Consider the following 72,089-nt stretch of genomic DNA (forward strand, 5'->3'; position numbering starts at 1 on the left):
TTTGAAAATCTAGCACCGAGCTCCTATTTTTTGGCTATTTTTGTTATTTTTCTTGTTATTTTTTTATTTCATGTTAATTCTTGGATTTTATACTTCTTTCCTTTGTAATTTCATATTTTAATTTTTTTTTCTAGTTGAGGTAGAGTTTTTACTTATTTAAGTGTAAACCTCCTCAGATTTTATTATTGTTAATTTAGAAAAAATAAAATTCATAAACTTAAAATTCATATTTGCAGTCGCTCATTAAAATTCTTGGTTATTTTATTTTATTTTTTATTATTTGTTATTATCTTTATCTTACGCATGCATCAGTAACTCTCCAGTCACATATTATAGCAGCACGAATTATATTAAGATTTCTTTCATCTAAAATTCGTACTATAGACTACTAGTGTACACAAATATTCAACATACTATATGTTACATTACTAATTACTTTAAAGACATCATCATGATATTTTTAGCACGTTACATGGACCATCCAAGAGAAACTCACTATTAACCTTACAAGTGAAAATTAAGGGGAAAAAAAGAAAAAAGAGAAGGAAGAGGAAATACGAGAATACGAGATAATACAACAAACTGGAAAACATCCTAATAATTAGAAATCAATTTCTACGCAGGCGAGTCTTCAAATTTTGACCTCTGTTCACAAAGTAATTCTTCACCAGCCATTCATACTTCCTTGTGTTCATAGCGCATCCAAGAATCACTCCAATTACCAACCCGGTTGCATAACCTATCACCACCACCTTCCAACCAAATTCAAGTGGATATCCCGAGCCCTCATCTTCTTCAGGTGCTGGCAGCGAGTCCTCGACATTTCCACAGTTTTTTGATAAAGGCTTTCCACACAATCCTGGATTCGCATCAAATGAAGTGTTGTCAAATGTCTCGAATTGGTTTCCCCTTGGTATTGGACCTGATAGAAGATTGTGAGACACATTAAAGACCGCGAGGAAGGTGAGCTGTGCAAGTTGGACAGGAATCTCTCCCGAGAGTTTGTTCTGAGAAAGGTCCAAAGCTTCAAGCCCTTTCAAGTTGGACAAGGATGGAGGGATGCGACCAGTGAGAAAGTTGTTGGAGAGATTGAGCATATGAAGTTCTTTGAGATCTCCAAGGGCATCTGGAATTCCTCCTTCAAAACGATTGCTTGAGAGATCAATAGCTGTGAGAAATTCTTGGATCTTCTCATATTTTGTCACCACACCTTTATTGGTCATTGTCATTGAGTAGTCAAAATGATATGTCATTACATACCCTGGTAATTGAAAACTTGCGTCTACTTGCATGTACAACGGGTGTTCTTTATAGATAGTTTTCATGGCAGTCCAATTTCGAGAGTATTCAATTGGCAACTTACCCAAAAAACAATTACCGGATAGATCAACAATCTGCAACCTCTGGAATTCAAAGTCAGCTTTAGGTTTCCCAATCACGCCATGGAGCCTATTGGATCTCAAAATCAGAACCCTCAACTCTGGCAAAATACCCAACCATGAAGGGAAGACATCATTTATCTTGTTTTGTTCGATATTGAGAATCTCTAGCTTGGGACAATTGGCTAATGATTTTGGTATCTTCCCTTCCAATTGGTTTTGACTGAAATCGATTGCCCTCAATGCGCAGTCACTTGAGAAAGCTTCAGGAATGTCACCGCTGAAGCTGTTGTTGTGTAGATCGAGTACTGAAGCAGAGTTACTTATGTTTCCTAAACATTGCGGAAGCTTGCCACTCAAATTGTTGTTTTGACAATTGGAGGATAACAAGAGATGTCAGATTGCAGATTGCTGGTGGAATTTCTCCATTTAAACGGTTGTCTGAGACTTCATAAATAATGGTGGAATGTGGTGGGATTGGAAGGGCTCCATCAAGCTTGTTGAAAGAAAGTCTCAGACATCGTAGATTATTCCATGGAAGAATATCAACGGATTGCTCAAAACCTGTTAGTAGGTTGCCTCTGAGATCTAAACTCCAAAGAGTTTCGGTGCCCAAGTTCATAAACCATGTTGGTATGTGCCCCTCAATTTTGTTTCCACCGAGTTCTACATACTCCAAGTGATTTTGACCATGTAAGAAACTTGGAAACTCGCCTGATAAATTGCATCCACTCAAACTTAAAATTTGAATGTTTTGCAGAGCAGCACTATCATTGTGGTTGCCAATCACAGACAAATTATTGTCAGATAATTGGAAGGAAACAAGGCTTCTTGACTTAAGAAGGCCAAATTCTACAGTGCCACTGAATAAATTTTTTCCTAGGTTAAGGGTTTCAAGATTGGGAAGCCTAAAAATAGAATCTGAAATTGGACCGTGCAGTTTGTTGGCACCAAGGCCCAGTAAGATTAATTGGGTTTGGTTTCCTATCCAAGATGGAAGTTGACCAGTTAATTCATTCACATTAAGGCTTAACTGGGTGAGCTGAGTCAAGTTTCCAAGACAGGATGGAATCTCACCGTATGAATTGGTTCGCTTAAATCCTACAAAAGTGAGTTTGGTTAGATTACAAAGCCAATGCAAGGTTCCAGAACTGAAATTATTAGAAGAAAGCGACAGGTAAGTAAGTTGAAGAAGGTTGACAAAAGTAAAAGGGATTTTCCCAGAGAAATTGTTATGAGAAAGGTCTAGATAGTTCAGTTTCGTAAGGTTACCAAGTGAAGATGGTATCACCCCTGAAAAATTACTTTCAGCCACATCAAGCTCTGTCAAAGATTTGAGGTTTCCTATGGATTCCGGTAGCTGACCAGAGAAATTCGTCCCTGCAAGCAACAATATTTCAAGCTGGCTGCCCGACTGAAATTCCGGCAAATATCCAGTGAGATATGGATTATACCGGATACTAAGAAAGCGAAGGTTGGGTAACTGGAATATACCCATGGGGAACTCTAAGATCTCAGCTGGAATTTGACCCGAGAAGCCAGACATTGAGAGATCTAGATCAAACAGCCTTGAGAGATTTCCAATCTCAGAAGGGATTTCAGAGTTGTTGAAGTCGTTGTTACAAGAAGAAATTGGCTAAGGAAGTAAAGGAGGGAAAAACAGTTACAAGGCCATTAGAAATGCCGTTGCAACCAATACGCACCGTTTTATTAAACATACAGTATGCATGTTTACTTTTCCTTTAACGCACCGTTTTTATGCCTATATTAAGGGCAGCTGTAACAAACTAAAGCTACACGTGAATTAGTATGAACAATAATCTGTTTCTCATCTCTCTCTCAATCTTCAAATAATTCTTCTCCAACCTCTCATTCTGTTGAAACCTTCCTCGCCAGAATACATCAACCAGTGCTAAGGTTCTATCATACGTTCTCACCCTCATCAAGTGGTATCAGAGCTCTTATCTTCGGACCTCTAAAACAATGACTCATGACACTAGGTCTCAAGATATTAAGAAACTAGAAGGGGTGATAGCCACAGCCAACAAGGAACAAGGCATGTGGAACGACAAGGTGGCCAAACTGCTAGAACAACAGGGGCAACAACAATTGTCTAGCGACTCACGCCTTCTGCGTTTGGAAGAGCTTATCTCAGGTATTTCACTTCAGCAACATACACTACTACAGAAATTACAGATACCTGCAGGCGAGATCAACTCTAATCAGGAGCATCCACGCAGCAGTCAAGAAGGAGCTTATTTCAGAAATGAATGGCCACAAGGAGGACATTCCAAGTTCCATAAACCTAGGCGCGATTTTCCATCCTTTGACGGAGAAGACGTCCACAAATGGCTATACAAATGTAACCAGTATTTTGAGATAGAAGAAGTTCCAGAAACGGAGAAGCTCAAACTGGCTTCTTATTACTTGGATGGTATGGCACTATATTGGCATCAAAACTTCATGCGCAGCAATGGTGGGCAGATAGTAACCTGGAAAGAATATGTGGAAGGGTTATGTGGAAGATTTGGGGGTCATAAGGAGCCTTTGGAGGAGTTAAAGGATTTAAAACAGGATGGCGATCTAGAGTCTTACATCAGAGAATTCGATATGCTGTGGAATAGAGCTGAGATTGATGAAAGGTATGCCTTGATTTTCTTCCTTGGAGGACTGGAGACAGAAATAAAAAATCTGGTAAAAATGTTTGAACCGAAATCCCTTAAACAAGCCTACAATCTGTCACGACTACAAGAGAACACACACCTTTACAAAAAATCCCATAAACAAGCTAGCAAACCACCAAATTCCTCTCTGGGCAATAATCAGACATCCAATCAGCAACAATCGCCTTACAAACCTACTAAATTCCTTGAACCAGGTCCCCAACACTCTACCCTACCTGGGCTACTGCCCACTCCTCAAACACATAGTGGAAGTCAACCACCAAGAAGGCCTACCAGAACTTTTAGGAGCACAGAAATGGAAGACCGAAGAGCAAAGGGCTTATGTTTTTGGTGTGATGACAAGTTTACACCAGGGCACAAATGTAGAACAAAAAGACTCTATTCCATATGCTTAATAGGAGATGATGAGGGTGATGCAGAAATGGCAGGAGAACCAGGGCAAGGATCAGAGGGCATGGAAGATAATGATCCACACATCTCCATGAATGCACTGGAAGGAGTTCCTGGCTGTTATACTCTGAAGGTAACAGGCAGGGTAGACAGATTATCCATCTTCGTATTAATAGATTCAGGTAGCACCCATAATTTCATGAATATTTGGGTTGCTAACAAACTGCAGTGCATCCTAACCCCTATCAACCCAGTAACTGTCAAAGCTGCCAATGGGGGAAGAATGTTATGTTCTTCTATTTGCAAAAATTTTAGGTGGAAGATGCAGGGAATACACTGTGAGGCTGATGTGTTTATAATGGAATTGGAAGCATGTGACATGGTTCTGGGAGTCCAATGGTTAGCCACTTTGGGTAATATCGTATGCAACTATAAGGACATGTGGATGAGTTTTGAATGGCAAGGGCAACAAACCACCTTAAGGGGGGAGGAACCAGTGAGGCTACAATCTCTCCATTTCGGACAGATGAGTGGATTATTGAGCAATAATACTAGTATTGCAGGTCTCAATCTTTGCAGCTTATTGTTGATTCAAGACACTCCGAGTGCTGAGACATCCATCACTGGAAAACATCTTAATGACAAGGAAGAGGCAGCTCTGAAACAGCTACTTCACCTCTATCAGGACATCTTTGTTCCTGTGACAGGTTTACCACCTAGTCGTCCTCATGACCACACCATTCCTTTAAAAGAAGGCGCCCAGCCTGTTAACCTTCGCCCATACAGGTACTCTAGCCTACAAAAAGATACAGTGGAGGGTCTCATTGCAGAAATGGTGGCAACAGGAACTGTCCAACAAAGCCACAACCCATTTGCTTCACCCGTGGTGTTGGTTAAGAAGAAGGATCTTTCATGGAGACTTTGTATTGATTACAGGGCTCTTAATAGGTTGACAATAAAAAATAAATTCCCTATTCCCCTGATTGATGAGCTACTTGAAGAACTGACAGGAGCATCGGTGTTCTCAAAGATTGATCTACGCTCCGGGTATCATCAGATTCGCATGAACTCAGGAGATGTCCATAAGACAGCCTTCAGGACACACAATGGCCACTACGAATTCTTAGTGATGCCCTTCGGCCTCACAAATGCACCGGCCACATTCCAATGTCTGATGAATGAGGTGTTTCGCACTTACTTAAGGAAATTTGTTCTTGTGTTTTTTGACGATATTCTGATTTACAGTAGGTCTTACAAGGACCATCATACACACTTGCAAACTGTCTTTGAAGTGCTCAGAACACACCACTTGGTAGCTAAGGAGAACAAATGTGTTTTTGGAGATGACAGAGTGGAATACCTCGGCCATATTATTTCTAAAGCTGGAGTAGCCACCGATCCAGAAAAGCTCAAAGCCATCAAGAACTGGCCACTGCCTCAGAACATCAAACAGCTGCGAGGATTCCTTGGGCTCACGGGGTATTATAGAAAGTTTGTAAAAGGTTACGGCATTATTTGTCGACCTCTTACCAGACTCCTAAAGAAGGATGCAGTGGGCTGGGATCAAGAGGCCACGAAGGCTTTTGAAACTCTTAAGCAAGAAATGATGCAACCTCCAGTCCTGGCACTACCTGACTTAAGCAAACTTTTTATTGTGGAAACTGACGCTTCAGGTGCAGGTATTGGCGCAGTATTAATGCAAGAGGGACACCCAATTGCGTTTATTAGCAAGGCTTTAGGGCCAAGGCAGCAATCATTATCAACTTACGAGAGGGAAATGTTAGCAATCATCATGGCAGTGCACAAATGGAAGCAGTATCTATGGGGCAGGTCCTTCAAAATCAGAACCGACCATGTCAGCTTGAAATACTTACTAGATCAAAAATTATCCTTTCCCTCTCAGCAATTGTGGCTCACCAAGCTACTGGGGTTTGACTACGAAATTGAATTTCGTAGTGGTAAAGAAAACGTGGCAGCTGATGCTCTTTCTAGAGTTTCTAGCAGTGAGCTTCACGCCCTTACTCTATCCACAATTGACACTCCTGTACTGGAAGACATCAAGCAATCGTGGCAAGAAGATAGCAGGATTCAAACTATCATCCAAGACCTAGTGAGAGATCAAGCTACACATCCTCACTATAAATGGAGCAACAACAACCTCTTCAGGAAAGGCAAACTGGTGGTGGGACACAATCCAAAACTCCAGCACCAACTCATCACCATGTACCATGACACTTCCTTAGGGGGACATTCGGGTTCAACAGTCACGACTGCAAGGGTAGCTAGCATGTTCTACTGGAAAAAACAACAAAAACAAATCAGGCAGTATGTTAGGGAGTGTCCTACATGTCAACGCTACAAATCAGAAAATGTGGCGAGTCCAGGGCTGTTACAACCTCTGCCAGTACCGATAGCTCCCTTCACCGATATCAGTATGGACTTCATAACATGCCTCCCTAAATCAGAAGGCAAGGAAGTCATCTTTGTGGTAGTGGATCGGTTCAGCAAGTATGCCCACTTTATGGCATTATCCCATCCTTATTCAGCTACTACAGTGGCGAAAATCTTCATGGATTCGGTCTACAAACTGCATGGAATGCCAGCCACCATTGTAAGTGATCGAGACACAGTTTTTCTTAGCAAATTTTGGAAGGAGCTCTTTGCCTTACAAGGTGTCAACCTACACTATTCCACCGCATACCATCCCCAGTCGGATGGCCAAACTGAAGTGGTAAATCGATGTATTGAAGGCTACCTTCGGTGCATGACAGGTGACAATCCTTCTCAATGGTGCAAGTGGTTAGCATTGTGTGAATGGTGGTATAACACCAACTTCCATACAGCTACGAAAACTACTCCCTACAGCATACTATATGGGTTCTCCCCACCCATACACATCCCCTACTTCCCAAAAGACTCACCCCTGGAAGCAGTAGACCATTACCTTACAACCAGGGAACAATTGTTGCAGACAGTCAAGCTCAACTTAATCAAAGCTCAGGACCGAATGAGGCACCTGGCCAATAAAAAGAGAAGTGATCGGGTACTGCAAGTTGGCGATTTAGTCTATTTAAAAATGCAAACTTACAAACAGAGATCCATGAGCCATTCACATCACAAACTAGCTGCTAAATACTATGGTCCCTACACTATCATCCAGAAGATAGGAGAAGTCGCATACAAACTGGACCTGCCCTCTTCATCCACTATACACCCTGTTTTTCACGTCTCTCTTTTGAAAAGAACTAGGGGTAACCGGATGGTGCACCACAGCTTACCAGACAATCCAAGAGAGCCTCTGCTACAACCTCAAATCATCATGGATCGCAGAATGGTAAAACAAGGGGCTCGAGCGGCTACACAAGTTTTAATTCACTGGAAAGGATTATCACCCGCAGAAGCAACATGGGAGTTCATAGACGAGGTCCAGTTGAGGTTTCCAACTTTTAACCTTGAGGACAAGGTTGTTCTGAAGGAAGGAGACTTGTTACAAGAAGAAATTGGCTAAGGAAGTAAAGGAGGGAAAAACAGTTACAAGGCCATTAGAAATGCCGTTACAACCAATACGCACCGTTTTATTAAACATACAGTATGCATGTTTACTTTTCCTTTAACGCACCGTTTTTATGCCTATATTAAGGGCAGCTGTAACAAACTAAAGCTACACGTGAATTAGTATGAACAATAATCTGTTTCTCATCTCTCTCTCAATCTTCAAATAATTCTTCTCCAACCTCTCATTCTGTTGAAACCTTCCTCGCCAGAATACATCAACCAGTGCTAAGGTTCTATCATACGTTCTCACCCTCATCAGTCGTTGTCAGCAAGATTCAGCCTTCTGAGCTGAACAAGGTGGAAGAGGCTGCTATTGGAGTCGATGGAGCCATAAAGGCAGCTGCTACTGAGGTCAAGGCCGATCACATGACCAGAGTCCCTATCGCATTCAACACCATCCCATGAGCAGCAATCACCGCTTTCTCCATCAACTTTCCATGATGCAACCTTCGGATAAGCAGAAGGATCAGAAGAAGCGGACCTATGAATGACAAGGCTTTCCTTGAACTGTAACAAGGCATTACCCTCCTCAGCTTGGCATCGCGGCTGCATGGAAGGAGAAGAGTGACAAGCTCTATGATGAAAAAACGAGAGTAAAAAGAGCAAAAGCATTCGCATAGTTAAGAAACGGACAGATGCTGGGATTGTTTTTAGTAGATAATCTTTATTTTTTCATAATAAGCAAAGAAGTGAAATAAAGCAGTTTATATAGACAAAAATATTCAGTCTATTCCATTGTCTTGTTGGAAAATTAAAGTAGTCTAGGCCATTGTCGGAAGACTTTGGCGCTACTGGAAGTCTATGTATTGTCTTGTTTCGGTGAATTCCAGAGCAAGGTGTGGAATAGACAAGGGCCCATATCACCTATTAACATGGGATATGGTTAGTAAGATATAAATGCAAAACAAATAATACTGCACTGTTTGTCCTCGTACAGATCAAGTGCATTCTTGATGCATATGAAACAATATGGAAAAATAACAAATATAAATAATATCTAATTTTGTTGAATAAAATTACCATGCACAAATTTAATTCAAAATTTTATTATTAAATATTTCTTTTTAGATAGTCTCTTGAAATGTAAGTTAAGCAACCCTATTTATTCTAATGTTAGACCTGAATTGAATTATAAAAAATAAAATTCCTAATTGAAATTAAGTATAATAAAAACACCACAAAAGAAAAATATTTTTTTAAAACTAAATAGGAATAATAATAGCTAAAGAAACAAATATTTTTTTCCTAACATGTTGAAAAGAATTTGTCCTTGAGTTCATATTTTTCTTGCCTCAATCTCGTGAATGTTTAGTCAAGACTTTTCAATCCATTTTCTTTCTTTCCTTCAAGTGTATAATAATCTTAGATTTTAATTTCAATCCCTTCATATTAAAATTTGCATAACAATTAGCAATTATTTATCTTTCATTAGCTTCTAGAGTAATAAGGACATCATAGATCACATCATCATTACAATTATTATCATTGTTTATGTTATCATTATCAACATAATTATTATCAAAATAAATATAATAAATTGATCAAGAATATCAATCCACATTTATTTCATCATAAATTAAATCACCAAAATCTATATGATACTTATCTCAATTAAGAAGTTGTCTCATCTGCTTATGCGTTTGTGATTACTCTCTTTATGATCCTTCAACTTTTTTTTCTTTATCTTTTCTAATTGACAAAATAATTCTTTAACTTGCCTTTGCAATTTTTTCACTGTTAACTAACATGGTAATTATGTAATTTGCTTTTATATGTCTTTTATTATTAGTTCATATATGTTTCTTTCCGAGAGAGAACATCATCATCCTCTTTAACAAAAGTATGTTCTATTTGCGACTATCTCTTTCAGTTATGGTTATTCAACATCACACAATAATTATTCACTATGAATAGTTGGGATATGATACCAACTAATGTAATTAAAAAATAAAACAAGAAGCCATGTTAAAATAAGACAAAATCAAAGCCGAAAAGGGTTTCACAAAAAAGTTGAAATTCATGCTTTATTGTTGCAAGCCGAATCAAAAGTTTTTTATGAAAAAATGAATGTGCAGGGGTTTTCAATATATTTTTTGACATTAAGAACAAGTTTTAATTGAAAATCAAAAGGTTGATGTATACATTTAATTAAATAAATCAAAAAATCATATATACCAATAAATACAAAAAAGAGTTGTTAACACTAACTAAAGACTAAGATGAAAAGTTGAGAGGTAGATTTAGATCAAGATATTTGATCTTTCAAAACAGGTCATGGACCTAGTTTGGGGTTAATAACTTTAATTTTGGAACAAATACTTTATTTAATTAAACAAAAATGAAAAACAAACACTCTAAAAAGTGATTAAATAAAATTAAAGCAAAAAATATATATTATGTAGGGTTGCACAAAACGAATGCCCACTAAAATTAGAAAATAATTTGCAATCTTATTCGAAAACCAAATCAAAAATAAACTATGTTTTATTGAAAAAGAAGAAGAAAACTTTTTTAAATTTATTTATTTAATTTAATCTTAGTTAAAATTAAATACCCACTAGGTCAAGCATCCCACACATGTTTAATTACTCCATTTTAATTAAAAATCTAAATAAATAAATTAAAGTTAGAAAAGGACCTAGACAGCCAGCCCATTAATAAATAAATAAAAAAGCCACACACGTTGATAGAGGATAAAAAAATTTTATTTAAAAACACTAATAAATATATGTATAATGCCAATAAACCAGCCTATGAACTCAACACACTCCTAAAATGGTCATAAAAAATATAAAATCAAATCAAAAGAAATTTCTCTTTAAACCCTATTTCTACTTTTTTCAACAAGTTAAAGGGTAAAACACCTCAATAGAATACCTATCATCAAATGAAACTTGTTGACACCAAGAATGATTTTTTTATCACCAAAATATGGCCAACCAAGTACTTTCTCTCTCATTCACCATTTTTCAACAAGTTGCTTTATTCTCACCCAATCACAAAACCGAAAAATGAATAAAATGATGTTTTAGACAAAAAAAAATGTGCCAAACTATATGGACCAAAAACAAATTTGCCAAACTCTTAAGCCATAAAATCCTAATTAAAAACGCACTAGACAAACATTGGTTTAAACAAAAAAATCATTCTTTGCCTCATTCACAAATTTAGTCCTTGAATTTTAGTTTTTTTTAGCCATTAAAACCAAAATTGTTTTTGCAAAATTAAGCATCAATCCAATGTCATAAGATTTTATAGACATCTCGATATATAAATAAAACGTAAACCAAAATAAGGTATAAGGTATATTTCCAAGCCAACGCAATGTAGAAAAATGAATTTAAGTGAAGTTTTTTTTTATGATCTGGGTAAAAAAAGGACAAAAAAATTACAATCCACAATAAAAATTACTCACATGCCACAATGCACAATGCAATTCAACAATAAAAAATCCCTTATCTATAAGATTTTTTAATTTAATTTTAATTTTAATTTAATGATTTTAATGAGTGATTGTTCTATGATGGTATTGTAGTGTACCAGGCTTGTGTCTTGTAGTCATTGAAAAAAAAAAAAACATCATTTTAATATAAAAAATGTTTCTCTTTTTTTATTGAAAATATTTTTAAAAGTTGTCCAAAAAACAAGTAAATGAGAATAGTAAATAAACTTAACACTACCAGAATTTTACATTTACCAACGGAATTTTCCATCAGTATTTGTACTATCATTTCGTTGGCAATTAATTTTCTGATGGGATCACATACAGAAATGCTTCATCAGTGAATCTTTCATCGGTATTTTTTTTCAGTAATAAAAAAATATTATTACTGATAGATTTATTGATGTGAAAAACACGCTAAAAAAATTTACCCACTTCATTCCGTCGGTATTTCTCTCGAGAGTTTATCATAAAACCGACAAAAATACTGTATGCAATTCCATCGGTGATTATTTAAAAATATTTTTAAAAAAAAAAATCTATTTAACAAAACTAGAAAATAATTAAACTAATATAAATCAACACTCCATAATACTCAGAACTAAGTTGCATGGAAAAAAAATCAACTCAAACAAATTTGCAACAAATAAATAACAAAAGAAAATAACAACTACAACAAATAAATAAATCAACTAAAAATAACTTCAAATGAAAAAAATAAAGTTGCGATTACTAAGAATTTAAAAATCCTATAAATAAATCAACTAACAATTCATCTCATATCAACAAAAAAAGTCCTACAACGACATTCATACAATTATTAAGAACAAAAAAATTTAAAAGTAAAAAATATATAATGAAGAAAAAATAAAAAAATATTATCTTAATGTAGTTGTAAGTGAAGTTGAGAAGAGAAAAATAAATAAATTCATGAAGAATGTTAATTAAAAAAACTGAGAAGAGAAGAAGAAAAGAGAAAAAGACATACGTGAGTGTGGAGGAGAAGAGAAGAGAAGAGAAGAGAAAGAAAGAAAGAAAGAAATGGATGTTGATGTTTTTTACATAAGAGGAAGAAGAGGCTTATTTGTTGTGAAATGAGGGATTATAGTTTTTTTAATAGAGCATTTTACCGATGAATAATTAAATATTTATATTTTTAATCATTTCATCAATGATTCTGTTTGTAATTTTTAATTTAATCAAGAATTTTTAAAAATCGCCAAATATCACCAATGACTTTTCAATCTGTCGATAATTCCATCTGTAATATTCAATTTAATCAAAAATCTTCAGAAACCTGTCAAATAACACTGATAACTTTTCAATCTGTCTGCGATTTCATCTATAAAGAACAGTAATTAATATTGTAATTAAGAAGTGAACAATTCCAGAGTTCTATGAAAAATACTAATGGAAAATTCCGTTGGTAATTTCTTTTGTAATTGATATGATTAACAGTATCAGGGAAAAGTGAACAATTTACCAATGAGTTTACAAACGGATTTATTGACGATATTATATCATCATTAATTTTTTTTGGTATAAAATACATGTCATTGTACTTTTTGGCTTTGTTTTAATTATTTTTTTCCACTGTAATTTCATCGGTATATACCGAGAGAATATTTTTATCAGTAAAATTCATTATAATTTACTGACAAAAATATTTTGTCAGTATTTTCATTTGTATTTATCAATTTTCTAGTAGTGTAAATGAGTAAAAGGTTTTAAGTTTTTCTAAACTATTATTGTTGTTGTTGTTGTTGTTGTTGTTGTTGCTGTTGATACTTTTACCAAAAGTATTTTGATAATTTTTTTCTATTTAACAAGTAAAAGGTTTTAATTTTAAAAATCTCTAGTAATGTATGGATTTCCTTTTCTTAATGAGTAAAAGATTTAATTTTTAAATAAGAATTTTTTTATTCTTAACATTAGTCTAGTGGAGAAGTAAGGAGTGCACATAAATAGTCTTTACTACTATTGTCATTGATGATACACATAAATTTTTTAAAAAAAAAAATTCTTTCTATGGCTGGAATTTTCTACTCCAACATCAAGTTTGTTTATTCAATCTTGTCCTGATACACCTTTCTATGTATTTGTTTTTAGGTTTTTAAGAATGGTGAGCACAAACTTTTCATGCGCACAATTTTCTATGCATACATAACCTTTATTATGCATAACATCATTTTTTATAACAATAACATTGCCCATCACTAATATTTTAACCATTAGCACTCATAGCAAAACAATCATGGTATGACACAATAATAAATGAAGCCACCATGGCTAGCCAATGTTAGCACAAAATTTTCTTCATCAATGATACATCTCCTTCTTTATGAAAAAGAGTCCAAGCACTGAGTGTATAAAATATACTAAATTACTTGGAAAAATCCAAATTTCATTATTGGTCAAGCTCAACTTAGCTATTGAAAGTTGAAAATATACATTTACATTATTGGCCTTAAAAGCTAGTTATGTCATAAAAAGTCGTCAATAACCAGTCATGATACTCTACCATTATAGGCCTAGGCCATAAACTCTTCCTCTCCATGCATCTCTCTTTGTGCATTTTCTTTTATACACATTACACTTCTCTTATATTTGGAGGCTCTCCTGTTATTTTAGATGAACGTCTAGCCTCCTGTTAAGTCTGTCGATACACGACGTTGCTCGGTAGCTCTAAATTTTTTTTATTAACAAAAAATTAATTGGGAAATGAAGATTTTATTGGACCATCTAGTAATTTGAGGGAACTAGAAGTTCCAAATTAGACACTAGTCTCAGATATTTAGGTACTGGGTTAATTATGATTAAAGAAAAGTAGACACCACTCTTAAATCATCTTTTCAAGTGAAAGGTTACCTTTATTTATGTTTATGTTTATGTTTAGTTTATTCAAATGCTATAATATGTTGAGCTTATTTGCAATTTTTTTTTAGGGTTAATGTCGGTCCCTAAAAATTTAAAAATAATTTTTATAGGAGACACATTAAAAATTAAATCAGTCCTTAAAATTATAGGACTCGTTGAAATGTTGACGTTTAACCCTAAAAAGGAGAGTAACTTCCAAGTTGCAAACAAAAACAAAAACAATGGACATCATATTTTTTTAAAAAAAAAAACTTTTAACATCTGTCTTTTTAAAAAAAAAATGATGAGTTGACGAATAATATTCATTCATGAAAAGAAAGATTATGTTGGAATTGCTAAAAATAGGCATAACCCATATTTGAGAATTAGGCTTTAAACTCTGGCACGATGACGGGATAAAATAGGTGTTGGACTTGCATCGTCATTCTTCTTTATATTTATTTTGGGTATACTACAAAAAAAATATATATATATATATATATATTATATATATATACATGTATAAAAAACAAATAAAATATCCTAAAAGTCCCTAAAATTACATGAGTGCCACTATATGAGAAAAAAAGAGAAAAAACTCTTGAACTTCCCCGGAAATGAAAAAAATATCCTTGGTGGCGCGTGTAGCTCGCGTACAACCACTATTGAAGGGGGAATTTTCGGTGAGATTCCAAGCCAAAAGGGGCAGATTCTGGTATATCTCGATGAGAAGATTTTGATGATTATGGTGGTGATCATTGATGGTTGATGAGAGAGATTGATGATTTGAAGCTTCGAGTGGCCGAAGATATCAAGACCTTTTTGGAAATATTAAGCAACAAAGTTGATGAAAACTAGTTGGGGTTTACTTGCAAGGAAAAGATGAGCCTTTATGTGGTTGTTTAACGACTTGAGGTGACTGAAGTTAGGAGATTTAAGGAGAGAGAGAATCGTCGGTTAAAGGAGAAAGAGTCTATGAGGTTTGCTAAGGTGAGGATGCGAGCATGGTAGTCCAGTGCACTTGGAGCTTGTGGACTGCTGATCACTTCTAAATTGATCTTTTGGCTACGGTTTGCTTGATCTAAAAATTGATTTAAAGGTCCTAATTGATAGATACTTGCTTTTGGTGTGATAAGATGTATTGGATGCTTGGTACACCGAGTGACATGGCAAGATAGGATCAAATGACACATTTTTTAAGGGTTGAGATGGATTTGGGTTTTAATCTAGTGTGGTAAGCCGTATTAAATTAGATTCAATCAAGGGTTCATAACTAATACTATTAGATCTAACAATTAGGATATTTTTGGTGTTTTTTTTAGTTGTTTTTTAAAAAATCAATATCTTACTAGCGCAAAGTAAAACTAAAAAAACATCGACAATATCTTTGAGTTATTAACATTTGTATTAACTGGAGGCACAACATTTATGTTAATGAAACACGACAAGAAACATGGAGCCGCCTTGAAGAAAATTTTCACTTGCACCAACTGCTCTATTGAAAAAAAAAAACTTTTGTATTATTAATTTTTGTTTTATTATACACACACACACACACACACACAGGTAAAACTAAAAACTCAAATCAGTATTAGAAAACCTTGTTTCAACCGCTAAAAAATCAATTTTGATTATCGAAAATTAATTTCAAACACTAAAAAATATTTTTCAACCAGTATCAACCCGGTGGACCTGATTTCGACCTAAATAACAGTTTTAACCCTAAATGACTTGAAACTCATCCCAATTGACATGGTTTGACTTGTATTGACTCGATGAACACAGTTTTGACTGAAAATGATGGTTTTGAACCAAAACGGCCTAAAACTCATTTTTTTACTCTGATTGACATAGTTTGACCTATATTGGCTAGTGGGATCGATTTTTCATCGAAAATGACAATTTTGACCCGAAATGGCTTGAAACTTATTTTTTGTCCTAATTGACACGATTTGACTCGTATTGACCCATTGAACTTGTTTTTTTTATGGCAAAAAGGTGGTTGACGTGAGAAAAATATATTTTTGAATTTTAAACTTTTTTCTTAATTTTTTTTATTTTTTTGAATAAAAATAAAAAATAAAATAACATACAAGAAAATTTTGGAGAATCCAAAATTGGGTTATTACAAAGTCCATCAAATAGAGACTAGCTCAATCACTTCATTAGCCTAGCCATGATACAACCATGAAAAATCCATATTTTATTTTGAAGTTTCTTTCATTATTTGATAAATTATATCCATAGTTATAATGATTGGCTTAACTGGTTGACTCATAACTTGAGCTACTTAGAGCCTTGGTCCAGTCAAAAAAATAAGACAATCAGGGTTGTATTTGGCTCGGGGAGACTCGAGTGACCTGCCAGGTCAATCAAGGACCTGCATGACCCGTTGTAACCCGATAAAGACTCATCTTTTTTTATAAATAAGAAAATCTATTTATAAATACCAAGACTAACATATTTATCTACAACAAGAAAAAAAAAATTCATGGTTTGGTGCTCCCAAAATAAACTATTTTTTTCCCTAACAAGATAGAAAATTAATGTACAAACCCCTAGCTTCACATTTTTTTTGGGTGGGTGCTCCCCAAAACAAAGCATCTAAAATAGTAGTTTTATTTGAAGGGTAAAAAAAAATTACTATCAAAGACAAAAGCTAAGGCATCAAAGGTTTTTCTTTATCTCAACCCAATCTTATGCATACGAGCCTACTACTTTTTTTTTATTAGTTACTAGCCCATATCAAAGTTCACTAATAAACACTAGAGAAATGTTTTATTTTTTCAATATTGTATTGGAAGTCCATTAGTATATATATTTTATATTCACAAGAAAGTTGTACTTTTTCAATGTAGGAGAATTTTTTTTTATTTAAATACTTCAACTTAAAAAAAGAAGATAGTATCTTTCTAATATAGGATAAAAAAAATCTTTGAAAATCATCTTTTAAACTTTATTATTTACAAAAATATATAGCTTACATACACATAAATTGTTTTTATTTTTTTCATTTGAGATATTAAAACCTCAAATATATTTTTTAAAATTTTTGTGGATTGATCTAGGTCAATCTATGCGATCCAGGACTAGATCCCTTAATCGGATCAATTCTCAAACCGGATTTAATAACTATAAATATAGCTAATAATAAAATAAAATAGGAAAGCGCTCACCAAACTTTCTATATCGTTTTTTCTGTATCCACTATTTAAAAAGGGCAAAGGAAATGTTAGTTACCAAAATAGCCCAGTTGAGTGGCCATGCCATTTCTGATTTTTTAAAAAAAGGTTACTACACTTTTCGTTCAATTTGGTTTTGCTGGACAGGGACCCCAGCATTCCCACCTTGTCCGAATAATGTGTCCGAATAATTTTCGACTTGGAATCTCTGACCATTATCAGGATTCTGTTCAGACTCACTGAAAAAGAAAAAGAAAAAAAAATATATTTTGCTTTCACAATTCATGAATTCTCTTGAACCGGACTGCACGTACGAGACTCAAAAGTCACGTGTAGAATGATGTTGTGTTCATGATATTCACGTCTTCTCTCTCTCTCTCTCTCTATAAAAAGTCTTCCTCTGTTTTTGATGCTACCAAAATACTCTCTCTGCTACTATTGTTATTGCTGCCAATACAATAATAATAATAAAAAAAAAAAGGAAAGCAGCTTACCAACCTTCTATTTTGGTCTTTTTGTATCCATTATTTATAAGAGGTGGAGGAAATGTTAGTTACCAAACAGCCCTTAGTTGATGGCTAAATCATTTTTCTGATTTTATTATTATTATTATTATTGATATTAGCAGTCTCCATCTTCATTGACCTTTTGCACTACTTTCAATTTCATTCAAAGTCTAACCAAGTCTTTGTCTCGTTTCATTAAATTCCATCGCAAGATGTCACACAAACTTGTGATGTGGGATACATGTAAAATATTATCATTAATCAATTGATCTAAAAATAATATGGTGAAGGGATTTTCATAGTAATGTTGCATTCATTGCCAATTAAACTGAAGAAACAAATTTCTTTTTTTATCGCTTCAATAATTCTTTATCGAAGTGGTAGAGAAGCTTAGGAGTTAAACATAATTCAATGGGATATTAAAGCATGCTATAAGAATATCTATTGTATTTAAATCGATCGAGGATTCTAAGCAAAATTACATTAGTTAGAGTAAATCAAACGAGGAAATACACTGTAAGGTTGGGTTGAGAAAAGTCACATGTTCAAGCTATAATTAAAATGGTAAGAATTAAATTAACAGTAATAAAAAAATAAAGGAAATCGTCAAACACACGTCAACACCATTAACACAAAGATGTTGGGCTTGGTTTTGAGCCCAGGTTATACTCCTTGACAATGCCCTTCTCCTCTCCGTTTGGGCCTTTTCTTTTCCTTCATTTCTTTTTTTCTTTTTCTACCCGATTGGGTCATCTATCTTCTTCTTTTCCTTTCTTCTTTGCTGCCCTGTGGGGCCCTCTTTTTTTATTCTTTCTTTGCTTCCTGGTTGGGCTTTCTTTTACTCCTATTATTTGGGCTTAATTTTGTAGCCCTATCACTATATATTAAATATTTTTAAACGAAAACTCAGGTATTTAAAATTAAAATTAAGAAAAGGTGGAACTCAAGAGATCTGGCTTGGAAATCTAAGGAAGTGTTTGTTTCTGCGTTTGTAACTGCGTTTTGACAAATTTCAAATTTTTTTTTTTTTTTTTTTTTACTAAAATTAAGTTACGGTTGTACTTTTTGGATCGTTTTGATGTGCTGATGTCAAAAATGATTTTTAAAAAATAAAAAAACATCATTTACATGTATTTCGGCACGAAAAGCTATTTGAAAAGCAACCGCTACCACACTGCCAAACACGCTCTAACTCGTTGGGTAATAAAATAACCCTGCTTTAAGCAAAATTCGCACTTTCCTGATGCATTAGGGACCTAATTGAAAACATTGATAGTTTGGGATCTAATCGAAGATCAGTTCATAGTCGGTTACTAAATTGAGATTTTCTATGAAACTATAAAGGGGAGATTATTTGTCCGTTTAGTGTCGTGCCCAGTTCGAGCAACAGGGGATTCTGAACTGAGAGGTTCGTTTGCCCTTTCTTTTTGTTGGGTTTCGGATGAAATTCCTGTTTTTTTTTTGTAGTTGTTTTTATACTCTTTTTCAGTTTTTTATATTTATAATCTTAGATTATGTTTCTTTTCTTTAAATTTTTACTCTTTTTTATCTAGTTTCTATTCTTTTAAATTTGATCTATAAGGAATAAATCATTGAATTGAGTGGTATTTTTTGCTTTTTAGATATAGAAGAGGAAGAAGATGGAAGCAGAGTTGATAAATGCAGAGCTGGTGTTGCCAACACACTTCAGTTTCAAGAGGATACAGATATATGAGAAATACCCAAAGGGACAACCAAGAGGCCGTTGGAAACACCTTAAGCAGATTCTTCAGGCTGAAAATTATCAGAATTGCCCTCCAGATGAACCCAACTGTAAGCTCCTCATTTAAGAACAACCTCCGCCATTTCCTAGCTTCTCTTTTTTTTTTTTATTACTTTAATTCGAAGTCTGGTTGTGATTTGTTTGATATATAGCTGAAAAAGTTATCCTTTGGTGATTTTTTTTGGATGAAGAAAGGGAAGCCATTATTTATTGCATTAGCATTCCATTGTTTCAGTATTTGTGGGTTCCTGGGCCCACAAAAGGTGAAATTTGAAGGAAAAATGTAATGGTGATTATTTTGTACAATGGTAGCACCATGGGGTTTTATAGGGGATTCTTGTGTTCTGCCCGTTGTTCAACAAATAAATTGCATGGTTTAAGTTGGATTTTTTAACATGTTTCTGCAGATGGTTGTTTTTTTATTTTTCTATTTTAAGGTTTTTGTTTTTTGTATTGATAAATTTGATATTAGGCTAGGCTTGATAAGAGGTTAAATTACCTTTGCTGTTTTTTTCCCCCTCTTGCAGATGTTAATATTGAGTCACCACCCTCCATGCACCCACCTTTGAGAATATGCGATATTACAGGATTTGAGGTGCATGTTTCTGTTGAGATGTGTTTAGTGCTTGAATTGGCAATGAAATTCATCATTATTTCTAGCTCATTGCGAATAATGCGGCCAACTTGAAAATGTCATATAAATCAGATCATGAATGAATGAGTCAATCACTGACATTAGATTTAAATTTTAATGGATTGAAATTTAGAAATGTCTTTGAGTGTCATCACTGGTTATTTTCATCAGTTGACTCATATCCTTCTGAAGTCCTTTTTATTTTGAGTGTCGGGAGGAAGAGCTACTTTGTGTGTCAAAACCTTGCTTGTTGAGTATTTGGTGGTCTCAAATTGAGAGATATCATCAGCTGTTAATGATAATCTGCATTTTATTCCTTGCCTGCTATTCAGCTAAGATACACCTGCTGTCATTGAGGATTAGGATTAAAGTTTCAAATGTTCTTTAGCTTGTTCAATGGAATTGAGGATTAAAGTTTCAAATGTTTCTTTTACTTGACTTCATTGGCCTTGGCATTTTTTTTTGTTAGTTGCATGGTGAATCTTTTTTGGGTTTTGAATATCATGAACTTATTTGTTGCTGTGGATAAACAACTTGGTTGTCCTATTGCCAGTTCAAATTTGGACACTACAAACTATTGGTTGAGAAAAAACAATTGTAGGCTAGATTTGTTTGGCTTCATCTAACCTAAATATAATCCTGTAACTTGAAGGAGGCTTTCCGATCAATTTGCATCATCTAAGTACCTCATCAACTTTCTTTTAGAGTGAGAAGATTATTATGAGCTGTCCATCATTCTTCATATTATGCATTGCCATAATTTGGTTGAGCTACTCTGTCTCTTAGTTTTTGAACTCATCACTTATAATTTGCTTGAGCTTGAGCTTGTTTACATCCGTACAAGCTTATTGTCTTGATGAAATTGAGGATGGAGGTAGAGTTCCAACAATTGCATAACTCAGACTAAGAACTGGTTCCTGTTTCCTGCTTGGCAATGTTCTTTATTATGTCATTACATGTCGCATCATATTTGTAGCAATATTCTGAGGATGAATTACATCCGAGTACTCTATTGCTTGTTAGAAATGTGAAAACTGGAAGTTAGTGGTTGGGGAAAAATTCTAAGATAGATTTGTTTGACCAGATTTAACATGTAATCTTGCAACTTTGATGAAGCAAATGTGCCCTGGGATGTCCTGGTACGCATCTTTGAAGCTGCCCTGGGATGTCCTACAACTAGATTCCTAATACGTCTGCTTTTGTTTAGCTGGAAGAAGCCATGGTGCTGAAGTTTAGATTGTTCAGGATTGAGCATGGCGTTCAAGATTGTGCTGACCTTGTTAAATGTTTATGTTGATATACAAAATTGAAAAGTAAAAAGCCTAGCTATCCTCTGTTCTTGAGTAGCTTGACACTTAGACACCATATGTTATCAATTCCATTCATCCCATCAAATAAAGATTGAACATGCAATGATTAACTGCTACTATCTTGAATGCTATCTGAAACAATATGGAATAGTATACCAATCTCTTTACAGACCCTCTTACACATAGCGAACTTCTTCTGCAGGCACCTTACCATGATCCAAGGACCAACCTCCGTTATGCAAATACTGATGTCTTCAAACTCGTGAGATCACTCCCAAATGAGCATGTGCAAAGGTATCTTGCATTGAGAAATGCAGCCGTTACTCTGAAATAACTTGCCAGAATTCGCCTTGACAATGCTAGCCTGCTCCTGTTTCTGTTTCTGCATGAGATAGGTAGAGCTATTAAATAGTTTAGCTCAAAGAGATGCATATTTATTGTTATTTGTGATCTGTACTGTGGTGAGAGTAAACATGATTAATTGCACCGAACTATGTTTTGAAATTTGTCGGAATGTCTCCCCTCTCTCCTTTTCGCTCGAGCTGATTTGATGTAAACCAATCATTGTCTGTAGCTTAGGTAACTGGATCATTTATGGATATTGACCGTTTGGCTGGCTTGCTATATCATGCAGTTGATAGGTTCTTGAATTGTGCATGGCATTAAAAACTAGTGCAATTGCCTATGAAATCATCTCCATCCTTGCTCCCAACATTTCTATGTTTTTCCACTTGAATTACATCATTGCCAACATCTCTCGGTTTTGGTGGTCGAGTTTATACAGAAACCCTCCTTTTGTTTGGTTAACGCTGTTCAAATAAAGTACATCCATCGATAGAATCACCTAATATCTTTAGTGATTTTGGGCAAAGGCAGAGCTGCCTCAATCTCTAAACGAAAACACCAAAGTTTACAAAATTCCAACTGTTGGCGTTACAAACCTTAAGTTTCCATGCTCTGAAAATGAATTTAGTTGAGATGGCTGTTAAAAACACGTCCTTTTGTTGAGGATGAGCTCAACGTAAGTAAGCCGTAAAGGTAGCTGCACGAATCCATCTTTTCTTCACTAAGTTGTGTTATTGATTGAATTAAATGTAAATTGTGGTGGCAGTGTTTCTTTATTCAAGATGTTGCACCAAATATATCTTTAAGGATATTGCTTTCAGTGGGAATATGTGTGGTGATAAATTTAATCAAACACCATGTCCCATCCGGACTGATCATTTGATGATTTGAAAATACCATCATGCCTTGTGCCAAACACAGGTCATCATCACATATCTAAGAAAGAACCCTAAATTACAATGCCCTTTTTTATTTGCTTCAATGTAGTGGAAATTCAATAGTGCATAATCACATTCAAGTAGGTCTTCTTAATGGTCCTTTCAGCAACGTAGTATTGCCCCAGGAGAAATCACTTATAAAAATTTAAGCTTCAATCTAACAATCAGATCTTTTGTTATCATAGTTTTAAAAAGTTAATGAATCTTGATTGTTCTATATATTTTTTTTTTAATCTAGACCTAGTTTAAGTTTTACTAGCCCGTAAAACTATTTATTAAGTTATTTACATAATTTGAGTTAGATCTCCAACAAGTAATGTCAAATCATCACCCGACTATTTAGAACCGCGCCTACTACACCAGGAGGAGGAAGGGACATGGCAATTGTGGGTTTCAGTTGGAGTTGCTGTCTGGCTGGTTTTGGGCTGGTTGGTTCAGGCTGGTGGGTTTGGCATGGTGTGGAGGAGGCTTCGGGAATCACTATGGTGGTTTTGATTAGTTAGGTTGACAGGAACAAAGGATTTTATTTATTTTTCAAAATTTATTTTATGTGGGGCACTAGATGTTTTTGGTGGATAGGTTGATGGGGTTTTAAATCTTAAAATCATCCTCCTAATTAGGTCACTCTAGGTCCATGCATCTATAATTTCTAACTTTTAATAGAATAGCCACGATTATTAAAAAATATATATCCTTAAATAACTTTTCAAACATTACTATCACAAATAATTCATTGTGAAGAAAACCAAATTTGATTGAAAACAATGGGGACTTTTCATTGATGTATCAATTAATATTTTTCAGTGTGCAAAGAATGTAAATATTTTTTTTTTAAGAAAAAAAAAAACGCAAAATTACTATTATTATTCCTGGTACTGGAAAAGTAATTTTCCCAACTCCAAGTCTCCGTCTTGAATTACCTTTTGCACTACTTTCAATTTCATTCAAAGTCCAACTAAGCAAAGATGTTATTATTATTATTCCTGGTACTGGAAAAGTAAGTCTTTGTCTTGTTTTATTAAATTCCACCGCAATCATCTATATTTTGCTGTTTATATAATTTTTTAGGTTTTTCTATAAATTAAATAATTAATTTATTATCAATTTAATAATTGATTGATTTATATTTAAAAATCAAATACAATATTTAACAACATATCATAATCCTCTATAAGCTAAAAATATTCTTATAAGTTGTAAAAAAATTAAATTAGAATAGTAACCAAAACTTAAATGAGAAAAAGGTTTTAATTTTTTCTAAAATATTATTATTATCTATATTTTTATCATAAGTATATTGAAAACTTCTTCTTTTTTAATGATTAAAAGGTTTTAAATTTTTCAAAATTTTAGAATGGTTAATGTATGGGTTTTCTATTTGATGAAGTGTTAAAATCAAATATATTAGTTGTTAAATTATGAGTTCATCAAGTATTTCTTTAATAATTCCCTTCTCAAGTATAAGAAAAATTATATTAATGAATACCTTTGAATTACTTGCGAAAAGTTCTATTTTAGAGTGTTTGAGGGCCTTTTAATAATAAATTCTATAAATTTATATATATATATATATATATATATATATAAAAAGATGTAATAAATAGACTAAAAAGAATTAAATTCTTAGAATTGAGTTGTTTAAGGGGTATTTATAGTTTTTGAACCTTATCTTTTCCTTGGATGAAGGGGCTAAAGAGTAATTTTACTATGATAACATTTATTAAGGGTAAAGATCTTTTACACAAGCATTAATGAATATTAATGAAAGAGGATACCTCTTATACAAGCATTATTAAACATTAATGAAAGATGATATTTCTTACATAAGCATTAATGAGTATTAATATAAAAATTTCTTATACAAGCATTAATAAATATTAATGAGAGATGAGATCTCTTACACAATTATTAATAAGAAAAAAAAACTCAAAACATGTTTTTGGGCATAAAAAAAAAAAAATCAAGACCTAACAAGACACACCCTTTAGGGATGAGCTGGGGTGGTGCATCTAAGGCCCCACTTGAGCCCATCCCAAGGTGCTGGGCCGACACCTAACACCTAGGATTGGGTTGCCTCTCGAGACCGCTAGATGGTGCTTAGTGGACGCTAGAACCCGAGCATTAGCTTGAGCCCACCTCGATACCTGGGCTCGAGTGTTCTACCAAGCCCATCATAGATGGATGGAAATGGGCTAAGAATTGGCCATGACCATTATGTGTTTTGTGATAAAAATAATATATCTTGAGCCATAACTTTTTCCTATAGGCTAAAAGGTTTGAATTCTAAATTATATATATATATATATATATATATATATATATATATAAACAAGCAGTGTACATAAATAGTCTCATCCGCAAAGACTTTATGCTCGACAACCAATTTCATTTAAATTTTGAGTCGTTGTCTTCAAGGGCAGAGTTAGGAATTTTTCCTGCACTGAGTTATTAAATAAATATATAAATTTTTATTAAGATAAATTATTACCTTATGCATATAAATTTTTAAAATTAACAGTAAAGTTTTAATTCAAATACACTATCTAAAATATTAAAAATTAAATTTGAAAATACATAAAATTAAAGTGAAAGTAAAAATAAATTCACTATTAAAGTTACATTCTTCGATGTTTTGTGGAATATAATTCATCTATAATCAAATCTGAATCAATATTGTAATAACCTCTCAACTAGAATAAAATAACAATCTCTTGTCAACTAGAAAACAAAGTAATTAATTTTTTTTTCTCTCTCAATTTCCCCTTCCTTCACTTGATTTTTCCTTAGATTAGTGCTTTATAAGTTGGACTTTATAAATTTACAAGGTTATTCTCGTACTTTTTTTCTTATTTTGTTTTCCTTGGATTTGTTTTTTTGTTTTCCCCTTACTTTTCTCTCTAGCTTTTTCTTTTCTTTTCCTATTATGTTTTTTTCCAGTTGGCAACATATAAAAGGAAGGAATAGTTGATTTATTTTATTTTTTAATGGAAAATAACTATTTTACCTTTAATGAGTTGTTTTGTTTTTATTTGACGTTTTTTTTTTGTTAGCGCTACCAAACCCCATTCATCCTAAAATTTTAACTAAATTTTATTCAATATATTTTAAGATCCCTCATAAAATTTAAGTTCAATTTGATGGTCGGATTAAAAATTACGTCCAATAACGTAAAATTAGTTAAATTGTGATTTTTCATCAAATTTCTAAATTTCTCCAAAAATTATGAAATTTTAACCCAAACTAAAATATTATATTATAAGGTTCCCCGTAAATTTTTAAAATTTTTTAATATTTCAGTTGAGAATTTTTATATATAAAACTAGTAAAAAAATATTAATAAAATCTTAACTTGAGAGCTCATCTAAATCTTTAACATGCCTCCAGCCCAGGATGTACTGCTATCAAATGGTGCACCTTGATAAGCTCAGGCTGTCGTATAATATCGGCCAGGTAATCGATCTCCAGAGATCAAAACATACATGGTTTGGCGAGGTCCTAGCATGATGAGTGAGGTGGTAAAAGACTTGAGACAAAAGGCAACATCACCAACAATTGTAAACATATGGTTGGCTATGACGAGGAAAAGTAACTGAGTGGCTGCAACATTTTAGCCAATCACAATGATAGCTAAAATTTAGATTTGCAAATGACACGTTGTGTCGTTTGTTGTTGCCTGCATATCGTTTTTCAAGATAAATAGGGGCGAACATGCCTTTCAAATATAAAATAAATAAATAAATAACAAGTGCAAGCATGTAGGTCTAGAATTCTTTTTTTAATTTTTTTTGTATAGATAAACTTTATCAAATAAAAAGAATTTTTTTAAATAATATTTCTAATATAAATAACTATGCATAATATTTTTTATTTTATTTTATTCAATCAATTTAATGTCTGTTTATTTTTATTATAATTTAATTAAATTAAAAAAATATTTGAATAAATTAGATTAAGCAAATACAATAGGATAAATATTTTATCTGTGAAATTAAATATCTTGATTTACATCTGTTTCTTGATTTTTTTAATTTTAATTTTAGTTATCATTAATAACTTATTTATTTATTAACACATATAATTTTTAATTTATTTAATTACTTACATGTCGTAAGCTTTTTAATTTAAATTTATAATATTTTTAGCAATAAAAATATATTGAAAAAAATTTTAATAAATTTTTTTCTTAAAAAATAATATATGTACATGACGCAGCGACAAACTTAAAAATTCAAGAAAGTGAAGACCACATTGATTGTATGAAAGTTTTTTTTTAATAATAAAAAAAAAACACTTACTTTCTCAGGTTTGTTGATAACCTTCAGAGGTTGCCCTTTCTCTATTTTTAAATTAGTAAACAAAGTACAGGAAAAGTAAACAAAGTACGTAGACTTGGGCGCTTCATTGATGGAATATTTTTTTTTTTTTCAAATAAGTAAAACTAATTTCTTCTGTTCAGAATAAATTAATAAAACTAAACTCTCTATTCAACATACCATCTTATTTTTAGTATATGAAATTAAAAGACCATCCAAGAGAAAATCACTCTTATCCTTACAAGTGAAAATTAAGAAACAGAAGACAAGGAAAAGAAAAATATACAATCTTAACATAATTGACAAGCTGGAAAATAATTGAAATCAATTTCTACACAGGCAAATCTTCAAATTTTGACCTTTGTATTGCCACCTCGCAAAATAATTCTTCATCAGCCATTCATACTTCCTTGTGTTCATAGCGCATCCAAGAATCACTCCAATTACCAATCCACTTGCATAACCTATCACCACCACCTTCCAACCAAATTCAAGTGGAAATCCCGAGCCCTCATCTTCTTTAGCTGCTGGCGGCGAGTCCTCACCATTTCCACATTCTTTTGACAACGGCTCCCCACACAATCCTGGATTTGCATCAAATGAAGTGTTGTCAAATGTTCCGAATTGGTTTCCTCGTGGTATCGGACCTGAGAGAAAATTGTGAGACACATTAAAGACCTCGAGGAAGGTCAGCTGTGCAAGTTCGCCAGGAATCTCTCCCGAGAGTTTGTTGTGAGAAAGGTCCAAAGATTCAATCTCTTTCAAGTTGGACAAGGATGAAGGGATGCCACCCCTGAGAAAGTTGTTGGAGAGATTGAGCAAATGAAGTGCTTTGAGATCTCCGAGGACCTCTGGGATTCCTCCTTCAAAACCATTACTTGAGAAATCGATAGCAGTAAGACTATCTTGGATCTTCTCATATAAGATCATCACACCTTTGTTTGTCATTGTCATCGAGTACTCATACCAATTTTCCATTACATGATGCGATGTTTGAAAACTTATGTCTGCTTGCATGTAAATCAAGTGCTCATTATGGACATTTTGCATGGCAGTCCAATTTCGGAAATATTCAAGTGGCAACTTACCCTTAAAACTGTTGTTGGAGAGGTCAACAATCTGTAACCTCGGAAATTCAACGTTGGTTTCAGGTTTCCCAATCATACCATGTAGCGCATTAGATCTCAAAATCATAACCCTCAAATCAGGAAGAACACCCAACCAAGAGGGAAAGACGCAATTTATCTTATTTTGTTCAAGATTGAGAATCTCTAGCTTGGTGCAATTGGCTAATGATTTTGGTATCTTCCCAACCAGTTTGTTTTGACCAAAATCAACGATCCTCAATGAGCAGCCACCTGTGAAGGTGTCGGGAATCTCACCCCTGAAACTATTGTTGCGCAGATTCAGAACTGAAGCAGTGCTGCTTTTAATAACCAAGCACGGCGGAAGTTTGCCACTCAAATTGTTATTTGACAAATCAAGGACAGAAAGCGAAGTCAGATTGCAAATAACTTCTGGGATTTCTCCATTTAATTTGTTGTTCGAGACGTTATATTCATAGATTGCTGGTGGTGGAATTGGGAGGGATCCTTGGAACTTGTTTGAACTAAGATCCAGTGAGCGTAGATTATTCCATGGAAGAATGTCGAAGGATTGCTCAAAACCAGTCAGAAGGTTGCCCGCCAGAGATAGATGCTCGAGGGTTATGGTACTCATGTTCATAAACCATTTGGGTATGTGTCCCACAAGCTCGTTATCGGAAAAAAATAAAATCTCTAAATGGTTTTGATAACGCAAGAAACTGGGAAATTCACCTAGATTGTATCCACTTAACGACAATATTTCAAGTTTTGGCAGAGGAATGGTAGCATTGTTGCTATTAAGCAGAGACAGATTGTTACCCGATAATTGGAGTGAAACAAGGTTTCTGAACTTAAGAAGAAGGTTCAAATCCAAAGTACCACTAAAGAGATTATGTGTTAGGTCAAGTTGTTCAAGATTTTGAAGCCTATAAATAGACTCAGGAATCGGACCGTGCAGTTTGTTGACACCAAGGTATAGTGCTGTTAATTGGGTATGGTTTCCTATCCAAGATGGAATTTGACCAGTTAATTTATTTTCATCAAGCACCAAGACGATGAGCTGAGTCAAGTTTCTAAGAGAGGATGGAATGTTACCATATGAATTGGTGTCTTGCAAGTATACATAATTGAGATTGGTTAGATTACCAAGCCAATCTAAGGTAACAGATCTGAAATTGTTGGAAGAAAGCGACAGGTAAGTAAGTTGAAGAAGGTTGACCAAAGAAGGAGGGATTTTCCCAGAGAAAAAATTATAAGAAAGGCGCAGATAGTTCAGTTTTGTAGCATTACCAAGTGAAGATGGTATCACCCCTGAAAAATAACATCCAACCACGTCAAATTCTTTCAATGATTTGAGGTTACCAAGGGACCCCGGTAGCTGACCAGAGAAATTCGTCCCTGCAAGCAACAATATTTCAAGCTGGCTGCCCGACTGAAATTCCGGCAAATATCCAGTGAGATTTGGATTATTCCGGATACTAAGAAAGCGAAGGTTGGGTAATTGGAATATACCCATGGGGAACTCTCCTTGCAATCCACAATCTCTGAGAAATAGAGATGACAAAGAGGATAAGTTTGCCATGATTTTAGGTACTAAATGTTGCAGACCAGGCTTTTGGTGCTTCAAAAAATTCCCTCCCAGGTCAAGGGAAACCAACTTGGAAAGCTCTAAGATCTCTGTTGGAATCTGACCAGAAAAGGAAGAATATGAGAGATTTAGATCAAACAGCCTTGAGAGATTTCGAATCTCGGAAGGGATTTCAGAGTTGTTGAAGTCGTTGTCAGAAAGATTCAGCCTTTTGAGCTGAACAAGGTGGAAGAGGTTGCTATTGGAGTCGATGGAGCCATAAAGAAAGCTGCTACTGAGGTCAAGGCCAATCACATGACCAGAGTCCCCATCGCATTCAACACCATCCCATGAGCAGCAATCGCCACTTTCTCCATTAACTTTCCATGATGCAACCTTAGGATAGGCAGAAGGATCAGAAGAAGCGGACTCATTAATGACAAGGCTTTCCTTGAGCTGCAACAAGGCATGACTCTCGTCATCATGGCATAGAGGCTGCATGGAAGGAGAAGAAGAAGCAGCTCTAAGATGAAACAAAGACAGCAAAAAGAGCAAAAGCATCCGCATGGTTAAGAAACACACAGGTGATGCCATGTTTTTTTAGTAAAGAAACTCTTATCTTTTTTAATAAACAAATAAGAGAAATAAAGCAGTTTATATAGACAAAAATATTCAGTGTGGTAGAAAAGTAAACAAAGTATTGTATTTTTCATTGATTTGATTGAAAACAATGGAGATTTTTCACTAATTATTTCTATTGGATCGAGCCATCAATCGATTATATATATTAAGTAGCTATTAATTTTTCCTCTATTTGATGGCATAACCGTTTGACTTTAACCAATTAACGAATAAAGGGATTTTTAAGGAAAAAATTATCTCCTCGATGATATAAAAAATAATAAGAATAAAAGTGTTTTTAATAAAAATTAAAAGGAAAGCTCGCAAAATATCATTTTTTTCAATAAAAATACAAAAGTAAAAGGCTTTTAGCTTTCATTTCAAATACTTTTATACCATTTTTGCTAATATAACTTTTTTTTTTTTAGTTTTGAAGTTTCTCAAAACAATGTTTAACAAAAATTAATGAGTAATATAGGCTTTCATTTTTATCAAAAACTATTTCTCCTTTTTATTGAAAATATTTTTAAAAGTTTTCAAAAAAAATAAATGAAAATATTAACAAAAACTTAAAAGGGTAAAAGGTTTTTTATTTTTCTCTTAAATTAGTACTATATATTATTCTCGATACTCTTATCAAAAGTATTTTACCATAAATTTGTCTTTTTAATGAGTAAAAGTAATTTTGGGTGCTGCTACTGAAATAGCCTTTCCGGCTATATTTTCTGCTACCCTACCCATTTCATAAATCATTTTACTTGGTTTAACGACAAGAAGTGCACATAGTCTCCGTCTCCAAAGACCATCTGGTAGTAAAATCTGAGAATGTCTTGTTCCATTAAAATCCAGACCAGGATGTAATTTGCTAGATAACCAGTTCCAATATTCCACTGCGATTGCCACCTCTGAAGAGTCTATCACCACCACAACCATCTTATCCCTCTTATAATGACTAATAAGAGAACGATTACGATGAACGTGGGAGATGGGTCGAAGACTTTGAACAGAATGGTTTAGATGCATTACCATCACAAATAACTTCTTTGGAAGCAAACACGATTTGATTGAAAACAATGTTAATGTACGTATCTGTTTAGATTTTTCAGAGTGCAGAGAATGCGTGGCTGCAAATAATGGATAGTTATCAAGTCCCCTTCAGTTTCTCTCGTAAAGCGCCAAAACAAAAAAAGAAGAAATTCATAGCTTATGAACTAAATAATTGGGTCAAGGAACTGTTTACATTTCCACCCTCATAGTTTTCATGGAGAAAATGATTTCAGAATAATATGACGAATGAACTTCATAATAACGCCAAGATCTTACATGCATTAACATTAGTAGGAGAAAGGCAGAGAATAGGTGGCCAGAAAATTCTCAGTTGACTTTTATGGTGACAGAACACCAATTAAGGCAGAGTATGCTAAGCGTATTTTAAAAAAGAGAGGATAAAATGCATCAAAGTGTAGAGATGTTTCGTGTAAATTTGCCTACACATCCTTCAATCTATGTTTGAGGATTCATCATGCCATAACAACTATGATTTTTAGCAATCTAGGTTTTTCGTTTTTATCACAAATGTTCTATATCATTTTTAATAAAAATATATATTAATTTTTAGTTTTTGATTTTATCAAAATAATTTTAAAAAATGACTAATAGGTTTTCATTTTAGAAAAAAAATGTTTTCAATAGAAAAGATTTCTATAATTCGTCAAAAATTAAATCAGAATATTAATGAAAACTTAAATGAGCAAAAGTTTTTAATTTTTTTATATTATTATTTCTATTGCTATTACTACTATTACTGATAATTTTTCTTTTTAAATATGTAAAAGGTTTTAGTTTTGTTAATGCATGGGTTTTGTTTTCTTAATGACTAAAAAGTTTTATTTTATTATTAATTTTATATTCGATTATCATAAAAAACAAAAGGTTTTATTTTTAAATAAGTTATATTTTTATCCACTAATAAAAAAATAACATTTTAATTTGTCGAGTTTAACAACCAAAATCTTCAAAGCCTCTTCCTTAAAAACTTGTTCATGATAGAAATAGGAAATGTAATAATTAATAATGAGCCGCTTCAATATTTTTTAAAATTTACCAATCTAGATAGAAATATTATTATTACTTTTGATAAATCTTATATTTAATTTTTTCTTTCATTAATTATATATCTATTTTTCTTCAAAATAGACTCAGAGAATAACTATTCCTACTTCTTGAATATCATAAAATCTTACTCTACTAATAATGCTTTTTCTTTTTCTAAAACTCTGACATTAGAGCTAGCTGCTGGGTTTTAGAAGATTTAAACCCTTGATCATGTACTCCTAGTGTTCTATAAAGCAAATTTGTTCCAACAAACATATTATCAAACTGTCCTTCATCAATCTTTCTCACCAATTTAATTAACTAAGATGGAGGGCATAATGTTTTTAGGATCAATAACTTACATCGGAAACTATTTCCCTAGCTAGTATAAAAAAGAAAAACAAAAATTCAGAGAAAATCTAGCTATGTTTTTTTAACTTCCAAAAATGCCCTATAAATCATTAATCTGCTTTTGGGCCAATGACAAATTATTAATCCATTTCTTGAGCCAAGATTTTCTTTAATGTTATTTTATTTCTATTATTATTTATAACAATCTAAAAAAATTAAAAAAAATTTAAAATTCAAAAATATATTTTTCTCTAGTGCATTTTTAGACATGCATATATTACCACCATAAATAATTAGTTCTTGTGAAGGAAACAAGATTTGATTGAAAACAACGCTAAAATGTCCTTGTACAAGAAAGCTCCTTTCACGGAACCAACGAAAGACCAGCACACTCATAATACACTCGTAATGTCACATTTAATTAATTATTTTATTTTAATTTCTTATTAATAATTTTTATATATGTGATCCATTAGCCTTCCTAATAAATTAGTTTAAATTTAAATTACAATTCTAAATAAAATAAAATAAAATGAAATAAAATAAACAATTAATCTATTATCAATTTAATAATTAATTGATTTATATTTAAAGATCAAGTACAATATTTAACAACATGTTATAATCCTCTATAAGCTAAAAATATTCTTATAAGTTATAAAAAAATTGAATTAGAATAGTAACCAAAACTTAAATGAGAAATGTTTTTAATTTTTTCTAAAATATTATTATTATCTATATTTTTATCGTAAGTATATTGAATTAGGTTTTTAGTATAATAAGGTTTTTTAGTTTTTAAATTATGAGTTGATCAAATATTTCTTTAAATAATTCCCTTCTCAAGTATAAAGAAAAATTATATTAAAGAATACCTTTGAATTACTGAAAAAAGTTCTATTTTAGAGTGTTTGAGGGCCTTTTAATGATAAAGTCTGTAAACTTATATAAATAATAAAAAAAAGTAATAAATAGACTAAAAAAGAATTAAATTCTTAGAATTAAGTTGTTCAAGGGGTATTTATAATTTTTAAACCTTATCTTTTCCTTTGATGAAGAGGCTAAAGAGTAATTTTACTATGATAACATTTATTAAGGATAAAGATCTCTTACACAAGCATTAATGAACATTAATGAAAGAGGATACCTCTTATACAAACATTATTAAACATTAATGAAAGGTGATATCTCTTACATAAGAATTAATGAGTATTAATATAAAAATTTCTTATACAAGCATTAATAAATATTAATGAGAGATGATATCTCTTACACAATTATTAATAAGAAAAAAAAACTTAAGATATGTTTTTGGACATAAAAAGAAGATCAAGACCTAACAAGACACTCCTTTCAGGGATGAGCTTGGGTGGTGCATCTAAGGCCCCACTTGAGCCCACTCCAAGGTGCTGGACAGATGCCTAACACCTAGGCTTAGGTGGGTGGCATCTAAGCCCCCTAAGGAAGATTTTGGACGGACGCTCAACACCTAGGATTGGGTTGCCTCTCGAGACCACTAGATGGTGCTTGGTGAATGCTAGAACCCGAGCATTAACTTGAGCCCACCTCGATACCTAGGCTCGAGTGTTCTACGAAGCCCATTAAAGATGTATGGAAATGGGCTAAGAATTGAGCCATGACCATTATGTGTTTTGTGATAAAAGTGATATATCTTGAGCCATAACTTTTTCCTATCGACTAAAAGGTTTGATGTTTAAATTATATATATATATATAAAACAAGCAGTGAACATGAATAGCATCTGCAAAGACTTTATACTCGACAACCAATTTCATTCAAATTCTGAGTCGTTGTCTTCAAGGGCAGAGTCATGAATTTTTCCTACAATGCTAAGCTATTAAATAAATATATAAATTTTTGTTAAGATCAATTATTACCTTATGTATATAAATTTTTAAAATTAATATTAGAAAATAATATAAATCATACATTGGGGCCTCATTTAACAGCTTAAGCTATTGGATTGAAATGGTTTTTTGACATGGTATTAGAGCTTTAATGATCAAGCGGTCACGAGTTTAAATCTCATCATCCCCATTTATTTGATAAAATTAAGCACAAGGTAATGTGAGCTTGTGCAAGTTTCAAGCCCAAAGGGCTTTCACTTGAGGGGTGTGTTAGAAAAATAATATAAATCATACATTGGGGCCTCACCTAACAGCTTAAGCTATTGGGTTGAGATGGTTCTTTGACAATTAATAGTAAAGTTTTAATTCAAATATACTATCCAAAATATTAAAAATTAAATTTGAAAATACATAAAATTGAAGTGAAAGTAAAAATAAACTCATTATTAAAGTTATATTTTTCGATGATTTGTGGAATATAATTCATCTATAATTGAATCTGAATCGATATTGTAACAACCCCTTAACCGGGATAAAATAACAATCTCATGTCAATTGGAAAACAAAGTAATTAATTTTTTTCCCTCTCTCAATTTTTCCTTCCTTCACTTAATTCTTTATTAGATTAGTGCTTTATAAGTTGGACTTTATAAATTTACAAGGTTATTCTCCCACTTTTTTTTTCTTGGATTTGTTTTTTGTTTTCCCCTTACTTTTCTCTCTTTCTCTCTAGCCTTTTTTTTTTCCTTTTTCTATTATGCTTCTACCCAGTTGAAAAACATATAAAAGGAAGAAAGAGTTAATTTGTTTTATTTTTTAATGGAAAATAACCATTTTACTCTTAATGGGTCATTTTGCTTTTATTTGACGGTTTTTTTTTGTTAGCACTACCAAACCCCGTTTATCCTAAAATTTTAATCAAATTTTATTCAATATATTTTAAGATTTCTCATAAAATGTAAGCTCAATTTGATGGTCGGATTGAAAATTACATCCAATAACATAAAACTAGTTAAATTGTGATTTTTCATCAAATTTATGAATTTCTTCAAAAATTCTGAAATTTTAACTCAAGCTAAAATATCATGTTATAAGGTTCCTGTAAATTTTTAGAATTTTTTAATATCTCAATTGAGAATTATAAAAGTTTTTATACATAAAACTAGTAAAAAATTATTAATAAAATTTTAACCTGAGAGCTTTTCCAAAGCTTTAACATGCCTTCAGCCCTGGTTGTAGTGCTATCAAATGGCGCATTTTGTGCACCCATATAATATTGGCCAGGTAATCGGTTTCCAGAGATCAAAACATACATGGTTTGGCGAGGTCCTAGCATTATGAGTGAGGTGTTCAAGGGCTCGAGATAGGAGGCATCATCACCAACAATTGTGAACATGTGGTTGGCTATGGCGAAGAAAAGTTACTGAGTGGCTGCAACATTGATGACTAGGAAGAGGTTTGACTCACCAGAATTTTTTTGAGTTTTTTTTTATAATTATTGTTCTACCTAAGCTACAGCCCAACGGAGGCTTGTGAAAGGCTCCGCCATTGGTTGTCTTGTTTCATTAAATTCTAGAGCATGAAGAAGTTGCTGGACAACCAGTTCCAATATTCCACTGCGATTGTCAAAGTTAATTGGCCAAAATCACAAACTTGTGATATGGTCTCAAAGAAATGAATGCAACATGTATGTCGTGGTCTGAATCAAGTTGGCCTTGAACATTTAACTTACTCTGAAGACTTCTATTTTCACCACAATCATCCTTGTATTCAATGACTTATATCATGTTTTGGGGTTGAAATGTCTTGAAAATTGGGTTTTGTTTAGACAAAAAAGGTGTTGCGAAATTTTTCAGCGTACCTTTCAAATATAAAATAAATAAATAAATAACAAGCCCAAGCATATAGGTCTAGAATGTTTTTTTAATTTGTTGTATGGATAAACTTTGTCAAATAAAAATAATTTTTTAAATATATATAGCTATGCATATTTTATTTTATTTTATTTTATCAATTTAATGTTTGTTTATTTCTATTATAGTTTAATTAAATTAAAAAAAATATTTGAATAAATTAGATTAAGCAAACACAATAGGATAAATATTTTATCTTTTGAGATTAAAATATCTTGATTTACATCTGTTTCTTAATTTTTTAAATTTTATTTTTAGTTATCATTAATAACTTATTTATTTATTAACACATATAATTTTTAATTTATTTAATTACTTATATACGTTATAAAGGAAATCCCCACAGATTCAGCAAATAATTCCTTGCCTCCTGCACAGGATTGTGCAACCATCACTCAAGCCTAATATCAAGCTTGTAACGGCAAACAAATCTTCAAAGTAAATGCAGTGTAAATGCCAAGACGCAATCTTAGTTTGTTTCTAAATTCAAACCTGTAAACCTGTGTATATATAGGCTAACAATTGTATTATTCAGTACACTGTGAAATATACAATCCTGAGGTTTATCAATTAGCTCAATTCTCTAAATTCTTCTATCTTCACAATGGTATCAGAGCATGAAACCTCCAACGAGAATTCGATCCCTCAAAATCAAAATCCAATCTCAACTCCATCCTCTCCAACTGAAACACCCCTGATTGCTCTCAACATCACTTCCCAGATAAATGATAAACTTACTCCCTCTACATTTCTTCAATGGCGCGCCCAATTTGAAGCCTTACTCATCGGGTATGACCTCCTTGACTATGTCACTGGAGAAAAAATTTGCCCCATACTCACCAACACATCAATCTGTGCTGTCCAGCGGACTCACTGGATAAGGCAAGATAAGCTTATCCTCAGTGCCATTTTGGCATCAACATCTACTGTTATCACTCCTCTCATCTCCATGGCCAAGACATCAAAGGATGCATGGCATAAATTACATACTCTGTATGCGAGCAAGTCCAGAACCAGAGCTATGCAACTTAAGGAAGAACTCACAATGATAAAGAAGGGCAATCAACCAATTCAAACTTACCTTCACTCTGTAAAATCGTTGGCAGACGAAATCTCCCTCATAGATCACCCAATCTCTGAAGATGATCTAACGCTCTATATCCTAAATGGTCTGGGAACTGATTTTCGTGAAATTGCAGGTCCTATTCGCGCTAGAGAACGACCACTCACCTTTGAGGAACTTCATGATCTTCTTGTAAGTCATGATGCATATCTTCGCCGCCTTGAAGCCTCCTCCCATCCACTGATTGCCTCTGCCAACTACACACACAGACGGGCCTCTTATAGTCAAGACAATCAGTCTTTCAAATCTACCCCAAAGTCCCACTTTTTTGACAGATCATATGGCCAAAGAAACAAACCTCCAGCTCACTATCGCCAGCCTGTCAACCCGAGAGACACCAACAAAAATTATGGACCCCGTCGTTTTTCTCCCAAGTGCCAACTGTGTGACCGCATGGGTCATACTGCAAAACACTGCAGTCGGTTCCAGTACAACACACCAATAGAAAACTGCACTTCCACCTCACCAGCACAGGATTCAAAATGGCTAATAGACTCAGCCGCGTCTCACAATATTACTGGTGATCTTGCTAATCTATCTATTCATTCCGAATACGATGGAACTGACGAAGTTATCATTGGTGATGGTTCAGGTTTGCCTGTTTCTCACATTGGCTCCTTACATTTTCAATCCCCCAACCGTAATTTCCATTTAAATGACACCCTTTGTGTTCCTAATATACAAAAAAATCTCATATCTGCTCATCAATTTACTCGTCAAAATCATGTTTTTATTGAGCTTCACCCCTCTTTCTTTCTTGTTAAGGACAAAATCACGGGAGCGGCTCTGTTCCGAGGAGCATGTGAGAATGGTGTTTACATCCTTCCAAAGTCAATGGTGCGGTCTTCTCCTACCATTGTTGCTAACGTTCATGAAAGAGTCACTATTGATGGATGGCACAAACGTCTTGGACATCCATCTTCAAAATTGGTTACTCACCTTATCAACTCTTTTTCCCTTCCAACAATAAATAAAAAAAATATTCCTCTTTGTTCATCATGTTCTATTAATAAAGCTCACCGTCAACCATTTCGTCAAAACAGTCTCTTGAGTCATGCTCCTCTTGATTTAATCTATACTGATGTGTGGGGTCCCTCAAGTACAATTGGAATCACTAGGGCTCGTTACTATCTAATCTTTGTTGATCACTTCACGAAATACATTTGGTTTTACCCTATGGAAACAAAATCAAGTGTCCGCATCATATTTCCCCAGTTCAAAAATCTTGTTGAAAACCGGTTTCAATTAAAAATTAAATCTGTCTACTCTGATAATGGTGGTGAATTTGTTGCCTTAAAACACTATTTTACAACAAATGGAATCAGTCATTACACCACCGCTCCTCATACACCGCAACAAAATGGTGTTTCTGAGCGTCGTCATCGCCACTTAGTTGAAACCGGTCTCACTTTGCTATATGATGCTTCCCTTCCACTACAGTTTTGGCCCTATGCTTTTTCCACCGCTGCCTACCTTATTAATCGTCAACCCACACCTCTTCTTCAACATAAATCCCCGTTTGAGATTTTATTTACACAAACTCCAAATTATAAAAAGCTAAAAAAATTTGGATGTCTTTGTTTTCCTCTTCTCCGGCCATATAACACAAACAAGCTACAACCAAAATCCATCCCTTGTATTTTTGTAGGCTACTCCCTAACACAAAATGCATACCACTGTCTTGATCCCCTAACCAACCGTCTCTACCAATCACGCCATGTCCTCTTTAATGAAAATGAAAATGGTTTCCCATCCAGCACACCTTCCACCCGTAGCCCGATAAGTTCTTTCTCTGCTCCTGGACACTTCTCATCTCCTCCTACGCCCCCACCAGTGACTTCGGCAAGGATACCACCTCTCACTGCTCACTCAGGTAATGAATCCCTCGCTTTGTCTATTACTTCACATGCACTCACATCTTCATCTTCTCCTCCAGCATGTTCTGCTCCTTGCATTTTTCAACCTGTCTCATCTCCAATACCGAATCCTTGTTCCCCACCCTCATCAATTCTTTGTGCAGCTCCTCTCACCTCACCTCCTCATTCCTCTAATCCTGCACCACACTGGTCTCACTCCATGGTAACCCGCTCCATGAATAACATTTACAAACCCAAACAAGTTAACATCTCCACCAAACATCCTCTCCCAAATACTGCAGAGCCAACCTGTGTGGGACAGGCTCTCCGTGAGCCTCACTGGAGACTGGCTATGTCTGAGGAACTCACAACCCTCATGAGGCATGGTACATGGGAGTTGGTACCGCCTCCTCCTGACTGCCAACCCGTTGGGTGCAAATGGGTTTTTCGGGTCAAACGAAATCCTAATGGCTCAATAGCTCGGTTCAAAGCCCGATTGGTTGCAAAAGGATTTCTTCAGCGGCCTGGCTTGGACTACAGTGAAACGTTCAGCCCTGTTGTGAAACCTGCTACCATCAGAACGGTTCTCACTGTGGTGGTCATGCGTGGTTGGTCATTGCGGCAACTAGATGTCAACAACGCCTTTTTGCATGGGAACCTGCATGAAACAGTTTATATGTCACAGCCACCAGGGTTCCAAGATCCCACCACTCCACACCATGTCTGTCGGTTACACAAGGCCATTTATGGCCTCAAACAGGCCCCTCGTGCCTGGTATTCTGCTCTGCACAAAGCCATCCTGCAACTGGGATTCCACAACTCCAAAGCTGATCCTTCTCTGTTCATCTATGACAGTGCACCTGTTCTTTGTTATCTGCTGGTCTACGTGGATGATCTAGTCATCACTGGTAACACTCCATCTTTTCTGACTCACGTGATTCATCAACTTGGCATCCAATTCTCATTGAAAGATCTGGGCACACTTCATTATTTTTTGGGGCTGGATGTTATCCCTACCAACAATGGGCTATTCTTGTCCCAACATCAGTACATACGGGATCTCCTCCTCAAAACTAATATGCAGGGTGCCAAGGATGTCTCTTCTCCTATGTCCACATCAGTCCAGCTCAAGCTTGTTGATGGCACAACTCCCTGTAACAATACTGAGTTTCGAAGCATCATCGGTGGCTTACAATACTTGTCCCTTACTCGTCCTGACATTTGCTTCGCCGTTAATAAGTTGTCACAATTCATGCATCAACCCACCGCTACTCACTGGTCTGCTGCTAAACGTTTGCTCCGTTATTTGAAGAAAACCATCTTCCTTGGCATTCACATAAATCGTCAGTCTTCTTTTGATGTTACAACTTTTTCTGATGCTGACTGGGCTGGAAATTACGATGATCGCACCTCCACTTCAGCTTATATTACATTCCTTGGGCTCAATCCCATCTCATGGAGCTCTAAGAAACAACGTGTTGTCGCCAGGTCCTCAACTGAAGCTGAGTATCGTTCCCTAGCCACTGCTACGTCTGAAACAGTCTGGTTGTTGTCCCTGTTCAAAGAACTCTGCCTCCCTATCTCCTCTCCACCTAGACTGCTGTGTGATAACCTGGGAGCTACACACCTTAGCTTCAATCCAGTTCAGCATTCCAGGATGAAACATATTCAGATAGACCTCCATTTTGTCCGTGACATGGTTCAGAAAAAGATTCTCAATGTTCAACATGTCAACACTCATGACCAACTGGCAGATTTCCTAACCAAGCCTCTGTCTTCCTAGCGTCTGCATTCATTACTACTCAAGATTGGCTTAGCTGATGGCTCATCTATCTTGCGGGAGTGTATAAAGGAAATCCCCACAGATTCAGCAAATAATTCCTTGCCTCCTGCACAGGATTGTGCAACCATCACTCAAGCCTAATATCAAGCTTGTAACGGCAAACAAATCTTCAAAGTAAATGCAGTGTAAATGCCAAGACGCAATCTTAGTTTGTTTCTAAATTCAAACCTGTAAACCTGTGTATATATATGCTAACAATTGTATTATTCAGTACACTGTGAAATATACAATCCTGAGGTTTATCAATTAGCTCAATTCTCTAAATTCTTCTATCTTCATCATACGTAAGCTTTTTAATTTAAATTTATGATTTTTAGCGATAAAAATATATCAATTTTTTTTTAATAAATTATTTTCTTAAAAAATAATATATGTACATGACGCAGCGACAAACTTAAAAAATTCAAGAAAGTGAAGACCACATTGATTATATGAAAGATTTTTTTAATAATAAAAAAAAAACACTTGCTTTCTCAGGTTTGTTGATAACCTTCAAAGGTTGCCCTTTCTCTATTTTTAAATTAGTAAACAAAGTACACAGGAAAAGTAAACAAAGTACGTAGACTTGGGCGATTCATTGATGGAATATTTTATTTTTCAAATAAGTAAAACTAATTTCTTTTGTTGAGAATAAATTAATAAAACTAAACTCTCTATTCAACATACCATCTTATTTTTAGTATATGAAATTAAAAGACCATCCAAGAGAAAATCACTCTTATCCTTACAAGTGAAAATTAAGAAACAGAAGACAAGGAAAAGAAAATACATTCTTAACATCATTGACAAGCTGGAAAATAATTAAAAATCAATTTCTACACAGGCAAATCTTCAAATATTGACCTTTGTATTGCCACCTCGCAAAATAATTCTTCACCAGCCATTCATACTTCCTTGTGTTCATAGCGCATCCAAGAATCACTCCAATTACCAATCCACTTGCATAACCTATCACCACCACCTTCCTGTGAAGATATCAACGATCCTAATGCTGCCAAGTGTCAGAAGATTAGGAATTAATATTGTTACAAAGTTGTTAGCATTATTTGTTAAAGGAGAATCTGTTAGCATGCATATTTCTCCGTATAGTATCTTCTTATGCTGCATATATAAACAGAGAATAATGAATGTAATAGTTAAGCAAAAGCAAATATACAACAGTGCAAGAATTCGTCTTCTGCTTCTATACTAACAGTTTGATTCTCTGTTCTTCTTCCTATATACTCTTTGCTCTTCTTCATTTCTATTACATTTCTATATAAATTGATAATTCCTTCATGGTATCAGAGCTGTGTAACTCTTGATCTTGTGGCCATTGACGTCCGAATTCTTCTGGCTTTATTCTCATCCTCTTCATAAAACAACTTGTGTACTTATTGATGTGCCCATCAGGTATTTGATATATTGCCTAAAACAGATTCTCCTCTTCTAGAAAAACTCCAGTTTTTCTATTACTTCACCGAACATTATATTCTTCAACTTTCTATTTCTCCTACATTCTACATTCAAAAATGGTGACTAGCTCTCAACTTCATATTATTCAATCTCCTATCACTTCTCTGCTTCCTGCAATCTCTACTGCTATAACAGTAAAACTTGATGATACAAACTATCTCGTCTGGCAATTTCAAATGAAAATTCTTCTTGAGAGTCATGGAATTCTAGGATTTGTTGATGGTACCAGAAAATGTCCAAATCGATTTGATACAGATTCCGATATTGAGGGTGTTGAATCTGATGATCATCAGATTTGGAAAATGCATGACAGAGCACTTATGCAGCTACTTATTGCTACTCTTTCTTCTACTGCCATTTCTTATATCATTGGCTGCATCAGCTCTCAGGATATGTGGATTCAATTGCAGGATCGTTTTTCTATAGTAACCAAGGCACGTATCTTTCAGATGAAAAGTGAACTTCAAACTATCAAGAAAGGTTCAGAACCGGTGTCTCAGTATCTGCAGAAAATCAAAGATACCCGTGATCATCTCTCTGCTGCAGGAGTTTATTTTGAAGATGAGGATATTGTGATCCTGGCTCTCAATGGCCTCTCCTCTGACTATAACACATTTCGATGTATGGTTCGAGGAAGAGATAATGTGTTATCTCTTAAAGATTTTCGGTCTCAGTTGCTTGCTGAAGAAGCTGCTATTGAGCAGACTCATTCATCTTCTTCATTTGTCTCTGCTATGCATGTTCAGAATCAAGTCTCTCAAGGCAAGGCACTGGTTCTTGATGCAGGGAATTCTAATCCTCTTTCTTCCACCTTCAAGTCAGCTCCTACTTCTCAATTTTCCTCTGGCTTCAATGGAGGTTTTAATGGCTATCCGAATGGTTTTAACAGTCATAACACTGGTGGTTATTTTCATCACCGAGGCTCTCAGTTTCGTGGTCGCGGTAGAGGCCGCCATACTTTCCCATCTGGTCAACGATATTATCCTGCTCAACCCAATCCTGCTCCACCAAGCTCTAATCCTGGTATCCTTGGTTCTGGAACTGATATTACTACTTGCCAAATCTGTGGTAAGAGAGGTCATGTTGCTGCCGATTGTTATCAACGTCACAACCAAACCTCAGCCCCAACCTCCTCTGTTCAATGTCAAATCTGCTGGAAGTTTGGACATTCTGCCATTCAATGTTATCATCGAGGCAACTTCTCTTATCAAGGTCGTCCTCCTTCCAACAATCTTAGTGCTATGGCTGCCACCTTTCCTCCACCTCCTGAACCATTTTGGGTGGCTGATACTGGCGCCACAGCTCACATGACATCTGATTTCTCTCAACTTCAGGAGGCTACTCCTTACTCTGGTCCTGATGCTATAACCACTGCTGGAGGTTCAGGTTTGAGCATCTCTAGTACTGGCTCTTCTGTTTTGCCTATTCCGCAATGCTCATTACAATTACACCAAGTGTTGCATGTTCCTAAGCTGTCTCAGCATCTACTGTCAGTTTATAGACTGTGTAAAGATAATCATTGTCGATTTATTTGTGATGACTTTGGTTTTTGGATTCAGGACAAATTCACGGGGAATGTCCTCCTCAAGGGACTGTGTAGTCACGGTTTATATCCTATTCCTTTTTCTGTTTCCTCTAGTTCCCACACACCTTTTCAACTTGCCTCTGCTTCCCCTCATAAACAGTCTTGCTATCTTGGTCAACAGGTTCAAACAGGTCTTTGGCACAAGAGATTTGGTCATCCCTCTAATAGCATCACGTCCACTCTTCTCACTCAGTCTCAGATTCCCTTCACTATAGATCATACCACGTCAGTTTGCACCACTTGTTTAGAGGGCAAAATTACCAAGCTTCCTTTTCCATATCCAGCAGTTAAGTCACTTCACCCTTTAGAAATCATACATAGTGATGTTTGGGGTCCTGCACCCGTAATGTCTATTGATGGCTTTAGATATTATGTTAGTTTTGTTGATGAATGTACACGGTACACTTGGATTTTTCCAATGATCAATAAAGGAGAGGTTTATTCTATTTTTGTCCATTTCCATACATTTTTAGTTGCTCAATTTTCTGCCACACTTCGGGTCTTCCAAAGTGATGGAGGTGGTGAATATATTAGCACCAACTTCAAAAACTATCTTCTTACCAAGGGCATTGTTCATCAAATGTCATGTCCCTATACCCCTGAACAAAATGGTCTCGCTGAAAGAAAGCATCGCCATATTGTGGAAACCGCCATCACTTTGTTACAAACTGCCCATCTCCCTCTTAAATTTTGGTTTCATGCTTGTGCTACTTCCATCTACTTGATTAATAGATTGCCTTGTAAAATTCTCCAGCTGCAATCTCCTTTTTTCTTGCTGTATGGTTCCTCTCCTGTCATCCATCACTTGCGTATCTTTGGTTGTGCTTGTTTCCCTTTACTTCGGCCTTATAACACTCATAAACTACAGCCCAAAACTTCCACATGCATCTTTTTAGGCTATGCCGGCCAATATAAAGGTTACATTTGTTTTTCTCTTCATACCAATCGCATCTTTGTCTCTCGCCATGTACTCTTTGATGAATCAGTATTTCCTTATATTTCTGTGCCTCTGCCAGCAGTATCTCCCTCTCTGTATATGCATGTTGTCTCTCCTTCTTCCCCATCTGTATCTCTTACTAACTCTGTTTTGCCTCTTGTTTCTCCTCATTCTGCATCCTTACCTTCTTCATCCACTGGTATGTCTTCACAGCCCTCATCTTACTTGCCCTCCCCTGCCCTTTCTCCTCTTCCCTTGGATCCAGACTTCTACCCTGAGCGACTGTGTGTTGTTCTGCCTCTATCCCCTATTAATATTCATCCCATGACTACAAGGTCTAAGAATGGCATTTCCAAGAAAAAGGCATATTCTGCCACTGTTCAGTCTCTTGATCTTTCGCAGGTTGAACCTCGATCATTCAAAATTGCTTCTGCCACTATTGCATGGCAATCAGCCATGCAGGAAGAAATTGAGGCCCTTCATGCCCAAGGTACTTGGGACCTTGTTGCTTTGCCACCTGACAGAAATCTTGTTGGCTGTAAATGGGTCTACCGACTGAAGAAACATGCTGATGGTTCTATTGCTCGTCATAAGGCTCGGTTAGTGGCTAAGGGGTTTAGTCAAGAGGAGGGTATTGACTATGGAGAAACCTTCAGCCCTGTGGTGAAACCCACCACTGTTCGCCTGGTTCTTGCCCTTGCAGCTCACTTTCATTGGTCCTTGCGGCAGCTTGATGTGAAGAATGCATTCTTGCATGGCATTCTTCATGAGGAGGTTTATATGACACAACCTCAGGGCTTTGTTAGTAAGGCTCATCCCTCTGATTTTGTTTGCCGGCTGAAGAAGTCTTTGTATGGTCTTAAGCAGGCTCCTCGTGCCTGGAATGAGCGCTTCACAAGTTTTTTGCCCAGCTTGGGGTTTCAAGCATCTCTTGCTGATTCCTCTTTGTTTGTTCAGCACTCTTCTCATGGCACTCTGCTCTTACTCCTCTATGTTGACGATATCATTCTAACTGGCAGCCATTCCTCCCTTATTTCATCTGTTATTACTGCTCTGTCTCACGAATTTGACCTCACAGACTTGGGTCCCTTGCATCACTTTTTGGGGCTGCAGATTTCCTATCTGCCTACTGGTTTATTTGTATCTCAAACCAGCTATGTCATTGACTTACTTGCCAGGGTTGATTTGCAGAATTCCAAGTCTTGTGCTACTCCTTGTCTTCCTCATCATCACTTGCTCAAAGATGATGGCCAGCCCTATTCTAATCCGCAGCAATACAGGAGCATTGTGGGAGCCTTGCAATATCTCACTTTCACCAGGCCTGATATTGCCTTTTCAGTGAATCAAGCTTGCCAGTTCATGCATAATCCGATGGTTTCTCATGTTGTCGCCGTCAAACGTATTTTACGATATCTCAAAGGTACCCTACATCTTGGCCTTCACTTTCGTCCTGGTCCTCTTCATTTGCAGGCCTACAGTGATGCCGACTGGGCTGGAGATCCTAATGACCGTCGGTCTATCTCTGGTTCTCTTGTGTATTTTGGTTCCAGCCCTATTTCTTGGGCTTCTAAGAAACAACATACTGTTTCTCGTTCGTCAACGGAGGCTGAATATCGCGCTCTCGCAATCACTGCTGCTGAACTTGCCTGGATTCGTCAGCTCCTATGTGACATTCATATTCCTTTACTTCTTCCACCTTTAATTCATTGTGATAATATTTCTGCTATCTCCCTTGCTTCCAATCCAGTGTTCCATTCCAGGATGAAGCATCTTCAGATTGATTATCATTTTTGTGAGAGAGCGGGTTATCATGGGTGATTTACTGGTTTTCAACATGTCTCCTCTTGTGATCAGTTTGCTGATATCCTCACCAAAGGCCTTTCCATTTCTCTATTTCAGCATCATTGTTCCAATCTCATGCTTGGTTCCTCCCAGCATGTGATTGAGGGAGCATGTGAAGATATCAACGATCCTAATGCTGCCAAGTGTCAGAAGATTAGGAATTAATATTGTTACAAAGTTGTTAGCATTATTTGTTAAAGGAGAATCTGTTAGCATGCATATTTCTCCGTATAGTATCTTCTTATGCTGCATATATAAACAGAGAATAATGAATGTAATAGTTAAGCAAAAGCAAATATACAACAGTGCAAGAATTCGTCTTCTGCTTCTATACTAACAGTTTGATTCTCTGTTCTTCTTCCTATATACTCTTTGCTCTTCTTCATTTCTATTACATTTCTATATAAATTGATAATTCCTTCACTTCCAACCAAATTCAAGTGGAAATCCCGAGCCCTCATCTTCTTTAGCCGCTGGCGGCGAGTCCTCACCATTTCCACATTCTTTTGACAACGGCTCCCCACACAATCCTGGATTTGCATCAAATGAAGTGTTGTCAAATGTTCCGAATTGGTTTCCTCGTGGTATCGGACCTGAGAGAAAATTGTGAGACACATTGAAGACCTCGAGGAAGGTGAGCTGTGCAAGTTCGCCAGGAATCTCTCCCGAGAGTTTGTTCAGAGAAAGGTCCAACGATTCAATCTCTTTCAAGTTGGACAATGATGAAGGGATGCCACCCCTGAGAAAGTTGTTGGAGAGATTGAGCAAATGAAGTGCTTTGAGATCTCCGAGGACCTCTGGGATTCCTCCTTCAAAACCATTACTTGAGAAATTGATAGCAGTAAGACTATCTTGGATCTTCTCATATAAGATCATCACACCTTTGTTTGTCATTGTCATCGAGTACTCATACCAATTTTCGATTACATGATGCGATGTTTGAAAACTTATGTTTGCTTGCATGTAAATCAAGTGCTCATTATGGACATTTTGCATGGCAGTCCAATTTCGGAAATATTCAAGTGGCAACTTACCCTTAAAACTGTTGTTGGAGAGGTCAACAATCTGTAACCTCGGAAATTCAACGTTGGTTTCAGGTTTCCCAATCATACCATGTAGCGCATTAGATCTCAAAATCATAACCCTCAAATCAGGAAGAACACCCAACCAAGAGGGAAAGACGCAATTTATCTTATTTTGTTCAAGATTGAGAATCTCTAGCTTGGTGCAATTGGCTAATGATTTTGGTATCTTCCCCTCTAGTTTGTTTTGACCGAAATCAACGATCCTCAATGAGCAGCCACTTGTGAAGGTGTCGGGAATATCACCCCTGAAACTATTGTTGCGCAGATTCAGAACTGAAGCAGTGCTGCTTTTAATGCCCAAGCACGGCGGAAGTTTGCCACTCAAATTGTTATTTGACAAATCAAGGACAGAAAGCGACGTCAGATTGCAAATAACTTCTGGGATTTTTCCATTTAATTTGTTGTTCGAGACGTTATATTCATAGATTGCTGGTGGTGGAATTGGGAGGGATCCTTGGAACTTGTTTGAACTAAGATCCAGTGAGCGTAGATTATTCCATGGAAGAACGTCGAAGGATTGCTCAAAACCAGTTAGAAGGTTGCCCGCCAGATATAGATGCTCGAGGGTTATGGTACTCATGTTCATAAACCATTTGGGTATGTGGCCCACAAGCTCGTTATCGGCAAAAAATAAAAGCTCTAAATGGTTTTGATCACGCAAGAAACTGGGAAATTCACCTAGATTGCATCCACTTAACAACAATACTTCAAGTTTTGGCAGAGGAATGGTAGCATTGTTGCTATTAAGCAGAGATAGATTGTTATGCGATAATTGGAGTAAAAAAAGGTTTCTGAACTTAAGAAGAAGGTTCAAATCCAAAGTACCACTAAAGAAATTAAATGCTAGGTCAAGTTCTTCAAGATTTTGAAGCCTATAAATAGACTTAGGAATCGGACCGTGCTGTTCGTTGACACCAAGTTTTAGTGCGGTTAATTGGGTATGGTTTCCTATCCAAGATGGAATTTGACCAGTTAATTTATTTCCTCGAAGCGCCAAGACGGTGAGCTGAGTCAAGTTTCTAAGAGAGGATGGAATGTTACCATATGAATTGGTTTCTCTCAAGCCTACAAAACTGAGTTTGGTTAGATTACCAAGCCAATCTAAGGTACCAGAACCGAAATTGTTGGAAGAAAGCGACAGGTCAGTAAGTTGAAGAAGGTTGACCAAAGAAGGAGGGATTTTCCCAGAGAAAAAGTTATAAGAAAGGTCTAGAGAGTTCAGTTTTGTAAGATTACCAAGTGAAGATGGTATCACCCCAAAAAAGCCAGACATTGAGAGATCTAGATCAAACAGCCTTGAGAGATTTCGAATCTCGGAAGGGATTTCAGAGTTGTTGAAGTCGTTGTCGGCAAGATTCAGCCTTCTGAGCTGAACAAGGTGGAAGAGGCTGCTATTGGAGTCGATGGAGCCATAAAGGCAGCTGCTACTGAGGTGAAGGCCGATCACATGACCAGAGTCTCCGTCACATTCAACACCATCCCATGAGCAGCAATCACCTCTTTCTCCATCAGCTTTCCATGATGCAACCTTAGGATAGGCAGAAGGCTCATAAGAAGCAGACTCATTAATGACAAGGCTTTCCTTGAGCTGCAACAAGGCATGACTCTCGTCATCATGGCATAGAGGCTGCATGGAAGGAGAAGAATAACAAGCTCTAAGATGAAACAAAGACAGCAAAAAGAGGAAAATCATCCGCATGGTTAAGAAACACACAGGTGATGCAATTTTATTTTTTTTGTTAACTATCTTTCTCTAAAAGTAAATTAATCCTTGGTTTTCTTAATGAGCAAATAAGTGAGGCAATGGAGTTTATATAGGGCCCCATCCAATTTCAAAGTCCAAGTCTCCCACCACACATGCCAAAGTTTCGACAAGCAAATATTGTAATAAAATAATTTTTCTTTTTTATTCATTATGATTACAATTTTCTAATTTTTTATATAAAATATTGTAATAATTTTGTGGAAAATAAGATATAGACAAATAAAAATAAAATATTTTAGGTGACTCTCCCTCCATAGTTATGATATTTATATTCCTTAAAAGTTTTGAGTTATAATAACTTAGTTATTCCTCGTTTCTATATATGTTATTAAAAAAATTATTAGAGTCGAAGGAGCCATAAAGACAGCTGCTACTGAGGTCAAGGCCGATCACGTGACCAGAGTCCCCATCGCATCCAACACCATCCCATGAGCAGCAATCACCACTTTTTCCTATCAACTAAAAGGTTTGATATATATAGTAGTATGGTGGAAAAGTAAACAAGCAGTCAACATGAATAGTCTCATCTGCAAAGACTTTATGCTCGACAGCCAATTTCATTCAAATTCTGAGTCGTTGTCTTGTTTCATTAAATTCTAGAGCACGAAGAAGTTGCTGGACAAAGTTAATTGGCCAAAATCACAAACTTGTGATATGGTCTCAAAGAAATGAATGCAACATGTATGTCGTGGTCTGAATCAAGTTGGCCTTGAGCATTTAACTTACTCTGAAGACTTCTATTTTCACCACAATCATCCTTGTATTCAATGACTTATAACATTAGCAGAGACTTTACCCCTTATTTTGAAGTGAAGAGGAAAGCTCCCAGGTGACTAAGAGAGCCGTGGGAGATGGGTTGAAGACTTTAAACAGAATGGTTTTTGGATGTTATTATAACATATGCATTACTATCACAAATAACTTCTTGTGAAGGAAACAAGATTTGATTGAAAACAATGAGGATTTTTCGTTGATGTATTTATTTATATTGTTCAGTGTACAAAGAATGTGCGGTTGCAAATTAATAATTTAGAGTTCTTAAGTCCTCTGTGAAAAAGAAAAACTTCAATTTCTTTCGTAAAGAAAAACTTCAATTTCCTTATTGCGAAGAATGGAGTGTACGAAACGAAAGAACTGAATATTCGGATGCTAAATATATAATGGGATCAATTTAAAATATTATCAAGCAATTGGTTTAAAAATAATATAATGAATGAATTTCATAAAAACATTCGCTATCAAAAATGAAGAAAACGTAACTTTTTTTTTCTTTTCATTTTAATGATTCTTTAAGAAACAGGGAAAGAAACTTTTGAAAATAATTCAATAAATAACTCAAATCTATGAAAAAAAAGTGTGGTGTTTGTTCCATTTTGGTGTAGTTTGGTCTATTTAGAATACCGGTTGTTATTTAGATAAAATTTAATAATAATAATTTTTGCTAACTAGATCAGATTTACTTTATTTATCGAGTGATCTTTTTATGTAGACTAACAAGACAAACATAAGAAGTGATTCTTCTTGGCTATCTCCTCCAATGGGTATGCTAAAGTGGAATGTTGGAGATGTTTTCATATAGGGAAGTTTTTTTGTATTATTTTGTTAAGAATATTATAATGAAGTTGAGGTTTTCACAATTTGAAAATGTAGGCTTTTTAATATAGATTGTTGCTATGCTTCTACAAATTAATACGTGAAGGAGCCAGATTCTTACAATAATAATATTACTTGGATTAAAAGAAATATTGTTATGCAAGCTTTGGTGCTTGCAAATTGAATTCAATAATATTTTTAATGCATGCAATAAACTTTTTTTGTATATTCATCATGTTGTAGATTATTTGGTTATGAGATTTAACGATTGGATCACTGACTTTCTTTGTTTCATTTTCTGAACTGAGTACATCTAGTAATTTTAATTTCTTCTATTGGAGTCAATCGAATATATATATTAGGTGATTGTTATTTTTTTTTTCTCTATTTGATAACATACCCGTGTGTGTGTGTCTATATATATATTAAGTGATTATTAATTTTTACTCTATTTGATAGCACAACCGTTTGACTTTAAGGAATTGATGAAATGTTTGTTTAAGGAAAAAATCCATCCTAAATGATGAAGAAATTAATAAAAATAAAACTATTCTTCAATAAAAATAGTTGGGAAAAGCTATGAGTATATATATTTTTTCAATCAAAAAAGGGTTTTAGTTTTCATTTTAAATATTTTATAACATGTTTGCTAAAAACTAATATATATTTAGTTTTCATGTTTCTCAAAATAATGCTTAATAAAAATTAATGAGTAATAAGCTTTGATTTTTATCAAAAACATTTTCTTCAAAGTCCTTATGGCCTTGATGGTGCCATTGATGTTGTTTATTGTTGATCAGAAGAACTGCAATTTAATCTTTAATGTTCAACATACTCTGGAGACTTCTATTACCTTTCCCTGTGATAAACGTGGGACTTTAAACAGAATGGTTTAGATGCATATATATGCATTACCACCACAAATAATTAGTTCTTGTAAAGGAAACAAGATTTGATTGAAAACAACGCGGATTATTCAATGTTAATGCATGGGTGGATGAAGGGATTGATTATGTAAAGATACTAAATAATTGGGATTAATGGAATTAATGAATTTAAAATAGTTAGAATTTGTTTATAAAAAACATAGTGAATATGGATGCATTTATTATCAAATTGAAAGAGGATCCACTTATTTTTTGGGTTAAAATTTCATTTAAAATTATTATTGAACAGAAATATTTTCATGTGGATGGCTATTTTTTAACTCTTTTATGCATAAAAGACCATCCAAGAGAAAATCACTCTTATCCTGGCGGAGTAAACTAATTTCTTCGGTTGAGAATAAATTAATAAAACTAAACTCTCTATTCAAAATACCATCTTATTTTTAGTATATGAAATTAACAGACCATCCAAGAGAAAATCCCTCTTATCCTTACAACTGAAAATTAAGAAAGAGAAGACAAGGAAAAGAAAATAAAATCTTAACATGATTGACAAACTAGAAAACACCTTAATAATTAGAAATCAACTTCTATGCAGGCGAGTCTTCAAGTTTTGACCTTTGTATTGCGCCACCTCTCCAAATAATTCTTCACCACCCATTCATACTTCCTTGTGTTCATAGCGCATCCAAGAATCACTCCAATTACCAATCCACTTGCATAACCTATCACCACCACCTTCCAACCAAATTCAAGTTGAAATCCCTTTAGCTGCTGGCAGCGAGTCCTCGCCATTATTTCCGTATTCTTTTGACAACGGCTCCCCAAACAATTCTGGATTCGCATCAAATGAAGTGTTGTCAAATGTCTCGAATTGGTTTCCTCGTGGTATCCGACCTGAGAGAAAATTGTGAGACACATTAAAGACCGCGACGAAGGTGAGCTGTGCAAGTTGGTCAGGAATCTTTCCTGAGAGTTTGTTCTGAGAAAGGTCCAAAGCTTCAAGCTCTTTCAAGTTGGACAAGGATGGAGGGATGCCACCACTGAGAAAGTTGTAGGAGAGATTGAGCAAATGAAGTGCTTTGAGATCTCCGAGGACCTCTGGAATTCCTCCTTCAAAACCATTGCATGAGAGATCGATAGCAGTGAGACCATCTTGGATCTTCTCATATGGTCTCATCACACCTTTGTTTGTCATTGTCATTGAGAAATGATATTGAATTGTCAGAATATTAACAAAAAACTTAAATGAGCAAAAGTTTTAAATTTATTATTATTATTATTATTATTATTATTTGTGATAACTTTTCTCTTTAAATGTGTAAAAGGTTTTAGTTTTGTTAATGCATGGGTTTTGTTTTGTTTTCTGAATAAGTAAAAAGTTTTAATTTTTTTATTATTATTATATTCAATTATCATAGAAAACAAAAGGTTAATCGAGTGTATATTAAGTTATTATTATTTTTTTCTCTATTTGATAGCACAACCGTTTGACTTGAAGGAATTGATGAAATGTTTGTTTAAGGAAAAAATCCATCCTAAATAATGAAGAAATTAATAAAAATAAAAGTATTCTTCAATAAAAATAGAAGGGAAAAGCTATGAGTATATATATTTTTTCAATCAAAAAAGGGCTTTAGTTTTCATTTCAAATATTTTTATATCATGTTGCTAAACTAATAAATATAAGCTTTGATTTTTATCAAAAACATTTTCTCCAAAGACATCTGCACTACTGCCAAATTTAATTCAAAGTCCTTATTTCCTTTATGGTGCCATTGATGTTCTTTGTTGTTGCTCAGAAGAACTGCAATTTAATCTTTAATCTTCAACCTACTGATCTGAAGACTTGTATCGCACCGGACATTGTGATGGCCTTAAAAATTAATCTTGATTATGGAAAGAATGAATTTCTTGTATCCTATTCTTTAACAAGAAATGATCTTGTTTAAGAAGTCGTCACCTAGTATTATGGTCACTAGGAACTCTAACTGGTCAACAAAGATTCTATGGTTCGGAACCATGGTTGTTAAACTCGAGAGTTGACTCGTAAAATCGTATAATTTTATGAGTCAACTCAGATATACCGTGTGAAATCGGGTAGAAAACTCGAAAATTAGTAAACTCAGTCAAACTCGGTTAAACCGGTCAAACTCGGTAAACTCGGACCGAGTTTACCGAGTTCGACAGAATTAAAAAAACTATTGAATCTTCTTATTGTTCTCAATCCTCTCCTTTCCATCCCGTTAGTCTCACAAAATTCTCCTTTTTCCTTTCCGCTTCCCCCAAATCTCATATTCTCTGATTCTCAAATTCAACCCTAGCAGAAGCAGATCTCACATTCTCTGATTCTCAAATCTTAAACCCAGCAGAAGCCAACGCCTTCCACTCTCTTTCTTTCTCTCAAAACCCCCATTTTTTTCTTTATTTCGTTTGCCTTTGATCTGATTGTCTTCGCCTGTCCGGTCTCCAGTTTCCAGTCTCCACTCTCTCAGCTTTGCTTGCTGGATTCTTTCATTAGTGGCCAGGTTTGCTTGATTCTCTCCTTCTCTATCATGTTTTATATCATTTTTGGGTTATCAATCTTATATCATTTTTGGGTGATTTGGCAGTTAAATAATCTTGTACTTGCTGTTAATCTTGCAATTGGTGCTGAAAATCTTCCTGGTGCTGAAAATCTTCCAGGTAAACACATTATTTTCTGTTAATCTTTTCTTTTTCCCCTCATCCATGGCGACGAAGTGTCTGATATAGAATAAGAGTTGAGTGCCTGTCATATTAACATTTGCTCATTTGCTGAATCATAAGATCTTTTCTCTTTTGTAATTTCGCATGCCTTATTAACTGTGCTGACAAGTCTTGTATGTGTGTAAATATATATTGCCATATTGGGTTTTTGCAATCTTTGCATGTTTGTGTCCTAATCTGATAGACGATACCAAATATGTTGCTTTCAAATGGTTGCTTTTAGTTTCTGGTTGCTACAATGCTGCTACTGTGCTACATCATATATAGCTCCAAAACCCATCTTCCTTTTTATTGCAATTCCCACTAGAAGGGCAGAGCATGAAATGAATGCTTAATACTGTCCTGAATTTTGGTATATATATTGATTCTTCAGTCACATGATATCTCATCTTCTTGTTGCACATAGAGTTAAAAGAATTAGCTGAAGAATATTTGGTTAAACAGAGAGAGGTGCTTGCAATGATTTGTCTTATATATGCTGGATAATAACCAAGAGCTTGTTTATATTTGCATATCTTCTGGTGCAAAAGGGGTTATGATCCTAATGGGTAGCAGTAAGACCATTGTTTGGTTTAGGAGGGACTTTCGAATTGAAGATAACCCTGCATTAGTTGCTGCTGCAAGGGATGGTTGTGTTTTCTTTGTATTTATATGTTGGTTTTTTTGTTGTATTTTATTCAATTCTCAGCACTAGACATCCTTATTGGTATATATATTGATTCTTGAACTGGAGATACGTGACAATGAAGATCAAGGCAATGAGGTCATGTTTAGTTTATATGACACACTAATATATTATTTGTTTTAAGTTTGTTAATGTTTAGTTAATAAAATTCTATGGACATAATTATATTGTATTATATTTTAAAGTTATTTAAAATGTTTGGATGTTTATTTTATGATTTTATGATTTTAGTTAAAATATTTTACTTGCGATTTTATGATTTTTAGTTAAAAAATTTTACTTCTGATTTTATGATTTTACGATTCGAGTTTACGAGTCGAGTTTCTATTGTATGTTCCGTGTCGTGTCAAAAAAGCGTTTTTGACATCCTTGTTTGGAACTGATTATGTAAAAGGGAAGATATTAGCACCCCTTAAACGTTTTGCCTAAAGCAGATTGCATTGATAGTTTTGTCTTAAATTGTTAAATGTTATTAGTTTTTGCTATAATAATTTGCTTATAATATTCTTAACTTTGACGCCAATGAATATTGAACTACAGATACTTCCAACTCTGGCGTTGGTAAATATTACGTAGTTATAAAAACAAAATAAATTTAAATCAGTATTTTTTTTAATTCCTGACTCTAGTGTCAGTGAATAAACAAACAACATAAATTTATTTTTACGCATGCATAATTTTTATTTTTTTCTAGCTAAATAAAATAAAATACAACGAATAAAAATAATATAAATTTAAACCAGTATTTTTATTCCTGACTCTGACGTTAGTGAATAAACTAATAAATTTACATTATTTTTATTTATGCATAAATATTTTTATTTTTTTTCATTTTTTTCTATTTTTTTTGGGGGCTGGGCCCAGCTCAGCCCATATGGGCTGGGCTGGACCCAGCTGGCCTGGCCCGGTTATTGGCTCAGGCCAATAACTGGGCCACGCAACGGGCACGCGTGAACCAGTTCACGCGTGCCTCTTCACAGTGCGAAGGTAATTAATTTACCTTCGCACTGTTTTGAACATCATATTGAAGATTTAAATTCGCAGAGCTTGAGGAAGAGAGCTTACCTGGGTGAAGACAGCGATGGGGAAGCTCTGGCTGGCCGACACTGCCTCCTCTCCTCTGCTCCTTCTTCTGCTTTCCTTTGCTTTCTCTCCTGGTTCTGGAAACGGTGAAGGCAGTAGCAGCGATCTAGTGACTTTCCTCTGCTTGTGTTCTTTCCCTCTGTTTTTTTTCTTTGTTTGCGTTTTGTCTCCTCTGTTTTAAGATGAAGGAAACTAGACAATGGTGATGCCGGTTGTCAATAGTCCTTGGTTCTTTGTTGTTCTTTTTCTGCAGGGACGGAGACAAATATAGCAGGGCTGATCTATGACTCTCCTGTGCCTTTCTCGCCTTCTCTGTGTAATCTCTGTTTATTCTACTGCCCCTGCCTTCCCCTGATTTTTTTCCTTCTGGTTTCCAACTCCGTTGCTGAGGCCTCTGTTTTTGGGTTGATTTTTTTCGGTCCCAAAATCCTCCCCCCACATTTGCTGAGGCCTTCCTCTGGCTTTTATGAAGCCAGAGAAGGTCTGGTATCCCTGCCTCCAGAAATGGTGGGAATCGTGGGCAAGAGATCATGTCAGCATCGTGGGTCTAGTGTTGCCGGATTTTTAGCTCTCCGGTTGAATCGGGACGGAGAAGATGCACGATCCCCAGCACAGCGCCGTTTCGGCAGAAAGTGACATTTTCATTTTGTCCCCTGCTTTCTTTGGAAATTTGAAAATTGGACCACAATTAAATTCCCTTTTAATTTTACCCTTGGATTAATTTCAATGAATCTATTTAATTATTTAAATTAAAATTTAATTAAGTCACAAACTTATTAATTTTTTTAATTTCATTAATTAAACTAATTCAAATTTTAATTAAATTTTTTAAATTTATTAATTCTTTAATTTCTAACCAATTTATTCTGATAATTTTATTTTTGAATTTTAAATTTATATTATTTTAATTCTATTCTCAAATATATTTTTATCTATTTATTTTATATTATTTATTTAAAAATTAAATTATGACAACTTCTATTACAAGCACATTCATCTTATCCCTATGATTAATGACAGGGATAATGATTAAGATAAATAATTAGTTCTTGTGAAGGAAACAAGATTTGATTGAAAACAACGTGGATTATTCAATGTTTATAATGCATGGGTGGATGAATGGATAGATTATATTTTTTGGGTTAAAATTTTATTTAAAAATATTATTGAACAGAAATATTTTCATGTGGATGACTGGACTTAATTTTATAACTATTTTATGCATAAAAGACCATCCAAGAGAAAATCACTCTTATCCTTACAAGTGAAAATTAAGAAAGAGAACACAACGAAAAGAAAACACAATCTTAACATGATTGACAAACTAGAAAACACCTTAATTATGCAGGCGAGTCTTCAAGTTTTGACCTTTGTTTTGCCACCTCGCAAAATAATTCTTCACCAGCAATTCATACTTCCTTGTGTTCATAGCGCATCCAAGAATCACTCCAATTACCAACCCAGTTGCATAACCTATCACCACCACCTTCCAACCAAATTCAAATGGAAATGCCGAGCCCTCATCTTCTTTAGCTGCTGGCAGCGAGTCCTCATCATTTTCACATTCTTTTGACAACGGCTCCCCACACAATCCTGGATTCTCTCCTGAGAGTTTGTTATGAGAAAGGTCCAAAGCTTCAAGCTCTTTCATGTTGGACAAGTATGGAGGGATGCCACCACTGAGAAAGTTGTTGGAGAGATTGAGCAAATGAAGTGCTCTGAGATCTCCGAGGACCTCTGGAATTCCTCCTTCAAAACCATTGCTTGAGAGATCGATAGCAGTGAGACTATCTTGAATCTTCTCATATAGTCTCATCACACCTTTGTTTGTCATTGTCATTGAGTACTCATAATTATCGGCAATTCTAATATGCGATGTTTGGAAACTTGTGTTTGCTTGCATGTAAATCAAGTGCTGATCATTACGGACATTTTTCATAGCAGTCCAATATCGGAAGGATTCAAGTGGCAACTTACCCTTAAAACTGTTGTTGGAGAGGTCAACAATCTGTAACCTCGGAAATTCAACGTTGGTTTGAGATTTCCCAATCACACCATGGAGCCCATTAGATCTCAATATCAGAATCCTCAAATCAGGAAGAACACCCAACCAAGAAGGAAAGGCATCATTTATGTTATTTTGTTCAAGATTGAGAATCTCTAGCTTGTTGCAATTGGCTCATGATTTTGGTATCTTCCCCTCCAACTTGTTTTGACTGAAATCAAAGACCCTCAAAGAGCAGCCACTTGTGAATGTCTCAGGAATATCACCACTGAAACTATTGCTGCAGAGATTCAGAACTGTAGCAGTGCTGCTTTTATTGCCCAAGCATTGAGGAAGTTTGCCGCTCAAATTGTTAATTGACAAATCAAGGACAGAAAGCGAAGTCAGATTGCAAATAGCTTCTGGGATTTCTCCATTTAATTTGTTGTCAGAGACTTCATATTCATAGATTGCTGGTGGTGGAATTGGAAGGGATCCTTGGAACTTGTTTGAATTAAGAGACAGTGAGCGTAGATTATTCCATGGAAGAACGTCAAAGGATTGCTCAAAACCTGTCAGAAGGTTGCCAGCCAGAGATAGATCCTCGAGGGTTATCATACTCATGTTCATAAACCATTTGGGTATGTGTCCCACAGGTTCGTTGTCTTCAAGTTCTAAAAACTCCAGATGGTTCTGATCACGCAAGAAACTGGGAAGTTCAACTAGATTACATCGACTTAACGTCAAGAGTACAAGTTTTGGCGGAGGAATGGTAGCATTGTGACTTTAAAGCAGAGAGAAATTGTTATCTGATAATTGGAGTGAAGAAAGGTTTCTGAACTTAAGCAGAAGGTGCAATTCCAAAGAACCACTAAAGGAATTATATGCTAGGTCAAGATCTTCAAGATTTTGAAGCCTATAAATAGACTCAGGAATCGGACCGTGCAGTTCGTTGACACCAAGGAATAGTGAGATTAATTGGGTATGCTTTCCTATCCAAGGTGGAACTTGACCACTCAATTTATTTTCGTGAAGCGCCGAGACGGTGAGCTGAGTCAAGTTTCTAAGAGAGGATGGAATGTTACCGTATGAATTGGTTTGTGACAAGCCTACATATTTGAGTTTGGTTAGATTACCAAGCCAATCTAAGGTACCAGATGTGAAATTGTTGAAAGAAAGCGACAGATAAGAAACTTGGAGAAGGTTGACAAATGTGGAAGGGATTTTCCCACAGAAACTGTTATGAGAAAGGTCTAGATAGCTTAGTGATGCAAATGAAAGGGACCAAGATTCTAGCAAGGAGCAATGTGTTGCAGCAGCTACAGATTTCACAGAGGCCAGAGGATTGAAATATTCTGTGCTCGCCAAAATTCCAACAATGCATGTTAATGTGAATGTTCCAGCAAAGCAGGTTGACAAGGAGGCAGTTAATTAATAATGGATGAAGATCACATTATACTTCCAAGTGGCAGGAGAAGTTAACTATAACTGTTTGTTCTTATCTTAGTTGGTAGTTATCTAGTAAATAACTGTATTATGTAATTTTTATTTAATGAAGGTTGTAAGTCTGGATTAGATAGATGTTAATGAAAGTTCTTTGTATTTGGTGTGATTCCAAAAATGAGAGTGATTCTCTTGAGTGGTGTGAGGCTACTTGTTTTCTATTCCTTGTAATCTTTATTTTCTGCAATAAAAACGTCAGACTTCTTCCCTTAGTTAATCCTCTTTTTCTGCTATCTTCTCTACTAAAATCCAAAATTAGTAAACCTGGTTCTTCTTGATTTTCATTTGACATTAATTGGTATCAGAGCTGACATTTCGATTTCTGTTCTCCCATGCCTGAAACCCGTAGTGGCAATTCATATCATCCCAATCAGGGATTGCAGGATCCTGGTCCTTCCCAACCTAATTTGAACCCCCCACATCAAACACCTGCACAACCCGTTTTGAACCCCCCACAACAGACTCTTCCACCAAATGACCCCACTTCCTTGCTACACCAACTACAACAACAAATGGAGTTAGTCACCCGTACCTTGGGCACCATTGCTGTTCGTTTAGATGGCATAGAAGAAAGGAGTAACAATGGAGAGCATAGAAGGGGCAGAATGGCACAGAACCCTATAGGAGATGTGGGTATGGATGATGAAGAAGTAGGAGAACACCTGGGCGGGAATAGATACAGAGACAATGGAAGAATGGTAGATGACTTTACTAGAAACATGAAGGTTGATGTGACCGACTTTAATGGCAAGTTTGATCCTGATGCTTTCCATGATTGGATGGTATCTTTAGACGATTATTTTGAATGGTTTGCAGTACCAGCAAACAGACGGGTCAGGTTTGTTAAATTGAAACTCAAGGGTGCTGCACGTGTATGGTGGGGAAGTGTAGAAGAACATATGAGACGCACCAACCAGCCTTCTATACAAGATTGGGCTGAGATGAAGGCTCGATTAGAAACGAAGTACCTGCCAAGCAACTATGAACAAATGGTGTATGAAGACATGCTTGGATTGGCTCAAGGATTGAACATGTCTGTAGATCAATATACAGAGAGATTTCATGATTTGACCGTGCAGAGCCAGATTATAGAGACTGATCAACAAACTCTTGCTCGCTATCTAAAGGGGCTACGAGGAGATATTAGGAAGGACATGTATGTTGCCAGGCTGTTTGCAGTAGATGAAGCTTACCAACTTGCATTGCAGATAGAGAAGCAACAAACATTCAACAGAAGTAAGTCAGTGAAAGAATGGCGTGGTATGAGTAGGCCTACACCGGTGCAAAATAATGTGAAGGGTAGCATGAACAATGTCAAAACTCCAGGAGCGTATGGTGATCTGAATAAACCCAAAGTAGGCACTGAGGGTCCGCAGTGTTATAAGTGCAGAGGATATGGGCATTTTGCTGCAGTATGCCCTACAAAGGAGAAGAAGATTATGCATGCTTTTGAATTAAATCCTGAAGTAGCACCTGAATCATCTAATGAAGACCAAGACACGGTGGGAGAAGACAGTGAAGAAATGGAAGAGGAGAGGGTGCAGGCTTCTGATTTACCTATTTGCGTGGTCCACAGAATGCTTTCCAATCACGCTACTCCAACAACACAAGTGGAAGATGATTGGAGACGAACTAACATTTTTCATACTCGAGTTGCACACAAGGGCAAGGCACTCAATGTGATAATTGACAACGGCAGTGGACTTAATGTCATATCTACTGAAGCTGTGGAGAAACTGAGGTTACATAAGGAAAAACACCCTGCTCCATACAACGTTAGTTGGATCACTGACAACCATCCTGTTATGATACAACATCGTTGTTTAATACAATTTTCTTTGGGCAGTCACTTTGAAGATGAAGTTTGGTGTGATGTGCTTCCTATGACAGTATGTCATTTACTCTTGGGCAGACCTTGGCTATTTGATAGAAGGGTGAATTACGATGGGTATGACAATACTTATTCATTAAAAGTCAAGAATAAAAAGTTGGTGTTGGAGCCCTTGCCCATCAGAGAATTTCAACAAAATTCAACCATGATACTGTCACTCCAGAAGTTTCAACAAGCTTTACTTGAAACTCCGGTTATGTTCATACTGGTTTGCAAAGCTGTGGTGGAGAGAATGCAACAAACAGTGGATGTCTTACCTATTGCTCTTCAACAACTATTGCAGCAGTTTGCAGAAGTTTTCCCAGAAGAGCTTCCTTCCCAATTACCACCGTTACGTGACATACAACATGCAATTGATTTGGTTCCAAGCTCTACTCTACCAAATCTTCCTTATTATCGGATGAGCCCAACTGAACACCAGGAGTTACAGCAGCAGATACATGATCTTATCAACAAAGGTTTCATCAGGGAAAGCTTAAGTCCCTGTGCAGTACCAGCCCTACTCACCCCAAAAAAAGATGGAAGTTGGAGAATGTGCATTGACAGTAGAGCTATTAACAAGATCACAGTTAAGTATTGCTTTCCAATCCCACGACTAGATGATTTGCTTGACCAACTAGGGGGTGCCAAGATCTTTTCTAAACTAGACTTAAGAAGTGGCTATCATCAGATACGCATAAGGCCCGGGGATGAGTGGAAGACAACTTTTAAAACAAAAGAGGGGTTGTATGAATGGCTTGTGATGCCTTTTGGTTTAACCAATGCACCAAGCACCTTCATGAGGGTAATGACCCAGATGTTAAAGCCATTTTTGGGCAAGTTTGCTGTAGTATATTTTGATGACATACTCATTTTTAGTCATAATATTGAAGAACATATTGATCACTTAAAACAAATTATGTTGGTGCTTCAGCAAGGGCAATTTTATGCCAACCGCAGCAAGTGCTCTTTTCTTCAATCCAAAATAAATTTCCTAGGCTTTGTAATCTCTCAACAAGGAGTAGAAGCAGATCCTGAGAAGGTTAAAGCAATCACACAGTGGCCAGAACCTCAATCTTTTTCTGAAGTCAGGAGCTTCCATGGCCTAGCTACCTTTTATCGCAGATTCATCAAAGCTTTCAGCACTATCATGGCTCCCATTACAGAATGCCTGAAGGCCAAAAGCTTTAAATGGACTCCTGCCGCGGCACGTGCTTTTAATGACATTAAGCAAAAGATGGCAAAGACCCCTGTTCTACAACTTCCAGATTTCTCTCAACTTTTTGAAGTTTCTTGTGATGCCTCTCATGTTGGTATTGGGGGGGTGCTAAGTCAAGCAGGGCATCCAATTGCATTCTTTAGTGAGAAATTGAATGAAACCAGGAGGAAGTATTCAGCATATGACCTGGAATTTTATGCGCTAGTGCAGACTTTGAAACACTGGAGATCTTACCTTATTCATCGTGAGTTTGTTCTTTTTACAGATCATGATTCACTAAAGTATCTGCAATCTCAAAACAAGTTAAGTGCCAAGCATGCTCGGTGGCTTAGCTATATGCAACAATTCAGTTTTGTTATTAAACACAAAACTGGACAAGAAAACAAGGTGGCAGATGCTTTTAGCCGCAGACCTCATCCATTGCTGCTCCTCACAACAAATTCTTCAGGGATGGTTTCTATGAAGGATCACTATGACACTGATGCAGATTTTAAGGAAGTCTGGGAGTCCTTGCACAACAACCCTTCCAATACGGTTGCAGATTACACACTAATAGATGGATATTTGTTGAAGGGTGGTCGGATTTGTGTTCCTAAGGGATCTTTACGGGAGTTCATTATTCAGGAGCTACATGGAGGAGGAATGGCAGGTCATTTTGGGCAAGACAAGACATATTTTTTGGTTGCTGATCGTTTCTATTGGCCCAATATGAGGAGGGACATCAACACTATTGTGAGCAGGTGCAGAATTTGTCAAATGAACAAGGGTGGTAAACACAACACTGGCTTGTACACACCATTACCAATTCCACAGAGACCTTGGGTTGATTTGAGTATGGACTTTGTACTTGACCTTCCAAGAACTGCTCGAGGTAATGATTCTATCATGGTGGTGGTGGATCGATTTTCTAAAATGGCTCACTTTATTCCATGTCGTAAGACTTTTGATGCTTCCCATATTGCTTCACTGTTCTTAAAAGAAATTGTGCGTTTACATGGCGTTCCAGTCTCCATTGTATCTGACAGGGATGTTAAATTTGTTAGTTATTTTTGGAAGACTCTTTGGGTTAAGATGGGTACCAAACTCCTATTTTCCAGTGCCTTCCACCCACAGACGGATGGCCAAACTGAGGTTACCAACAGAAGCCTAGGTAATCTGCTCAGATGTTTAATTAATGAACATGCTGTGAGTTGGGATCTCATTTTACCACAGGCTGAATTTGCATACAACAATTCTGTCAACCGGACAACAGGCACCACACCATTCGAATTAGTTTATGGGCTAAAACCGAAGATTCCTACTGATGTTACTCCTTTACCTCTACCTCAAAAAGTTAGTGAAGCAGGAGTGGACTTTGCAGCCTTTATGTCGAGCCTACATGAAGAAGTTAAAAGCAAGATGGCAGAACAGGTTGTTAAATACGCTGCACAGGCTAACAAAAACAGGAGGGAGCTGCATTTTAAGGAGGGGGAATTGGTTTTGATCAGAGTGTGACCTGAAAGATTTCCCCCTGGAATGTATCACAAACTACACGCCAGGAAGATCGGTCCATTTAAGATCCTTAAGAAATTGGGATCTAATGCTTATTTAATTGATTTACCGTCTGATTTCCAGTTCAGTCCAATTTTCAATATAGAAGACCTTACGGCTTATCAAGGTTGCATGTCTTCTCAAGAATTACAGGATTCCCCTTCAACAGTTCCACAAGTTCAACCTGCACCAGAAATTGTTGACTCAATATTAACCCATCAATTTGTCTCTACCAGAAGGGGAGGTTACTATAAGTTTTTGGTAAAGTGGGCATCCAAGCCGAAATCAGAAGCAGTTTGGCTACAAGGTTCTGAAGTCCATCGTCTTAATCCTCAACTTTTTACAGATTATGTTGAGCATTACTTGCCTGAGGCAAGTTCCTGGGGAAGAGAGCTTAGTGATGCAAATGAAAGGGACCAAGATTCTAGCAAGGAGCAATGTGTTGCAGCAGCTACAGATTTCACAGAGGCCAGAGGATTGAAATATTCTGTGCTCGCCAAAATTCCAACAATGCATGTTAATGTGAATGTTCCAGCAAAGCAGGTTGACAAGGAGGCAGTTAATTAATAATGGATGAAGATCACATTATACTTCCAAGTGGCAGGAGAAGTTAACTATAACTGTTTGTTCTTATCTTAGTTGGTAGTTATCTAGTAAATAACTGTATTATGTAATTTTTATTTAATGAAGGTTGTAAGTCTGGATTAGATAGATGTTAATGAAAGTTCTTTGTATTTGGTGTGATTCCAAAAATGAGAGTGATTCTCTTGAGTGGTGTGAGGCTACTTGTTTTCTATTCCTTGTAATCTTTATTTTCTGCAATAAAAACGTCAGACTTCTTCCCTTAGTTAATCCTCTTTTTCTGCTATCTTCTCTACTAAAATCCAAAATTAGTAAACCTGGTTCTTCTTGATTTTCATTTGACATTACTTAGTTTCGTAAGATTACCAAGTGAAGATGGTACCACCCCTGAAAAATGACAATCTCTCACGTCAAATTCTTTCAATGATTTGAGATTCCCAATGGACTCCGGTAGCTTGGCTGATATGTTCACTTTAGTGAGATGGAGCACCTCCAAGTTGGTTAATGCTTCAACTAAATGTTGCAGACCAGGCTTTTGGAGCTTGAAAGAATTCCATCCCAGGTCAAGGGAAACCAACTTGGAAAGCTCTAAGATCTCTCCTGGAATCTGACCAGAGAAGCCACATATTGAGAGATTTAGATAAAACAGCCTTGAGAGATTTCGAAGCTCAGAAGGGATTTCAGAGCTGTTGAAGTCGTTGTCCGCAAGATCAAGCCTTCTTAGCTGAACAAGGTGGAAGAGGCTGCTATTAGAGTCGATGGAGCCATAAAGGCGGCTGCTACTGAGGTCAAGGCCGATCACATGACCAGAGTCCCCATCGCATTCAACACCATCCCATGAGCAGCAATCACCGGTTTCTCCATCAACTTTCCATGATGCAGAAGGATCAGAAGAAGCGGACTCATTAATGACAAGGCTTTCCTTGAGCTGCAACAAGGCATGACTCTCGTCATCATGGCATAGAGGCTGCATGGAGGGAGAAGAGTGACAAGCTCTAAGATGAAAAAACGACAGCAAAAAGAGCGAAAGCATCCGCATGGTTAAGAAACGCACAGGTGATGCCATGTTTTTTTAGTAAAGAAACTCCTATCTTTTTTAATAAACAAATAAGGGAAATAAATGAATTTTTTGGCTACTTTCTAGTTAGCCCTTTCAATATATCGACTTATTTCAAAAAAACAAATAAGGGAAATAAAGCAGTTTATATAGACAAAAATATTCAGTCTGGTAGAAAAGTAAACAAAGAAGCTCTAAGAGTATTTTTCATTGATTTGATTGAAAACAACGGAGATTTTTCAGTTACACGAAGACTTGGGAGCTACAGGAAGTCTTCATTGATTTGATTGAAAACAATGGAGATTTTTTCATTGATGTATCTTTTTAGATTTTCGAATGAGCGAAGAATGTGTGTCTGCTAATAATGAAGAGCTCTTAAGGCCTCTGTGATTAAAAAAAAAAAACCCTTCAATTTCTTTTGTAAAGAAAAAGTTCAATTTTAATCACTTAATTTTTTGTTCCAAACAATGGATATATTTTTTGGGCCTTTGTGAAATAATTGAATGGGATCAATGTAAAATAATGTGAAGCAATTGATTTAAAAATAACATAATTTCATAGTTTCACTGTCAAAAAAGAAGAAACGTGTATATTAAGTTGACAAAGGAATCAATTGGTTTTCGGTTGACAAACTTTAATATTAAAAAATCGTTTCAAAGGAATCAAAAGGTCAATTCAAATATACTATTATTATTAAATAAGAAAATAAAAATAAAAAGTAAAGTTCGATAACCTATAGTTTTGTGGAATCTTGGGAATATGCAGCTCCATATGCTATTAATCATTGTAAAAACTTTTAGCCAAATTTAATGACAAAATTTTCATAAGAAAATATCACTTAATTTACTTTCTTTCTTTCGTTTTTCAGTTGAGAATTAATTTTTCCTCTATTTGATGGCATAACCAATTAACGAAAGGGATTTTTAAGGAAAAATTATCTCCTCAATGATGTAAGAAATAATAAGAATAAAAGTGTTTTTAATAAAAAATAAAGGAAAGCTCTCAAAATATTATTTTTTTCAATAAAAATACAAAAGTAAAAGGCTTTCAGTTTTCATTTCAAATACTTTTATATCATTTTTGCTAAAAATACTTTTTGGTTTTTAGTTTTGAAGTTTCTCAAAATAATCTTTAATTAACAAAAATTAATGAGTAATAGCCTTTTATTTTTATCAAAAACTATTTCTTGTTTTTATTGAAAATATTTTTAAAAGTTTTCAAAAAAATAAATGAAAGTAGTAACAAAAACTTAAAAGGGTAAAAGGTTTTTGATTTTTTTTTAAATTAGTACTATTATATATTATCAATACTCTTATCAAAAGTATTTTATCATGAATTTTTCTTTTTGATGAGTAAAAGTAATTTTTTAAAATCTCGGAATAATTAATGTATGGACTTCCATTTCTTAATGAGTCAAGGATGCAAGGTTTTGTTTAAAAAAAATATATTTTCCTTCTTTTTTTTTCTTTTTATTCAATTTTAAAAAAAATTACATAATTTTTTTCTATTCAGTATTATTTGATTTTTTAAATTTTTTTATATAAACTACTGTAATAATTTTTGACAAGTAAAACCTGAAAAAATAAAAATAAAATATTTTTAGGTGTCTCTACACTCCCCTTTCCACCTAATATTCATGGAATTTGTAGATAGTTAGAATACATTTGTAGACCAGACGACTAATGCGTTTTCTTCAACATGGTTCTTTCCTATTTCTTTTATGTCATTGGTTAAAGCCAAAAACATTTTTGCCTTCACCTTCTTGTAAAAGTATTTTAATAATGTTTCTGTGATACTAGTAGAAGCTATTCAAAGGATTCCTTTTCTTTCCATGTCCATATTTGTTCTAGAGGTTATGATGTCAGCAAGGTTTCCTTACCTATGATAAATTGAAATTTCTGCTACCTCGTAGTTTTGATATAATCAACATACTTTATTTTTATTTTTTTTATAAAATAATTATTTTATTTTTATTGTTAATTTTTATTAAAGGTATATGCATGAAACACAATCTACTACCTAGTTTTAATTTAATTGATTTTGTTCAAATATCAAATATTATAAATCATGATTTATATCTCATTATAATGCTTTATTTTATAATACTTTAGGTGCTAATTATAATATTGTCATTATATCGTATTATCATATCATTGTTTTCGCATTTGTGTTCTTTATAAGTATACATAATTACAACTCTGATCACTTCAGATTATTCTAAAAGTGAATTTTGGACTACTTCCTTGATCACAACAATAATAACATCGTTGATATGAGTAATTACTAGTTTAGATGCATTACTTTCACAAATAACTTCTTTGGAAGCAAACACGATTTGATTGAAAACAATGTTAATTACGTATCTGTTTAGATTTTTCAGAGTGCAGAGAATGCGTGGCTGCAAATAATGGATAGTTATCAAGTCCCCCTCAGTTTCTATCGTAAAGCGCCAGAACAAAAAAAGAAGAAATTCATAGCTTATGAGCTAAATAATTGGGTCAAGGAACTGATTAATTACTCAGATACTAAATAATTTGACCTGTTTACTTTTCCACCCTCATAGTTTTCATGTAGAAATGATTTCAGAATAATATGACGAATGAAATTCATAATAACACCAAGATATTACATTCATTGCCATAAATGAATGAAGAACAGATTTCTTTTTCTTATCATCTTAATAGTTCTTTAAGCAAGTGGTAGAGAAGTTTGTTTATAAAATGATTTTCCTTCTTCACATGGTTTCCTTCGTGTTCACGTCTTTACTTTGGCTGAATAATCAATTAAAGGCAGGGATAAACAGCACATAAGAGCCTTGCTCAACTCAAATCATTTAGCAATAAAATACATGACTGTTACAGCAGCAGAATATAAACTTGAAAAAATCGACTGACGCATCTCAAACTACTAAACATGACTTAAATGTAATGCTAATGGAAGAAATCTGCCAAGATATCTATAATTAGTCGCTAAGAATTTAATGACAGAACACCACCTCAAACATCTGAATACCAATGGTTGCCCGCTGCATCAACATGCTCAGTTGGGGCCGTATCAGAGCTGTGTTGGGTTTTTTTTGTAGTGCTTGAGTTAGATTTCATTTGCGTGTGTTTTGGGTGATAGGTTTGATTATAGGATTTTTTGGACTATAAAGTTGGAAGCAGATTACGTTTGAAGTTGTTAATGTAATTCAACTTCCATTTTGAACATTGCCGATCCGTTGTAAATCCACCAGACTGCTCTTTTTTCACTTCCTAAAACATTTGCTCCATCAAAGCCAGCAAAGCAGAAATTCAATGCTTTTAATGAGAGATCTATGCTAAGAGATCTATGCTAGCACAGCATTCATCCATTTTAATGAGTTTTCCATTACCCTAGATTGAATGGCACACGTCATTTAATCAAGAGAGTCCCTTTTGAATTCAAATCTATATATAGCAGCTTAACATTAGTAGGAGAAAGGCAGAGAATAGGTGGCCAGAAAATTCTCAGTTGACTTTTATAGTGACAGAACACCAATTAATGTCACCAGAGTATGCTAAGCGTATTTCAGAAAACAGAGGATAAAATGCATCAACCTTGATCCTTCGGTAAAACTGTTAAATGTTATAGTGTTTTCTAATATTATAATCCCTACAGTTATAGTTACTGTCATGTTGTGCCACATATATATAGAAATAGAAAAGTTCTTATGCAGGGCGGATTTTGAAATAATGCCTAGCCCAAATGATAGCAGAGTCGAGGTAAAAAACAAAGGCTATAAAATTGTCAGGTCTTGTCTTTGAAATTGATCACCAATTACTACAAGATAATTTTTGACACAGTTCATTGAATAAGCACGCTTTTGTTGACGATAGAACACATTTTCTCTCATGGAGTCACTTGGTGGACCCAGTCACCTTACGAGTGTTTTTTTTCTCGGTCATCTCATTATAATTACAGATACAAATTATTTACTTGTGACTTTTATATCAACGTAAAAATTTAAATTATTAGATAAAAATTTTAATATATAATTTATATTATTTTTTAAAATATCTTTTAAAAATAATTTTTTAAAAATAAATAGAAATAATAAGATTTAAATTCGTAATCACTTGATCATCAAGATTTTATTTATCAAGATTCTAATATCATATTAAAAAATCAGTTATATTCAAAAACTTAAATTAAGTGATTAATGGGCAGAGGAAGAGTTCTTTCGAAAAAAAGAAGTAATGCTGGTGCTGTGCTGGGAGAAACCATTCACTCCGAAGAATGGCAATGTACAGGTACCATGGAGAAAAGATCAGTGTCCGATAAATCTCATATTTAATTTTTTTCTTTCATCAAATATCTATTTTTCTTCAAAATAGACTCAGAGAATAACTATTCCTACTTACTTCTTGAACATCATAAAATCTTACTCTACTAATAATGCCTTTTCTTTTCCTAAAACTCTGACATGAGAGCTAGCTGCTGGGTTTTAGAAGATTTAAACCCTTGATCATGTACTCCTGGTATTCTATAAAGCAAATTTGTTCCAAGAAACATACCATCAAACTGTCATTCAATATCAATCTTTCTCACCAATTTAATTCACTAAGATGGAGGGCATAATCGTATTTGATCAATAACTTACATCGGAAACTATTTCCCTAGCTAGTATCAAAAAGAAAAACAAAAAATCAGAGAAAATCTAGCTATGTTTTTTTAACTTCCAAAAATGCCCTATAAATCATTAATCTGCTTTTGGGCCAATGACAAATTATTAGTCCATTTCTTGAGCCAAGATTTAGGCTTAGTCCATCATCAATCAGAAGTTATGATTACCTCGAAAAACAAATAATTAATGAAAACCGGAAGTCTCATTAATCTTTCAGGCCTAAAAAGCAAATATATAAAAAGGCTCAGAAAAGAAACCTTGGGTCTTGTCGAACATTGGATTTTAGAATACTCCCATTACCTCTGATATAAAAGACCTAAAAAATTAATCTGAAATAAAGATTTCGGCCACAAAAAAACATTAGTGTAAAATCAGAGCACCAAATTGTTGTTCTACCAGTTATTAAACAAATGTATAGCA

At 35.0% G+C, this 72,089-nt stretch overlaps 3 protein-coding genes and 3 pseudogenes across 4 annotated transcripts; 1 reads left to right on the forward strand and 5 right to left on the reverse strand.

Moving 5' to 3' along the window:
- Positions 1-469: 469 nt before the first annotated feature.
- LOC118039364 (receptor-like protein 6) lies at positions 470-8,627 on the reverse strand (annotated as a pseudogene).
- A 10,615-nt stretch (positions 8,628-19,242) lies between these two features.
- On the forward strand, positions 19,243-22,350 carry LOC118039366 (protein EIN6 ENHANCER). 2 transcript variants are annotated; one of them, XM_035046057.2, is made up of 4 exons: positions 19,243-19,402; positions 19,617-19,806; positions 20,284-20,351; positions 21,903-22,350. In XM_035046057.2, the coding sequence occupies exons 2-4, from the start codon at positions 19,635-19,637 to the stop codon at positions 22,032-22,034; spliced, it is 372 nt and encodes a 123-aa protein (XP_034901948.1). In that variant the 5' UTR covers positions 19,243-19,402; positions 19,617-19,634; the 3' UTR covers positions 22,035-22,350. The 2 variants fall into 2 exon arrangements, with proteins under 2 accessions (XP_034901948.1, XP_073261288.1); XM_073405187.1 differs by lacking the exon at positions 21,903-22,350 and adding an exon at positions 21,598-21,882.
- A 5,099-nt stretch (positions 22,351-27,449) lies between these two features.
- On the reverse strand, positions 27,450-30,673 carry LOC118039362 (receptor-like protein 7). The gene has a single exon (XM_035046054.2). The coding sequence runs from the start codon at positions 30,540-30,542 to the stop codon at positions 27,621-27,623; it is 2,922 nt and encodes a 973-aa protein (XP_034901945.1). The 5' UTR covers positions 30,543-30,673; the 3' UTR covers positions 27,450-27,620.
- Positions 30,674-47,688: 17,015 nt separating this feature from the next.
- Positions 47,689-50,235, reverse strand: LOC118039328 (receptor-like protein 54). The gene has a single exon (XM_035046017.2). The coding sequence runs from the start codon at positions 50,215-50,217 to the stop codon at positions 47,854-47,856; it is 2,364 nt and encodes a 787-aa protein (XP_034901908.2). The 5' UTR covers positions 50,218-50,235; the 3' UTR covers positions 47,689-47,853.
- A 3,032-nt stretch (positions 50,236-53,267) lies between these two features.
- Positions 53,268-53,961, reverse strand: LOC118039329 (receptor-like protein 9DC3; annotated as a pseudogene).
- A 4,563-nt stretch (positions 53,962-58,524) lies between these two features.
- On the reverse strand, positions 58,525-67,033 carry LOC118039368 (receptor-like protein 6; annotated as a pseudogene).
- Between the last annotated feature and the right edge of the window lie 5,056 nt (positions 67,034-72,089).

The sequence above is a fragment of the Populus alba genome, chromosome 16 (genome assembly GCF_005239225.2).
Source record: "Populus alba chromosome 16, ASM523922v2, whole genome shotgun sequence".
Lineage (NCBI taxonomy): Eukaryota > Viridiplantae > Streptophyta > Magnoliopsida > Malpighiales > Salicaceae > Populus > Populus alba.

What these genes read in the sequence shown, in the direction of transcription:
- LOC118039366 (XM_035046057.2), top strand. Translation starts at nt 19,635, where the DNA reads ATGGAAGCAGAGTTGATAAATGCAGAGCTGGTGTTGCCAACACACTTC. An exon ending in CCCTCCAGATGAACCCAACT is followed by an intron (nt 19,807 to 20,283) that starts GTAAGCTCCTCA and finishes CCCCTCTTGCAG; the next exon opens with ATGTTAATATTGAGTCACCA. An exon ending in GCGATATTACAGGATTTGAG is followed by an intron (nt 20,352 to 21,902) that starts GTGCATGTTTCT and finishes CTTCTTCTGCAG; the next exon opens with GCACCTTACCATGATCCAAG.
- LOC118039362 (XM_035046054.2), bottom strand. Translation starts at nt 30,542, where the DNA reads ATGGCATCACCTGTGTGTTTCTTAACCATGCGGATGCTTTTGCTCTTT.
- LOC118039328 (XM_035046017.2), bottom strand. Translation starts at nt 50,217, where the DNA reads ATGCGGATGATTTTCCTCTTTTTGCTGTCTTTGTTTCATCTTAGAGCT.